This window comes from Gavia stellata, chromosome 8 (genome assembly GCF_030936135.1).
Source record: "Gavia stellata isolate bGavSte3 chromosome 8, bGavSte3.hap2, whole genome shotgun sequence".
In the NCBI taxonomy this organism is placed as follows: Eukaryota; Metazoa; Chordata; class Aves; order Gaviiformes; family Gaviidae; genus Gavia; species Gavia stellata.
In genome coordinates, this window is record NC_082601.1 from 3,247,694 (window position 1) to 3,319,782 (window position 72,089).

The following is a 72,089-nucleotide window of genomic DNA, read 5'->3' on the forward strand; positions in this document are numbered from 1 at the left end:
TCTCCCGTATCTTTTCCAAAAAAGGAATTTCCAGAAAGAACTATCCTCTATATAATTTTTTTTTTCTGTTCTAAATCCTAACCCCTTATCTTCTGTGGGGATGGCACTCAGTTACAGACAAATACTTATCTCGCAGCAGGTAAAAACGTGAGAGATGACATCTCTCCAAAACGTGCTTTCGTGGGGGATATTTCAAATCGAATCTCACATTTTTTTTTTTTAAAGCAACAACAAAAATTGCTTTTAAGCCTTCACAGCCAATAAATAAATTGTAAAACCTGGCAGAGAGAAATGACGCACAGAGGCCTGACTTCCCGCTGCTTCGCTTTCAAATGCAAAGCGAATATAACGTGTTACTGCTCCAATTCGTAGTGGCTTTACTCCGTTCCGCACGCTAGTTTCACCAGCAGCCTGCACCGCAGGGTCGCAAGAGGCTGGCGGGACTTTCCGGGGTACGTGTGCTCAGGCAGCGTTCCTTACAGCAACACAAACCCAGCGCCTGACGGAACCTCTGCGTTTGAGCAACATTGCATGAAATACGCGAGCGCAGGCTCGCTCCCCTAGTTAGCCTCTAGTCCTCCATAGTGCCAGTGCGCGATTACCGGGTCCGGAGACGGCAGCAGCGGAGCAGGGAGGCTTGGTGCGGTGGGCTGAGACTTTTGGAAGTCTCGAAGTGTTTTTCTAGAGTTGATTCGACACCCATTTGAACTGCGCTTGCAGTGAATTTTGAACTAAATGATCCGTTTGTGCGTTTGGGATTTTGTAAATCAGTAACGTGCTTAAACCACTGGGTTAATGGTGGTTTTTGGGGGGAATCCTGAAACGTGAATGTTGAGTTGCTCAGTTAGTACTGGTAAATGAAGGAGCAGAGAGAGGGAGGGGACGGAGGGCTGCGTTAACGGAGCGGATCTGTTCTGACTTGGATGAGAAGGTCCTGGGTCGCGTGAGCAAAACCTTCAAGAGCCATCGGCTTCCTCGACTTACCCGTTGGACGTCGCACCCGATGACATTACCTTCACGGAGGACCCAGCAGGCAAACTAAGGACAGGTCATGGGATTTGCAGTCTTAACTGTGAATTCTCTTGGCTTTTATGCATTTAAATCAACCTCAACGTTGTTGGTTGCTATTGAATTTGATAGCGGTGCCCGTGGCCCCATTTAAGACTGGGCATCCCATCGTGGCATCTCACAAATATGTAGGAAGACATAGTCCCTGCCCCGAAGAGAACATCACAGGAACTTTTTTTTCTGGTGATTTAATCGTAATATTGACAATTTTATCAAAAATTACAAAACTGATATTAAAAAAATCTCTAATTCTTAGTAAGACTAGAATGGGTTTTTTTAAAAAATAGAAAAGCACTTTTATGCTACTGCTCTTCTGGAATTCTCACATTACAACCCTACATAGCAAAATACAAACTGTAGCTAAGAAAGGTAGCAGTCCTAAGGTAATTCAGTCCACCACGAGCCCTCTAATATCTCTATACCATCAAACCCAGGGACTCCAAAAGGATATCACATCGCTTAGAAACCTTCTGCAAAGCTGGTTTAGGAAATACCTTTAAACTCTAAGTTCTTTTTAACCCCTAAAACCTTAGACTGTGAGGATAAGAGACCTGGGACATCAGAGGTGGGGGGTTTTTTTCTTTCTTTTTTCTTTTTTTAAACTATGTGGATATTATTTTTGCAGCTGATACCAGCCGAACGTTTTCTGTCAGAAGTGAAAATATGAAGAAAATCCACTGAAATAAATGAAAATATTTTTTATGGTGTTCACAAAATGCACCATAATAGAAAGAGGAATATTTCCTTTAATTTGAATGTCATCTGAATGACTCAACCACATTGTCACCCACTTAGCAAAAGAAAGCATAATAAATAAATAAATAAATAGACAAGAATATGTAACACTTTACATCCTCAAAGAATCACGTAGTTCCCTAATCTACCGAGATACTGCTTGATGTCGTGGGCTCGCTTTACTCAGCCAGTTCAGTTTCGTGTGATTGTGCCATATTAATGACAAATAAAGCGTTGTTCCGCTTTCCACAATGGAGTATTTTTTTTTTTTCCACCTTTTAAATATAGGAATTCTCTCTTAAATTAGAAAGTAGGCAAAAAGTATTTTTTAAATTTTCATTTTTAAGTCTTCTATTAGAAAAAATATAGATTTATTAAACAAAAAAATAATAATAAGGTAGAAAGAAGGGTTGGGCCTCCATCAAAAAAGTATATTATGCTTTAATGCAAAGAGAAAGAAATGGCTCTATGGGCAAAATTCAAGTATGAGTGACCAGTTTTTTTAATCGTAAAGTAGGTGCAACATTTTTTAAAATGTTACAACACTGCATGACCTGTAATGCTCACAATATTTACATTAACTGCTTACATGAAACCATAAAAACTCTAAAAGAGAAAAAAAATTGGTATGGACTGAAACAAACTACTCCTAGCACCCACATCAATGCCATTATTAACCAATGAAATCAAGTGCACAAAAATACTTTACATGGTCTACTGATGTAAAGTATACATTGGTGAGGAAGTACAAACCTAATTAGTTAAAATGCCAAAAGAAGGGTCGGTCAATACAAACTCGGTTCTAGGACAGAAAGCAAAGGGAGAAAGAAACTAGATGGAGACAGGCGCTCGCACACGCACACTTACACACGCACGCAGGGATGAATTAAAACCCGCGCGGGTGTGGACAGACGGCAGGAAAGCGGGCTGGCGTGGAAAATGGACACCATCGACTCTTTGAACGAACGCATCAACTCGGAACAGAAAAACGTGAGCTAAACTACACCCCCAAAAAAAAATAGGTTGGTTTTTTTTTTTTTCAAATTAATAAAATCAATCACTTCACACGAGCTTGCATGGAGGACGGTGGCGTTACAGAAAAGACAGATGAACCTACCCCGCGGAAGGAAGGGCTCCTGCCTCCAGGCCCCTGTAGCCAGTGCAGCTATCGCGATCCCTCGGGCTGGGGGGAAGGAGGAGCGAGAGCCGTTTTGCCAGACATGAGAGAGCCCGGGGGCGAGCCCAGAGGTAGTGCTGCGTGCTCTGGCACGCGAGAGCCGAGGCTGGGAAAGCCGCCGGGTCCCGTCGTCCTCAGGGACGGCTGGTCTCGGTCATGTCCTTCAGAGAGAGGAGTTTGGGACTTGGGCAAGGCGGATGGGAAGAGGAGCAATGAGGTGTGATCCTGGCGCCGAGTGCCGGGTATCTGGAGAGCGGCGATACCGCCAGCTTCCCAGGATGCTGATCACTGCCAGTCCTTAGCTACAGAGTGAGATTTGGGAATTCGGGGGGGGCGGAAAAGGAAATCTGAGGTAAGTGGTGGGCCCGGACGAAGAGGTAGAGGTTACGAACTCCACCCCGGGACCGGGAATGGTGAACTGAGAGTTATTTCGGGAAGCCTTGAAGACAGAGGACGTCATTGCTTCCGTCACCATCACCACCATCCGTGTTAAAAAGAAAAATGAAATAAAATGGAAATACTGTTGTGCTACACTTCCGTTCGTTAATTTTATAATGGCTCATAGCTTTAGACTTTTAAATCTGTAGTGTATTAATTTCTTCTACATATGTTTCACATTTCTCACTTAATATAACATAAATAATTTGGTTAATAGATTTAACCTGCACATTTCAGCCACATTAATATATATAAGAATCTGTTAATGGTATAAATAATTCTTTTTAAATAAAATAAATCTGATATGTTACATAATACTGATAAAAATTACTGTTGCTAATAGTTTTGTAAGCCACCCTTAATTTTTTGTTTTAATACTGCGAGATGGATACTGGAATTACTTTTACGAACGCTGCGGAGCATGCCCTCTCATTCTACTGCAAAACCAAACCGTAATCAATACTGATCACATTATTAAAGCAGGGCCTCTGCCCCCTTAAAAGTAAACACGATGGTTAATGACGTTAGATAATTTAAACTAATAAATCTAGGGGTTCTGAGGGGTCAACGTTACGGGGGATATAAACTGTTTAGTTTATCAGGTGGCTATGAAACTTTAACTACAGAAATGGTTGACTAAAATAGTCCATCTACTTTTTTTTCCTTTTTAATAAAATCTACAGCATTCTACTTTAAAAGTTAGGTAAATAAAAACGCAACCGACAGTTGCAGCCTTTGAATTATTAATTAGAGCTGTGATCCCACATCCCGTTAGGAATCTGCAAGGTTGCACTCTCCTACAGAGACCTGAAATGGAGTACAGTACTTCCAGGCAAGGTTCATTCCAAACAGACAGTATCAATGAACACTCAGTGGCGTGAAGTGTATGTCATAATTAAGGTATTACATAATCATGCCTTCTCTCTGCTGTTAAATACAAAAACAGCATCTTTTACATTATCATATAAAAGCATTTAGGCTGTATTTTTATTTATCACTTTACACTGGTAGTCTCTTGTATGTGTACTCAATAGAAACCAAAGAATTTTGTACACTATTTTTTGTACAATAAAAGATAAAGTGTGCATTAGGTACGCTTGTACATGACAATATTGTACAATATTTACATTTCAGATATCACCATGAAATTCTGTATTATCTATATACACAATGAAAATTTCTCAGAAACATTTGGACTATTTCTTATAATCACAATTTTAGTATTATAGAAAAAAATTTCAGTAATCATCTGACATTGTTACTGCAACCTTCCAAGATTTCTGATTGGCTTATCCAGCAACCGCTATCCCTCCTAATCATCAAAAATATTGTACCACTAATCCGCGTAGCACCCTGTGATGGTATCTATCTGTCTTCACATAAATATTGATATAACCACGTCTATATCAATACCTACATATAGACTTATGTGCACGTTCACTTTGATAAGTACTGGACCAGTAACAAAGACATTCAATGTTATCTAGAGATCTTCCTCCTCTTGGGTTTTGGAGGCTTCACTTGTCTGTCTCCCTGTGGGATTTGGTGGACCTAAAAATAAGTATATTCAGAAGTTAGCAAAGAATATTGGTCAAAGTAACCAGCCAGCAATAAACGAGTTACAGGATTGCTTGAGGTGCTGTTATCAAACGGTTCTTATTATTTAACCTCTACACGGAAGCCCAAATTAAAAGGAACTTCAAGAACTGTAAGGTGCTGGGAAGAAAAAGGTTGATGATGCAGCCGGTTCATCTCAACCCTCTCCTACCCTGGAGAAAGGTACCAGCCACAGTAACTGTGAAACCGCATCATTGGGAACTGAACCCAAAACTGCAGCGATGTCAAATTCGCGGAGACAAACCTTTATACATCATCGTGACAAGAGCAGTAAAGTAGGAAGTAGGTGGCGAGGAAATATTGCTAACAGGGAAAAATAAGAGAAGTCAAATGCAGGTCTGCGGTAGCATGATTAAGGAACAAGCTATGTTTAGCAAACTCTGTCTTCATCTAATTATTAAAAGGAAATACTCAATTTCGACCTAAACGCTAGATTAATGTGAGTGCGAAACAGTTTGTCATCACTGCCTGCTCAGTCAAAACCACAACGTAAGTGGAAGAAGCGACGTGGAGGAAGGCGCTCGTGTCTAGCGCGGAATACCACCACCATCTGTCGGTGGACGCGAGCTGCTGTTCTGGGAAGAGGAGTCTGCAGCTTCCAAACAGCAGCCAGGCAACAGTAACAAATCCTTCAGCAACGTGCTGAATTATTTCCTTGGGTCCGTCCTGAATTCCTTCAGACCCCTAACATTCACTACATAATTATTGGCTCTTACCAATACTGCTTTACGCTAATTAGCTGGTTTGCACGTGCTTTTCGTTTAAAATGTAACTGATGCCTGAACAGTAGCAGCTGAAAAAAATGCAAGTCACTAAAAAGAGAACCGTTGATTCGCTATGATTGTTTCTAGGAATCATAATCTTTATGGAAATGAATGCTGCTCACAAATTTTGTGACCAGATAATTAAAATATAAATCAAGACTAGTTAATGCCATGCAGGCTGGTACATCAGCTTGTCTGCATTACGAAACAACCCCATCAGCAAATCCAATTACAGCAGTTTCTCCTGAGCCAGTTTATATCATAGTTAAAATGCATATAGCATACAGTTTTTAGTATTACTGGATTTATAAATGCAGAAAAAAGGTTATCAGCAGAATGGTCCAGTCCAAGCATTGAAGTGGTGGTGTAACCGACACAGGGATGCGTGTGCCAAACGCACATCCCGTATTTACTTGTACCAGACCTACAATCAGATCCTGCTTTCCTTTTCCTTCTAAAGACGGGAGGAAAACACACGTCATTTTAACTCAAAACTCAGCCTCATTTTGTACAATTCACAAGTTTAAACAAAAGACTTCATTTTGTTATTACTTAGGGCAGCCATTTCAAGCTACTGAGGAACTCATTTGGTACTTCTTGGTGGTTCTGAAACCAGCTCTAACTCTGCAGTTCTGTCTACCTTTCCTTTTATGCACTCCAGGAGCTTCCCTGAAGTTTCACTACTTCTAAATATGCACGTGTACAAGCATCTGCAGTACTGAGCACCGAATATCAGGAAAAAGACTTTTTTTGGCATTCAAATGTTTTATAATTAATAATTTGAATAACTACCAATGATAAGATGAGAGGTTAGACATGCCGTGATATGCTTTTTTGCATTTCTAAGTGTGCCTCAATGAAATTACAGCCATGTTCTAAATATGAAGAAGAAAAGATTATATAAACCAAATATTATATGAGAAAGATACTGGGCTTACATAATAACAGTGTAAATATTTTAGAAAGAGCACTGTTAGATCTGATACTAGGAATACTCTTACCTTTCGTGCCAGTATCTTTCATTTCACATAAGGAAAGCTTTACTCAGAGAGTTTTACATTCAAAAGAACGATGCTTTTAAATGTGGTTTCAATATCTTGCTAGTCAAACTGGAAAAACAAATGAGCCTGATTTTGTGTCACTAGTCAGAGAAAACCCATGGAATATGAGCGGGACCGGAACTGATCCAAGTATTATCAGGCTGCATGAGTAAAAGTATGTCCAGGAATCTACCTTTGTAAAAAATAATTGGCAATGTAACTAAAATTCTACATCATTTCCCATTTTTCTGAATTATTAGACATTTGCAAATGTTTTTTAACGCAGGAGAAATACTGAAAATTCCACATTTATTTAGAAAATAGAAAGAAAATTTATGTTAAGAAAGCAACCCAAACCAACACTCTCAGTCTTCCATTGACACACACGCAGAAACATAGAAAAAGGAGAAGAGTATTGCTAACGTGAAAAGAAACTTACATTCCCAGACATTTTGTCTAGTTCACTCATGGCCTCGTGTATAGCAGCTTCTAAATGGTTATTTAGCTTTCCACTTCTAGGAAGACAAAATTAATGTCATCAGTAATTCTTAGTAACAGAAAAAAACTTTAAAAAGTTAATAATAAACACATTAACTCATTGGACATATTCTACTATCTGTAGAGCCTCCCAGGTTGTTACAGCAGGAATAGCAAGACCAGATCTATATACAGTACTATGCAAACTAAAGGCTTGTGTTATAACTACAGAAGAAAAATTAAAGGCAGCATTCCAATGAGTTGTATGGTTAGTTATAATATCCACAAGACAAATTACATCCATGAGTAACAAGCCAGAGTACTTCACGGTAACGCAGCATCTTCTGCAACATAGCATTTTGTGCAATCTTTTTTTTTTAAATATTAGCAACAAGGGCCAGACTCTCATGGGTTGTGATCAGGAGCAAAAGAGGAGTACTCCAGCTACTCTGGGCTTTCTTAAAGACTTCAAGTGTTACGAAACCTCTAGTGCCAGCTCGCCTCTGCCTGCTTCCCACTCCATGTGACACGCTGCATTTACTTCCTAAGTGTGGTTATGTTTCAGCAATACTTTTGTGAAGGACTAAATCCGTACACTGCCGTCTTCTTGAAAAATCAGTGCGTGAGCTGCGAAGTCTTCCTCTTGCCCAAAGCACAAAGCTTGAGGTTAATAATCCTTCTAACTTTAAATAGCCAGAGGAAAGTAAGTCGTATTAATCCTCTGAAATGCTGCCAGTTTTACCCTGGACTGACAGCGCACCAAGGGCTATGGTAAAGGCAGGGTGAAGACTTTCTTCTTCCAAACCAAAAGTTACCCCGAGTCATCGGGCAGCTCCATACACATCTAATTTTACAATGACATTTTTGATTTACGCGTATTTCTTCTTTAAAGAAGTTTCCCACTTGAACACCATGCTCTGCATGACAGGTTGTACTTCTGTGGCTCTGTGTTCACACCTCAAGAGTTTCAAGCTAGCAAATTGTACCTGAGCACAAGTTACTATCGTTTGTTGACAGCTTGTTGAGGATCTGTGCTTAAAAGCAGGTGTGTGCGTGGATATATATATTTTTAGGTAAGCTGGTTCATTCATGACTTCAGCTGAATAGGTACATTTAGAAGAGTAATGAACATGAAGACAAATGGCTGAATATGAGATGAGAGAGAGATCATCCTGGAGATGAGACAGTGTTACGAGCATCCATCACAATACCCTCAGGAAGTAAGAAGGTACTGTTATCCCTGCTTTGCAGATGCAGAAATGAGGGGAGGAGGAAGAGAGCCGTTTACACCATGACGGAAGATTATGGAAGAGACAAGTAAGAGAACAGCTCGTTCCAAGCTGGCACGGATGGTCGGGTCACCAGGACTGTCCTTCATAGAAGGAGACACTTTCTAAAAAACCCTTCCCTTCTACTACAGAAAGATTATCATGTCAGCTGGGACATTCTTCCCTGGGCCTTAAAGATTTATAGCAACTAAAAGCACTGCCAAAAGACTGACAAGGAAGTAGCACAGATGAACTATATGACCAGCGTTGCTCTACGGTAATTCCATCCCCCTAGTTCCGCAAAACGATTTTCATCCCCATCAGTACAGCTGGGAGATCAAAGATAGGTGATCAGAGGGTTTGTTACTCATTATTAAAAGAAGATATTCCCTAACGCCATTTTGCATTGGTCATCTGAGCTATACCAGGGCATGAATTGCACAAAAAATTCAAAAAGCTAGAAGCCTTACTGACCCGACTGTGCAAAGGGGGAGTATAATAGGACTTCATCCACATAGGAAGTTGCACAAGTTTAACTAAGGCTTTGCACGAATTAGTTACAACAGGGGTAAAGGAGTTTTGTGCAACTTTAAAATTAAGTATCCTGATGTAGTTTAAATCAACCAAAGAAAACAAAAAGATAAACTGAAATAAAGATTCGCATACAGCGCCTGAACATGTCCACCTGGGTTTTTGAACTGCTTGAGCTAGACCGCTTGCAAAAACAAGCTTAAGTTATGCAACTTGGGCAAGTGAAGGCACCCTTAGATATTATAAATGACAAACAGAATATTGTTCAGTAGCAACATAACTTTCGACAAAGGTAACGTGACTCTATTTATAATGCAGATCTCATTTAATAACTGCTAACATTGCTGACTTGCATGTCATCTAGAAGCAGATTTCAGATGTCAAGTTACCTATATGTCATGTAAACGTATTTAATCAACATCATGCTCTATCAGTAACCCATCCTTATTACAATATCTATGAAATTATTGCTATTAGTTAAAACAGCCATTTGAAAGTATTTAAAATACAAATGATCATTTGAATTGTAGTCTTAAGACACTGTTGTTAATTTTACTGTGAAGATGAAGATCTGCCCCTCAGCAAATCAAAGTTTCAGAAGTGCCCATCACTGAAATACCCATTTACTGCAGACAAAACACCGCAGCTAAAAACCTGAGAATTTGACATCAGATAAACATACACGTCAGGTCTCTAGTGATGCAAACCAACCTGTAAACGTGACAATTTTTGTCAAATTATATTTCAAAGATTCTAGCAACAGTTTGTTCCTCTCGTTAAAAAGCAGCACATCATCTCTTAGTAAACCTCTCATGGCCAAGAGCTTTGGAGAAGGATTTAAATTCTTTCCCTCGGGAAGGGAGGATAACCTTTTTGTCAGAAGCGTTCTTTTAATCCTACTCCTCCTTGCTAGGGCCCATTAAAATTTTACCAAATTGTATCATCAAAATGAAGCACGTGTTGAGTCAACGTTCCCTCCCACAGTGGACATATTCCAGACTTCACCTGCAACTGCTGCTCTGGGCAGCTCTTGCAGCAATAATAGGGACGTCTGCGTGCACCCACCTTGCTTGATTCTAACAGTATGGGGCAAGCCACTACTAGACTGACACCTCGAGAAGACAGAGAGATTTAGACTGTGTCAGGAAGGAGACGGATTGGAGCTGAAAGTTGGAAAGGTGGTGGAAGAGATGCATTAGTTCTTCCCTTACTGGAGTCCTGTTCAACTTCGAACATGGCACACGTCCAACAGGAGGGACATCAGAGACGTAACTGTTCAACTCTAAGAGTCACCCCTCAAACTTCATTTCAAAGTAACTTAGGATGGATGGTAGAGATGGTAACGGTAGGGATGGTAAATCACAGAATCACAAAGGTTGGAAAAGACCTGTAAGATCACCAAGTCCAACCATCAACCCAGCCCCACCATGCCCACTAAACCATGTCCCGCAGTGCCACGTCTACACCGTTTTTGAACACCTCCAGTGATGGTGACTCCACCACCTCCCTGGGCAGCCTGTGCCAGTGCTTCACCACTCTCTCAGGAAAGACAGTTTTCCTAATATCCAGCCTGAACCTCCCCTGGCGCAACTTGAGGCCATTTCCCCTCATTCTATCACTAGTTACGTGGGAGAATGGCACATCCCTGACAAAAGAGAAGCCTGGTGTGGGAAATAACACACAGAGGAACAGGAAACCACAGGAGAAGGAGACACTGGTATTGGGTATGACCCACGGAAGATGCTTTTCATGCAGTGGGACAGGAGAACACTAGTGGACAGAGAAATACAGATAACTATGAAGCTTCAGAAGAACAAAGATTGTATCAGATGAGGCTCTGATAAGGGAAGACCGGGCCTCCAGCAGATAACCTTCTAGGGGCTACAGCTGGATAGGCGAGGAAGCTGCTACGTCATGACCTCCTGGAAGCAAGAAGAGACATGCCTCGGAAAAGAACAGAATGGCTGAGATGAGATGGATTGGGAATGGCTCATCAGTTTGTACCAGAGTGCATTTTCCTACAAGGCCCAGAATAAATACGACGGCTTAGGAGTCACCCCATGCCTCTGAGATAGCCCCTAGCAAATCGCTTTTTCTGCTGCAGAACATGCTTTAGATCATACTATTAGTTGAAGTTACAAAGCTCTGTGCAACAGAGGTAACACCTCTGCCTATGCTGATCAAATGCGCTACAATGACATTTTTTTCTGGTGTCTTGTTTAGAAACGTAAGAAACTGAATACACAAACCATTCCCATTTTAAAAACTAATACTCAAGGTTAGATTAAGATTTACAACTCACAAACACTGGATTTAGGGTGCCTCTTGAATTGCATCCTATTACATCCCTATTATAATACAGTTTTTAGCTTTGCAAACATTTTTAATCTTCAATTTAGTTTTAATAATTTTATATTTAATATATACTATTAATATATATTATTGGAGATTGAGTCAAGAGTGTGCAGTGAAGGAGACTACTGCAGTAGTCCCGTAAGTAACACTTGTGGCCAAAATTGTACAATATACTAGGGCTGAGACGTGAACTGTAGGAACATGAAGGATAATTTATGGGGTTAAGGTATCTGAATGTCATTTTGAGGACCTGGATGCTAATCCTGCTCCGCTAAAGACACTGGACCTATGTGATGCTAGTCCACGTTCTCTCAACATAAATTTATCCTGCGTTTCTTTACCTCTGTCTTCGTTACTATAGAAGCGTTCACCCTGATGCCAGTACATGATATGCGTAAGTGCTGAGTACTTATACAGGCCATTGGATTCGGTGGAATTGCAGACAATCCTTGCAGTCTGCTAAATATACCAATGCAAATCAGAAGATGGGAGTTTTTCTTAAATTGTACTGTTTATCTCAACTTTAACACCTCTTTAAATTTGCTCCTGGTGTCACCTTACTTGAGTCACGTATTTCGCATCAGGGACACGAGCAAATAACTGGGGAGTTGCCAAAAGCCCTTCTAGGTTCTCACCATACTCCCTTAAACTCCAGTAGGATATTTTGAGGATCATCTTGGAAAAAAACCCCACCAACATCATCTCACTGGCATAAAAAATATTTCTCTTAAGTGCTGCATGACACATAAATAGAAGAAAAGCTTACACCTTAAAAGGAGTTGAAGACAAAGATTTATTTAATTCCTTTAAGCCCGTGCTTATTGTGCTAAAGACAAGCATTGCAAGCTGACTTTAAATTCTCACAGATTCCAAGTAATATATTTTCACTGAAACAGTAAATAAGCAACAGCATCCTAGAACAAATCCAATCATAGTGCGATTCCTACTTTTCTATCCTTTTATAGCTGTCCAGACTTTTTTATCTCCTGCAGTCAACCATTTTCCTTTTTTTGTCTATGCTGATGCTTCGTCTCCTAATACTTACTGTTTCACGGTCTTCCTATCCTTGTATGTTTGTAAATAAAAGCCAAAAGGCAAGATAAAACCGAACAGTTCGTATGTGCCTGACACAAAGCTCTGCACTGAGCCCCTTGTCTGGGTAAATACAGCCAGACTTCACCAATTCTGAAACGCTTCTCAGCAATGGGAAATAAACTGAATTTATCTGAATAAACCTGTGCTCTGCCTGCAGCAGCAGCTGCCAGAGGGAGAGGGAAGAGATAAGAAGGGCAGATCCTGTTAAAAAGTGTATTTGGTCAGAACAGTTTTGATGTAATAACTTTTTTTGCTCTAAATTAGAAATCCTACACATGAAAGCTCAAACAAGTAGGCTGACATTTTACAAAGGCTACTGTAAATATCAGAAGATGCAATAAAAATGCAGCTATCAAAGATCTCAGATGATTATCATAACCAACACAAGGAATTCAGAAAATTAACTTTTCAGTTTGGGTGATCTGCTAAGCTCCCCAAAATGAGAGACTTAGGAAGCAGAAGAATTTAATTATTCCATTTCACTAGTAAATAAATGAGCATTTACTTACTTTCTGTTCCTTTTTCTGGCTCGGTTGTAAGCTTCTAGACCTTCTGTTAGTGTCTTCAACTTCTCTGGCTCCACCTGAGTGAAGGTATGAACACCAAACCACATTACCCAGACCTGCAATTATTAAACATTGCTTTTACTTTACTGCTAGACATGCATTATTATGGAGCTTAATTTTCACTGCGTCCATACAAGACTAACCTTCCCGGCAAAGAACAAATGAATGTCTGGCTATATACACCCCCTCATACATATATGGATCTATTATAATTTCTCTAGGTGTCCACACCACTAGCAATAGAAATACAAAAACCAAAACCGCGACACTCAGGAAAACAAAACTAAGAAGGAAAAGAAGATTTTTAAATATTTTTAAAGCCTTGCTTGTCTTTATATTACTAATATGAACACTTGTTAAAGTCTCACATTCTGTACTCAATTTTACAAATGTATTTTACACCTTTGAGACCACCTGGAATGCATTAAAATACCAAGTTGCCTAGTACACATAATACAATTTTTACAGATGCCATCAACAGAAAAGCGTTTCCCATCACCTCAAATTTCTGGATAAAGTATTTAAGGCCCCAGTTCAACAATGCTGCTAATGGCACGGCCAAATTCATTCCTATTTCAGGAGAGCCACAGTACGTGCTGAAGTTAAAAGGCTTAAGGCCTTAAAAGGGGGGCGGGCAGGGTGACGAGCTTTATTTATGCGTTATGAATCTCTGAGTCTTAACTAGAGCTGGCTTTAGCCAGCTGATTTATTGGTGCTGAGAAAGGTCTTCTAAAGTTTTTTTACTTAAGCACACACTTCAGCGATCTGCCGAGTCAGGAAGGAATCTGAGCACGTGCTCAACAGGGCCGCCGAGCTGCCATTTAAAGGGCTTTAACTGGAAATTTCAGTTCTCTTGGAATCAACCAGAATTATAACCTTTTAAGCAACCCGTATATAAACCACTGCATATAATCAGTGGCACCACCGCGTAGGTACCACTTAGTACCAGTACAGACAATACAAACGTGAAAGAAAATTAATTATATCATCTGTATGATTCTATCATTTGCATTCTGAAAACATTAGTCAACTTAACTCTGCATATTATTTTGATTTGGCTCAGTCATTTCTGCTTGTAAAAACAAAAAAAAGGTATTTAAACACATCGATTTAAAGAAAATGAACGGATAAATTCCTTTTTCTTTGTCAGTATTGCTACATTTTGCTTGACTTATTTTTTAATCTTTGCATAACTTAACAAGAACCTTATATAGCATTTGCTTCATTAAAAAGTACAGCTTGTATTCTGACAGAAGGAAAAGTAATTCTAAAATACAAATTTATTAAGCATGCCTATATACAATCCCAGAAAGAAATTTAAATGCAAATTCCCTCCAAACCCAGCCTTTCGATTACGAAATAGTTTATATTCAGAATGAAACTGAATTTTTAGACCTGACAATGTGAAGTTAATGAATGAGCAAGTTGTCAAAATCTCTAGAAATAAGGCCCAATATAATACACGTTTAGACCAAATTTCACATGTCTTGAACGTATGCATCTGATAATGAAATTGGGGAATACTGCTGTTTCAGGAACTCACAAGACAAGAGTTATTACTGGTGAAATCTGCACATGGGGAGGCAAGGTTTCTATTTTCATGAAATAGATTCAATTATGCCACAGGTTGTAGCGCTTTTCCCTTAAAATTGTGCTTACTTTTAATGTAAGACTGCAAATACTTCAAATAATTCCTCTCCTAATCAGACTTTGGAAAAATACAAATGCCTATGTAAGAAATACTCTCTGTTTAAAACCTGCGGAGCTTTTCTAAGGCCAAACAGGAGAAGAAAAAGCCCACAACGCTCATAGAATGAGCAAACAGGCTTCAGAAACTTATACGTTACATCTCCTACATTAAAACGGCATCATTGGAGGCAGTGTTACCCTGTCTGAAATATGCTATAGCTTGAGCCTTCGTTGTATAGAATGCCTGAAAAACAGCTAAAGAAGAAACTTATATTGTTCAAACGGATTGGAATTAAAGGGCAATAACATAATCATCTTGATCCTTCACCTCGGACACTCTACTACGTGACAGAGTTGTCACGAATGCTAAATTGTACATTATCCATATCCATGTTATACATGTGTATGTAAGGAACAAACTCTGCGAAGGGTGGTACATGTCTGCCATTAGACATATGAGAAAGTTCAATGGTAAATATTTTTATGAAGAGCTAACATCATGTTTGGGTCACAAGGGACTTAAGTAACAAAAAGAAATCAGTATCTTCAGTATTGGAATTTTGTGATGGTAGAACAATAAAAAACCTACTAGCACTTTTTTGAAGAAGTAGTATCAAATTGCTAACATAACATGGTATTGGAAGCAACTATAACAGATATATTTGAATTAATAATATCATACGCCTTCATTTACAGTAAGCCATTACAACACTAAATAATACATACAAATGGGATTTTCAGGACACTGATAAATCACACCTATTATTATCTGTAGAACTATAAAAGCTCAGTTTAAAAAGCCTAGTTTAACGGATGAAAAGTCCTACTGAGAACAACACTTGCCCCGTAAGAATCACTATGAAATGCACTAACAACGGGCAACTACTGCTCACACAAACCCTTTGCCTTTCACATTGTTGCTCTCAAAGCCTTGTTCCTGTTTAGGTGATTTGATTTGGATAAGAATCAAATTAATTACTTAATGAAATACACATCCTCCGTTTTAGGCTGCATGTAGCTTCAGGCTTGCTTCTTTCCTTTTCAGAAATTCCTGCCGCTACGGCTGCACCTCCCTTGGGTTCCTCTTTAATTTTCCAATAGCCCAAAAGCAAGTGTTCATTAGGAAACAAAGGTGCAATATTCCTCCCTTCTCCTGTTAGGGAAACACCGTTCTAGCTGCTCTTCAAACAGAAGCATTATTACATTTACTACCCAAAGTCTTTTAAATGGAAACAAAAATCAAATTATGTACGATATAAAGAACAGAGAATATACAAAGTAGCATGAAATCCCAACAGCATAGCAAAACTGATGGTACAATATAGGAGGGCTAACATTTGATTATACAAATACTTTAAAAGATGTTTTAAGAAAGCTCTGCAGAAAATACAATTTTCAGAACTGCTGCTACTGACTCCCACCATGAATCGTAACCTTTCAGGATTTTTTGAAGCGCAGAAATTCTGATGACCATTTGATTTTCAAGGTTTGTTCTTTTTGGTTTTCAAGGTGGTTTTTTTTTATTGGTTTGGTGTGTTTTGTGGGTGGGGTTATTTTCTTTTTTTTTTTCTTTTTTCTTTTCTTCAGACCAGGCTGCCCAAACATCTGAAGAATGTAGCTGTACAACATGCTAGAGGAGTGTTTGAACATGTGTACAGACTGCCACTGTGCATGGGAGTTCCTGCCTATTTGCAACTAGAAACAGAACTATTAACAGCACATGCACATTTTCACCTCTTCCACATTCCCCTGTATCCCACCTTTCAACCTCAACTCCTGACCTTTGGAATGGCCATTCACTCTGTACTTCTGGTTGGAGAAAATCAGACATTTTTTTTTTTTAATTTAAAATTATTATTATTAAAGGCCCTCTGCTGTGAGAGGTGATCCGTTACGTGGGACTTCTGCTGAAGAACTTGAACCAGTCTCTCTTGCTGCCTCCACCAGTACCTTGAGAGTTCTGCGTGAGCAGCGATGTATGCATTTCCACAGTTTGCTTCCTTGTTGTCTGTGCTTCAGTATACGATAAAATCTGTGCCACTGAATATATTACACAATGCTTATATAAGGTACATAAGAGACGCAAAATTAAAGATGGTGGGTTTGCACAAAAGCAACTATACATTCTGGTATCCACAAATTGGGGAGTAAACGTATAAAATTGCTAAGGAATGCAAATGAAAAAAAATGTCACCTCTTTACCGAAGTTATAAAAAAAAAAAGCTCTTCAAATATATCAAAACAGTCATATAGATACGGATACACAATTTTGTGAAGTTAATACATAAATGCATACTTGGAACATACCTGCAGAGTAATTACTATACTCATAATTCATATGGGACAGTGATATTGTACACCTCCTAATTTTTCCAGTTTTGTTTTCTTTTATAGTTTGTGGTCTGTCTCATTTTTCTGTACTTTATAAACTGACTTGTAACTTGGGGATCTAACCTTTATGAGGAATGAGCTCTTAAGCATTCAATTATTGTTACTAAAGCATGTTGACTCCTCTATAAATACTTTAGTTCAGCATACTCAGACAGGAGCTCTTTGAAACCTTTGTGGCTAAGGAGATCAACAGAGAAGCCACCTGGAAAGAGAGCCTAAAGTTCTCTTGAACGAGGGTTGAAACCATTCTGGCCAAACATCACCCCAGTTATTTATAGCACCAGTTCATCACAGGCCTGTTGGGCTCTTTGGGGAAATTACATTTGCACATCAACCTCAGGTAACTCTAGGATGATGAGCTGCAGTGAGACCAGCAGTGGTTACACTATAGATACACCAGGTCCAGCTCAAGAAGCTCCTGAGCCCCGCACTGGTGGGAGTCAGAGGCTGTTGGTGAAGAAGCACTCCTCAGCATGTTCTTGGACTTTCTCTCTTCGGGATATCTGCTGTTGGCCAAATTTTGGGGAAAGGAATACTTTGGTCCAACCCACTACCACCGTTCCTACGTTCTTACGACTGTTGTCGTGCAAGGTACTAGGCAGGTATATGGGGAAAAAAGACATTTTTAAGTGGTTTGATTTCTTTGTGTCAGAGGTAAAACGTTATTTCATTACATCTTTCCTTTCTGCTTGCATATGTTTAAAATTTGCATTTTATAACACGGCACTTAAAAATATTTATATATGGAAGATGTGAAGTATTTTATAAGAATTACAAAAATATAATATTATACAAGTAGTGGAGACCAGAATTTGAAATACTTATCATAATAAAATAACCAATAACTCCTTGGTAACTGTATTTCTGTATATTCCCCAACAAGCATTTGATTTGTTGAAAAAAAAAAAAAAGGATTTTAGTACGAAAGAGCAAATTGGAATGCTTTCCTCACTATTAAAAGATGGTCAAAACCTCCTTTCAAGGTGAAAATGCGCATGCATTTCCTCTTCAGGAGTGTATGTGTCAATCAGCAAGCTTTTACTTATTACAGACTCCTCAATTTGATTAGATCAGCTTTCCTTTTTGCAGTTTTCCACACTTTTAGATCTCTCCATATCAATTGCTTTGGACACAGCCAGACATTCAACGAAATACACAACGTAAGTTAAACACTTTTTCGTTGACAACATTTTTTGCGTAGCAAGTCTTTTGTGCACAAATTAATTAGTAAAGCACAATCAGGCCAAAATATAATCTGTTTCATGGCATTGGTAGAAGTTTCTCATTAGATAACTAGGGGAAAAATTCAGTTCCACAAGCTATGGTAATGAAAAAAAGCAATTTGTACTACTAAAGTAAAGGAAAAAATAAAGAATGGACCGAGATAGTTTTGATAAACATTTGTATGGGCATAGGTACACGTGTATATAGATAGATAGATATGTGCATATATATATAAATATACCTTCCCCTCCTCAGCGTTTTGTTGACATGAATTGTGAACTTCTTCTTCTCTTACTAGTTTTCCAGGCCATGAAGTCAGTCCTTTGATTTGGCCCCAGACCAAGTCGCCAACATTAAACGTCCTCGGCCTGTAATGTATCAGCTCATTTGAAGAAGGGGAGTCTGGGTTCCTTAGGTCATCTTCACTGCTGATGCTTTTAGCATCTGAAGGGCTAGGCACACACCCATTAATGCTTTTGGCATTAAAATCTCCATTGTAATGGATATAGTCTTTAACTAACGAACTTTCCAAGCTATTCGAGGAACTTGGAGATTGCTCTTCCAGAATCAGGTCTTGTTTAGAAGTGTTCAGCAACTCCCCAAATCCCCTGTTCTGCTGAGGCCTGTTTCCGTTTATGTGTGCACATCGTTCCACAGTGTTCTCCAGTCTTTCCTTAAAAGTCATCATAGTTCTTTTGTAATTGTTATACCTGAAATTCTCCTCCAACATTTTATCACTTTGACAGTTTCGCTGTGATAACAGTATCTGATGCTGCTCGCCTTGTAATAATGGCAGTGTGGAGATGTTATTGGGCCTTTCGTGACAAGGACTACTATGGATATGGGTGGAGTGGTCTAGAAACTCATCACATTTCCATCTATTTATCTCACCGACAGGACTTTGCTCCCCTTCCCACTGTTTTTTGGGTGTGTTACAACTTGTTGATTTGTAATATTCATACCCATCCCCTTCACTTGCATTTTTACCGTGCTCTGAATTCTTCAGTATTCGTGTTCCTCTAGTGTTCCTTATCCTACCTTCATGATCAGAAACGGCAATGTTTCTTCCATGGATTACTGCGCTGACAGCACTAGAAAGATTTAATGGGTCACCAATTGAGGCTGTGAAGGCACTCATGGCACTCAAAGCTGGAATGGGACTCATTTGTGTTGTACTGCTAACGGCAGTGGTGATTACTACTTGCATTCCTTTGCTTGCAGCATCTACAACTGCTTTGTAGATAGCGTCCACCGATGTATCACCCTGAGCAGCGACATTGAGGTTATCCTTTGCCTGTTGTCCAAGAGATGGTTCCGTTCTTTGCTGCAAATCACAAGATGTTTCTTGGAAAGGAGGAAGCATAGTGTTGGAGCTCTCGGGAACTGGTGCCATTCCCATTTGAGTGATCATTCTTTTGTTTAGGACAGCAGCATCTTCCTGCATTCTCACCTGGAAAAAGCAGAGAAAAAGATGGAAATTGCTATTCTGCCTAAAGTCCCATTTCAGTAGACAAGCTTTGTTTCATTTTAATAAAAAAATCAGGATGGTGGCCAGGGTGCCTCTTTGTTACAGTACATAATTTTATTTTGGTTATACATCAGATACGAAGTGTAATGCTGAACAAGCTAGATAGAAAACTACAAAAACATAATTTAGAGGAAAACAAAAGCACTGTCTCTTAGACTTTGCCTCGTGGATCAAAATACTTGCCTTGCATGAAATGATACAACCTACCATGCCCTGCTGAGACTACTTTATCATCTCTTTCAGAGTCTTTTCGGGGATTTCCTCTTCTGATTGAAGTACAGCACCCTCCTTTTTTCTCTCAAGCCCTAAACACCACCACCAAGGTCAATATTTCTGTTCTCAACTATTCTCTTTCGTTCCTTCCCAGACCCTAACTTTGCTTCTTTCCTCCCTACCAACTGTTCTTCTGGGCTCCTTGTCTGCTCCTCGTTCAATTTCCGGAATGTAGGCCATCACTGTCCTCTTGGAATTGGCTAACATTTCTATTTTTTCCCTTTCGGTTACATGCTTCTCTCGTGGGATCTCTTTTTACTTCAGTCCCTTGTAAACCACGCCTGCATCCCTTTGCATTGCAGCTGTAATGTCAGGCACTGCCACAGTAAACTGTACCCTTCGGATTAAAGCAACTGTGCTTTTTGTATTTCTTGTCACATACTTAGGCAGCGAAGACGATGTCAATAATAATGCTATAACAAAAAACTGTAAAAAACAAGGGTAAAATATTTCCAAGAACTCCTTCAAATACTTACCATTACTATTATATAACTGAGGATCTGAAGCAAGAAATACCGAGATAAAGCTACCAAAATTCATACAGAAACAAAGAGAGGTAATAGGCATTTAGAGGACTGTGATTTTGCAATAGCAGTGAAACATCTACACTGAGAAAACGACACGTCTCCTTTTTCCTTCTTAAAGGGTAAAAGCCCTTTCTGGCACTATCTGCATGCTTCCCTCTTCACGTCTTGAGTTCTGCAGCAACCACGGTGATACTGAATAATAATAAATACGTACTTTAACTCTGGTTTTATTACCTATTTTGGTTGCTATGCTTCCTGTCAGTACGTTAGTTTGATAGTTCAACTTGCATTATGAAGAACTGTCTATTTAGGTGGATAGCAGGGAGGTATGATTTTTGCTCAGTTTGTCATTGTATATTCATTCTAATGCCCGTTTTCTTCAGTCTACACAACCCACAGCACAGCTAGCTCTTCCATTCAAGTTCAGTGGGAATATAAGAGGACTGGTACACATGGTCACCTATAATCATTTATTAAGTTTCTAATTACTGTAAAGCGGTATCAATATTTATTTCTCACCCCTGAATCGTTAAGAGCGGTCTAAATGGGAATTTGTGATCATTTCTGCGGAATGGAAAATAGTTTTGCTAAAAATGTATAGTAATTGTCAGGACATACGCAGCATATTTTTTTCAAGAGATGCAGTATAACTCTTTCCAAAGAAACTATACCCAATTTCTAAGGAAGAAGGTATAAAATTCCAGTAACAAATGTTACCGATTTGCAAAACCCAAGAACTACTGAAAGAGGCAAGCAATTGTATATACCATGCTGTCTTAACCACTCGGCAAAAACCCCCAAACTATGGAGGATATAATTTTACCTACTGAGAGTTGCACATTTGTTTGAACAGTGATTTCATTTTGCTTTCTACCTGGAAATTTTGGAACAGACATGCCATGGGGTTTGGGTTGTTAGCTGGGCCAGGAATTGGGGGCTGGCCTTGAAAGCCCTGCATGTTCTGATACCCCTGGAGAAGGTGCTGTTGCTGCTGATTTGAAGGAAACATCTGATTGTTGTTTAATAGCGACTGGAGATGACTCAGCTGATGGTTATTCAAAGTAGTGTTTATAGATGACATGTCACCTGTAATTCAAACACAGGGAAACGTAAGTCAGTATAGTTTTCAACAGTCAGGAGGAATTTCCTTGACTCAAATTTTAACTGACTGCTAAGCAAATGCCTCTGTAAAACAACACTTTTCCCCTTCAATCTTCTATGGAATGGTCCTCAAGGCATGTCTCTCCTACTCTTTATTCCTTTATTTCTTCAGTATTGCTTCTCTTGCATGTCACATCTATCTGGACACTTTCTAAAGGTTTCTGACATGACTGTCTTTGCCTTTGGAACGGTACACAGCCAAGTATGGCAGAATGAGCTTCTACGATATTCGGTGTCTTGGAATCTGACTCTTAGTTTCCAAAGAGTGACTGCTTCAAACAGTACTGGGGTGGTGAGGGGGAGGAGGAGGAGGGGAGAGAGAGAGAGAGAAAGAGAAAATAATTTAAAAAACCCAACAAAACTAGTTTTTCATTAACTATGACAAAATAATGTGAGCTAACTGCAAATGAGCAAAGGCTTTTTGGCTCACAGACATGTCAGTCAACACTCAAAACAATTTTTTTTTTTACATTCTAGAGAAACAACTGTGTTAACATTTTGTATTACAAGAAAATCTCACTTTACATGAAAATTCTAGTTCTAGTAAAATAAATACACTGTTGAACTTGACTTTATGAAATAATAAAGCTTTAAAATATATCCATTTCCTAGGGATTTTGTTTTGTTTTGTTTTTAATTAAAAGCTCATGTTTTTCTTAAAATTACCATTTGCGGAATCACTGATTAGCTGTGTTTTACATGGAAAATGTAAAGTAGGGTTGAGTTCACGATAGCCATTTAGTAGGTAAGTATGAGGTATTAAATTAAAATACTTATCAGCTCTTTGCCACTATTTAATTCCTCCTCCTAGGCTAGTTATTAGATTACGTAGTCCAAACAACAGAGGAGTACTAACTATATTACATATTCTTGGTAAAAATAATCAAAAGACCCAGGAGAAAAAACTTGTATTTAAGGGCTTTTTAATCACTTGGTTTGGGACGCAGATGTTTGTCAAGTGAGATACCCTGGGCTTCTAAACGACAAGCTAAGTAAAAAAAGCCAGAGAAATGAGAAAATATAAATACATAATAAAGGGCTCGAAGGGCAACCTTCCTCTTTGAACTTGTGCAAGGACCTGCTTCAAATGCTTTATGGATTACTTTACGGGGAGTGTGCTTACGGTTTTGACACTTTTGATTCATTTGGAAAAATGCACTTGGCCATTTTTCATCTACTGCGCAGCTACTCGTACTAACCCTGTGATGCCACATGCACTTGAAATGAAACACTGCATCCCGGAGATGCGCCTGTGCTTTTACTACTTGAAAAAGGAAACAAGTCCAATTGCTTACAGAATTTTAAGGTGTATATAGTAGATCTAGGTGGCATCAGAATTAAGAATGGACTATAAAATAATTTCCAAAACCGGTATTAATGAATTAGATTAGAATGTATTTTAAATTTCTTACAATAACTGTTATGTTTTTCTCAATAAACAAGCTGTAACATACAAAAGCCTTACAAAAAAAAGTATGATAAAGTGGAGTCTTTAAAACTAGAAACTAGAATCCAAAATTCCCCCTCCCCAACCCTCTTCCTTTTTTTTGCCTTTTATATCTGTGAAGAAATTGAACTTACCAAGCAGACCTGTCCCCAGTAGAGGGTTAAGTAGCTGTGGCACCACAGAGTTATTGTTGAGTTTAGCTGGACCAGATGTACTCCCAGCATTATTAGATATGTTCAGCAATGTTTCTGCCATTGACACCACTGCTGTCCCACCACCCAGGGTTGAGACAGACAGTGCTGCCACTGCTGATGATGTAGTGGTTGTGGTAGTGGTTGCTTGGGAGGAGGTGGCTATGGAAACCTCTGGATGATTAGCGGTGTTGCCCGATGCAGAGTTCAGGACACCTCCCACCAGCTGGGGATTCAAGGCCATTAATGCTGAGGCCCCAGAGACAGCTGGGAGGAGCAGGGGGTTAGAAGTAGTGTCAGTGCCTGAAAAGCTTGGTATGGGGTTGCCCAGGGGGTTGGTTAAAAGGGTCTCCACCCTGCTGCTTTCTGACTGAGTGCTTGGCAAATGGTCAGGTGGGGCTGTCATCTGTGTTACTGAGGGTAAAGGGTTATTTTGCTGTTGCAACAAATCTGAGATGGTCAGATTGAAAGATGGTAGGGGAAGCATGGCAGCTGCTTGGGCTTGGTTCTGAAGGAGGGTTGCTAGAAGCTGAAAATGAACAGGCTGTAATACCTGCCCATCCACGTCACTGGAGAGAAAAGCTAAAGCAGCATTTACATTCGGGTTGAGAAAACCTAAAGGGTTGAGGTTGACCTCAGACTTGCCTTCTCCTGCTGAAGGCTGTAGTATATTTAATAGATTCTGGTTTAGGAGATGTTGCTGATTCACTGGCAAAGAGATAGGTAGAGAATTGAGGAGGTTTTGATTCAAAGAATGTGGAAGATTGTTGGTTGAAGAGCTGTTCTGCGGAAAATGAAGGGAGTGTTCGTGGCCAGCAAAAGGGAAATCGCTCCCAATGGGCAGCTGGCTCTGAAGTGGGTTTCCAGCTGCAGTAGTGACTATAACACCATCTTGAAGCACAGATGTTGTCTTTGTGATGGCAGGTTGGCTGGTGCCAGCTATGGCTATTGATGATGACGGTCCTGAACCCCCTGCAACGCAGAAGAATAAAAACATTAATAGAATACTGCCTGTTGGGCGACAATCACCAAAGCTATAAAGTAACTAGGTTAATCCAAAACAGTAATGTTTGATACCCACGCACAGGAAAGAAAACGTTTTGAGCATCCAGACTTGAGTATTTTTTAAATAAGAATGAATCTGCCATCAGCTACTTCAGATACTACGTGCTATGCCACATCTCATCGGAAATTATTTAACTATACACTTGTATTTCCCTTAAATGTCTTTGAGTGGGGATATAAGATAATTTAATTCATTACATATTTTGATTAGCATAAACCTAAAAGCAGCCATACCTTAATGTAGTTAGTTGTGGACCAGTATGAAATTAACTACTAGGAATAATGTTGTGTGAAAGGGTGCGAGTACACAATCTAAATGTAGATGTGAACCTTATGCTCTTCTATTTTCTGCCCTACTTCATTAATGGGGCTTTGGAGGATTATTATTTAAAGCATTATTTTGGACTCCTGAAGAAAAAAATACAATGATGACAATTACATATCATCATGATGACTATGATAAAATCTAATGAGCAAAATAGATTATGGCCAAGGTAGGTTAGTAGACAACAACCCCCCCAACAATTTATAAAGAAAAAAAATGTAAGTAATTGGGGTGGTCTAGTCATATCCATCACATGGCATGAAAAAAAAGACAAGCTGGGTAGATTTACTATGAGGGGGTGACACGGAAAGAGTGAGAAAATAATAAAGTTTATTTGGCTATCTTTATACCCCTTTACCAAAGCTGAAGAATAAAATAAATTATTAATTGTCTTTTACTTAAGGCAGAGTCTTGAAGTGACAGTGGTCATACACAAAAAAACATATGGGGGGAGACTAGGAGAATTAAAGCAAGTGAAATTGCCTTGAACTACACCTTTCTACTTTATTCATTGCGATTCACTGGAGAACATTCAAGTATTAAAATGACATACTGCATATACATAGAACTGTATAATTATAAATGTATTTAACTATGGTTTTGATGCAATAAAGTAATTTTCCATTCTCAACTGCCCTGCAAATATAGCTCATATGATAGAGATCAGAAGGTATTGATTATCAGAAAGTATCAATTATCATTTTTCCAAACAAATACTATTTGAAAAGGGATATGCAACTACACTGTTAACTGGTAAGAACTGAATCAAATCTTTACATCATTTGTAACTTGAAATACCATTTTTCAAATACTGTAACATTATGACAACTCAAAAAGGTACAAAATTAACACAGTACATGAGGCACTGCATTGAACTCAAGAGAAGAAAGATCACATCCTCTCTCCCAGGTACCATTATCACATTTCAGTACAGAAATTAAATAATAAATTAACAAAAGATAAAGTAAGAACAAATTGTAATCATAAAGCAGAGGCTATCCTATTCTGGTGTGATGAGAAATATGTTAACAAAGCAATAAAAGCCGTTTCATGACAAGCACATTTCTCTAGGCAGCAGTTTGGAACAAAAAAACAGATAAGCGCTTGAGGAACAAAACCCCAACCACGCACTGAAAATATATGTCCCATTGGATTTCCACTTATGGTTTTGTGTTTAACATTTCAGATTAGGCAGGAATAGCAAATGCTTTATATCTTGACACCCCCAGGCCTGCCAAACACCTCATATATACCTGAGAAACTGGCACCCACGCCCTCCCCGGCTTTTTAGCTTAGAAATACAGACTTCCAAATTATAGACACCTTCCCAATAACAGTCAATGAAAAGCTGCTCATCAGACAAGTTGCTCAGCAATTATTCAAAACTAGGATGAAGCTAGTAACAGCGAACCTATTGGTAGAGACGAATGAAAACCACAGCTATGGCAAGTGAGTTTGTTTTCTGCCAATGTACCTGTGTCACCTAATTCTGGAGAACAGAAGCCTTCGCCAATGTCTCCAAAATGGAACGTAACAGAAAAAAAATAGCTTCTCTCACGCACGTGTTTACACATGAAGGTGTACACGACCTACCAAGATGACATGTTACAAAGACTTCTCATGTGTGTGGACTTTTTTTTGAGTATTTTGCTATTTCTGTAAGTAAGCCAAGAGTAAAACATAGTTCATACAATGAAGCAGCATAACATAAAATTAAATTCAACATATATGTTTACTATTTATTTTTAAAACACAACCATCAACTCTGGCTACTCAATTTAAATGACACAAATCCCAGAGAACCTAAACTAAAATATAACTGCACATCTTCCTTTTTTTACTAATCACTGAAATATTTTAAACTGCATTTTTAGAAAAGTAATAGAAAAGTCTTTACAATCTTTGTGGCTAAACCCAAATTCTTTATATTTCACTGGAGTAAAGAAAACACATCCACTTATAATAGTTTCAAACTCTCATGCCAGGCTTGTAATGGATCAGTATGTTACACATTATTAATTATTGGGAACCTCTTTGCTCATAAAAAAGGAAATTTTTAAAAATTTTTTTCTCTTTTGTTTAAATCAGTATCCAGAACTGACACTCCAAGGATTTAAATATCAGGAAAAGTCCCAAAGACCAAACTACAAATTTAAGAAACACCATTACAAAGTCATTCCTATATGGGTTTAACAGAAGAATCACCTGCACTACTCGAATGACACGAGATGGATGCCTACCATACTTAAAAATACATAGGGCCTCTTAAATGATGTTGGTTGAAAAATTGCTCACTGAAGCAAAACTCTGTCATTGCACTTCAAGACACACTTAACGTTAGTCTCTCTAGTTGTAATCTAGTTCAAGATGGACCAGGTAATACCCGAACATCTTCAGATGGCTATTCCTCCCACTTGTAAATGACCTTCCACGTAAAATCTTACTGTCATATAGATAAAAACTGGACTTTCTAAGGCATGAGTTCATTTCAGGCAGTATTTTTTTGGAAACTCTTTGCTCCTGCAATAGCAGAAAGACAGATATATAAGCTTTTTCCTTGGTGGCCCAGAAAGGCTTCCCTCGCTAGTAGAAATCACATTCAATGTGTTAAGCAGCACATGGATAGATTTTTAATTCAGACATGAGGCAACTATTCTATTTATAGAGCTCTCATGAATATAAAACCTAATTTTGGTATTTTCAAGTGGACCTAATCTATTTTTCTAATTTATTTATGATCCTGTTTTCCATTCCACTCACGTAAATGACCACACAGAAGAGTATCTGGTGTGATGTAGATCTCAAACTTGTAAAACTCTTGCTAGGTTTTTGTCAAACACTGCTCTGATTCCTATCCCTCATCAAACACCGCTCCTGGAGATCTAACCTGAGAGGTCTAGAGTGCATTCAACACCTGCCCTTTCTCCAGATTAATTAGGCAATTAATTAATTGCTACTGGGGAAAAAAAAAATCTTGATGGAATCTGAGTAGGAGGAAGAAAACGTGTCCTTATTTCAATCCAGACTTGAGAAGTTTGGGAGTTGAAGAGGCAATGAGCAGCCAGACTGCCGCAGAAAAATTAAAAACAGGCAAATATTCTTCCTCAGCTTCTGTCAGACCTGCCTCACAGAAAGACACAGTAGGAATCGGTGTAGAGAAGTCCTGAATTGGCTAGTAGCTAATATAATATTTACAACTGCATTCGGGGACAAATCCATCCCCAGCCACAGACTGAATTGCCAGAATATGATTTCTGGATCTCTTCCAAAATACCATCTTCAACAAGTCAATATTCCAGATGAAGAAACGCATGCACACCCGTTCTCATTAAAATATAGTGCTGCTAGACATCTTTTGGAATATTTGGCCCCAATCCAAAAGACAAAATCTCAACTGTTTATTTCTTCCCCTTCATAAAACATGTATAATTTCCATAATTGATAGCACTGCATCAACAAGGTGAAGGCCATCTTCCTCTGGGAGGACCACGAGAGCCCTCGGAGAGCCCTCTGAACTGTCCTTCCCTATTTTCAAAATGAAATCTCCAAGATCTAGGATGAACATGGGCAGTCCTGGTTTTCTGACTCACGAGGAGACTAGGTGCGATGAGAAGACAGCGATGCCCAGCATCACCAGCGTGGAGATGCAAAGAGTTCTGTGACACAGCATGGAAAAACGCAACATACCTCATCAGAGCAACGGTATAAGCTACACTGTGAGTACAAGACCAGAAAAGTCCTAAGAGGAGGCCTGTCCTTTCAAATCAAGCTGTAGCACCAAAGCATAGCAGTGGAGATCGGGAAGGGACTCTGGATGTCCTTTGAGGTCCATCTTTTATTTAAAGTGATATCTAGACCCATACATCATATTTACTAGAATTTTCAAAGAGGGCAGGATGACAGTGGAAACCGGATGGTGGATGTCAGCTGAAAAAAGATCCCTATGCCAACAAGCCGTCTTGGACAGCAGTGCTGTAAGGAAAACAGAACTGCAGTTCTGACCACTTGTATTTCCTTCAGGCCTGGAGAAGGACGACAGCCAGAAGAAAAGAAGATGCACCGCAGCACCGAAGAGTTTTGACAGTGCGTTAGCTCACCCAAACCACCATGAAATGGTTCGTTATTACTGTATCCAGGCTCCAAGATGACAAGTTAGGAGGCTTTTGATGAGAAACGCGAATGGGAGTTGAAAGCTAAAAGAAAATCACAAGTTTGATTCCAAGTTTCATAAAAACATGTTATTTTGAATCCTGGAAACCCAAGGCATCGCACATATCAGCTCAGCAAACAACAGTCCTTAATAATCAGAAGCTCTTAAGACTAAAAGTAGAATAAAAAAAAGATGAAGGAGTTAGACTAAAAGCCATAAAAGCCTAAGACGAACGCCGGCTTCCAGCTCCTGCAGACGCAGACGGCTGCTAAAAGTTCTTTTGCCAGTTGTTGAGAAAAAGGAACCATCTTTGTAATGCAGTGAGAAGAAATATCCAGAGTGCCAAAAAAATAGATCTACTGTTCCGTTAGAGGGTCAAATAAATGTTTTGGGAGTAAATAAATGGAAATTGAATGGGATATGAATTTTTAAAAATTATTACTTTGTGTGCTATAGTATTTTATTTATGAACATTTTTATTTTGTTTTCTTTTGAAAGCAGGTTGATTTTCCTGGGTGGATTTTATTTGCATTCCTTTTTTTGGAGTATTGCTTGACAGGTATTCTTAAGAAGATGCAATAAAATAATAGTATTATGGAATCAGCTTGTATTTGAGAAGATTCACTCTTTCTGCTCACTTAAAATAAAGAAATTAGCGTGGAAGATATTTATTATTCATACCTCAGCATTGTCCTACCATAAAGGACAGGAACACATATGTACACATGCTGCTGTTGGGATGGTAGGATATAGCCAGAGGTCTATCTTGTTTTAAGTCCTGGTTTTAAACAGTATTAAGATTTGAACAATACGAAGACTTGGACAGCAAGCTTCAATGGCTGTCCTCAGAAGGAGAAGTTGGGGTATAAGTTACTGATTTCAAACTAAACAAAGAGTCAAAAACTATATATCATTTCTGCAGCAGCAGAAGAATTGTGTCTGCATAAAAATACGTAGGAACAGTAACGACTTCACATACTGTGAATAATGCTCAGCTTCCTTACAAACCATACAATTCAAACCGAAAACTATTGTAGTCTTCATAGATGCTAAAAGTATTTCTACCGAATTCAAGAACATTAACTATAATTTCCTAAAAAAATTCAGTTAAAGTATACCAATTAGAAAATGATAATGCAAATAATATTTTACAACACATTTCTCTATAAGAAACTATCCATTATGTTTTCTAATATTTCAATAGTCTCAACAGTCCATTGCTGGAATTTGTAGAATAAAAATAGCTGGTAAGACAGGTGTATTAAGTACTTAGGAAACTAAAAGTGCAGGACTTGCTCATTAGGCACTAATATCTAAAATATTTTAAGAGTTGAAAACAAATAAATGTTATACATAGCGCTGTCTCAATTCTTACTTTTCTGCATATTCAATAAAAACGCATTTAGCTTTATTTTATATTTTTTTTATTGCTTTTTAAATTTAGAACATTTCAAGTTTTTTAAACCCTTTTCAGAAACTCGTATTCAACTTCTTGGTCACATAATGATCTTCTGGCTGAAACCTCCACTACTTCTAACCTCTCTCTTAGGGTAAAACTCAGTAGCTCTTGCAGAAGGAATCTACAAAATCCTTTCAAAAAGACCCAGCGAGAGTGGAGAGAGGAAAGTTTCACTGGGTACCCTACCCTGAGAGTATGAACGTGTGAAAGTACAAAAGGTCACTTGGGCATTGTCATTACTACTGTATCTCAAATGGTTTGTGCAACTTCTACCGCATAGGGTCACCGATCCACGCTGAAGGCCTCTAGAAGCTACTGCAATACTAATACGAAATGAGAATTAGTATAAACTCAGAGATACGAACACGTAGTTTGCATCGGTGGCAATATTTTTAAATTAGCGATTTTAAGAGGCTTAACTTTCTCAGAAGTATAATCACTGATGGAAGTGACAGGACCTGATGATGGTTGGACTTGATGATCTCACAGGTCTTTTCCAACCTTAGTGATTCTGTGATTCTGTGACCTCATATGCCTTAAAAATTTGAGACAACATGTTCCTGCTTTAACTACATATTCCATCACTTACCTATAAAGTTAGAAGCAAGAGCTATACATTTTTATAATTATATTCTCTGTTTTCTTTTTGGAATGGAAAGCATTTAAGATATTTATCTGGTATCACATTTATTATAGTGCTTTCAATTCCGAAGAAACCATAACTCCGCAGTTAACCGCAAACTACTGTCAGTTGTTCTCCTTATCAAGATTGTGCGCTCCCTTGAGACAACAGAGAAACCACGAACAATGGACCAATAAATAAAACATCCTTCTCAGCCCAGCAGAACCAGTTAAAAACCTGGACTCCTCTCATATACAATACTCCGTCCACACAGAATATGCTCTTCTGTAAAACAGATTTAACTGCCTACCCATAATATCACGCTTATCGCTGTAGCAGCTGAGCCTATTACTATGACTACCAATGGCATCATGCTGCATGATCATACTTTTCTTTTTACTTACAACAAAACAGCTGTAATGTTGGCCCTGTTCTTAACAGTGTTTTTAAACTCTTGCTTTAACAGATTATTTTAAGAATGGAAACCAGAGAGGACTACAGCATGCAGTCTCTGCATCTCCTGAGAAGTGACTTAGCCAAAAATGAGTCTGTCAAAATTTTGGGGGAAGGGCAAAAAGCCCAAAGCAGTTTCTAGGACAACAGAAATCCTTAAAATTAGGCTTTTTTAAAAAAAATACCTGACTGAATTTCAGCCTTGGCTCTTCTCCTTGCCCCTGGCTCTTCCGACTTCTGCATTTTACCATCACTGCCATTTTTAAAATTACTTTGGGAAAACTATTCTTATGTGCTTAGCTGTCACCAGAAAGCAGAAGCAGTCTTGTAGTAAAAAACTCTCAAGACAACAGCATACAAATGAAGGAAGAGCCTTTCAGTATTTACTCAGCGTTGGCACTTAGTCTGATCTCCTCCTGTATCATTTCCCTAGTCACAGGTGTGGGAGATGCATTGCAGATGAGGCAAAACATTTTATTGCAAATCTGCGAAACCAAAAATTCAATAAAAAGCAGTATTTCTTTCAATAGTCCCCCTCCACCCTCTAGCAAGTTTCGGAGTTGCCCACTGGTTCTGTTTAAGGATATTTTCAGAAGATGTGGCGAGCTAACTATGTATGGGAAATCTCATATAATTAATTCAGTTTTTCTTCACAATTTTATCTTTAATAAAATAAGACTCATCTTTCTGCGTTATTTTATTATTATTTTTTACAAATCCTCTAACTTTTACTAATATGAATTCCTAGAAAAATGTACGGCAATTAAAACACTAAACAGATAAGACTCCGGTTAACTAAAAGACTGAGTTACCGGCAAATCCAAATTACAAGAAACAATACACCCCAAGAAAAACCCAAGCTGTGTGTCTAAGCAAGCGATGCGCTCGGTAAGCGGAGCTCAGCAGAGCTGAACTTTTAATCTTGGTATTTATCTCAGAGGTAATGCCAGTGCTATTCACAGCCTGGGTACGGCAGTGCCTGAAGGGCCCCAAACAGCAGGTAAGCTCAGAGTATAGCTAATGTACATTGATGGTATCAAGTTCAAAGACAAGGATGAAGGATGTAGTAGCAATGTTGAGGTCTACGTAACTGCGCACCTTTCACAAAGGAGCCTGGCACTTGCAGCACGTGCCCTAGGATACAGGAGAAGTGGCACGCGATCCCATCGTCACCCTCGACAAGCTCAGTTAATATTGCCATTTCTGATCTTCACGCGCCACAACTCAACCAGCATAACATGTCTGATACAGCTATAAATAAATTATTCCTACATTTCCTTTTTCCACTTCTACTAAAATTAGATGCTTACTCATTTCAGCTCCCTGTACTAAACAACCAAGTTAATTAAGTAGAGATTGAGCTGATTCCCAAGTTCTTCCAATTTGCTAGCACTTGCTAACAATAAACATCCGTAAATAGAGGTAATTTGAAAAGAAAAATCTACTCCACTTCCAAATTTTTCCTCTATTGTAAACATCATGGTAGCAAGTATGCTTACACCAACTGTATAGAAGTCTATCATGTTAACAATTAAGTTTTACCTAATACGATTGCTGATGCCTACTAAGTCAGTGATTCATTTATGTTCAGAGAATGAGATGTTTTTTGTGCATAAATCTTCTATCAAGATTTAAGAAGAGCTAATAAATGAGAATATTCATTTCACTGGCAGGGTAGGGAGCAGACTTGACCTACCATACATGTCTCATACTTGGAAACCTTATTCTTCATATAGAACATTTTCCCCATTCTTTACAGTTCTCATTTGAATAGGAAAAGAATCACTTTTGTCTTCCCAAAATGATAGTAACGGAAAACAGGGTAGAATGTTGATAAGTAGTGCCAGATTTCAAACAGTGTTTCCTTATAATCACACCCCACCCCTGCCCCCCGGAGAAAAGTCCCTCTGTATGTTTATGTAAACACCAAAACCCAAAATCAATAGAATATTTCAATTGACTTTATAATTAGAAGAGTAGCTGGTTGGCATCCTGTCTAGGGGTTATTTAAGTTTAATAAGAAACTTTTCTCAGACATAACAAGCCCCACAAAGGATGCCAGATACGCTTCTGAATTTAAAGTCAAGAAGTACTACTGATTTTGTAATTCCATGATACATAAAAGTAATTTTGGGGAGCAAATCCAGAGGCTCACATACTAGAATATGCCACTTCACACACGTTCAATGTGATACATTCTAAAATACCCCATCATCTTTGACGCATAGGAAAGACCATTTTCAGAGAAGCAAGGGCCTACATTATGTTGATGACTACCACTACAGCCAAGAGTACATTTAACCCTTTATCCATGTAACACTTTCTGCTTTAGGTTCCTCACATCATCAAAATACGGATGCAGCTGCAGCATCATTCCTTTCCATCTAAAGCATTTACATTCACAGCACTCCCAGAAGATAAAGGAGAGTACTTACCCCAAACTACCAAAAAACCACCCACGTTCACAGAAATTAAAATCTGAAGTGATACTGTTCATAGCACAGATCAGGATTTTTCACCTAGATTAAAGACAAATCCTTTAGTGACACGAAGGCAATTCATTCCTCAGGAGACGTAGCTTTGTGCAACAGGCAAAAAGCAAGAGAAACCCAAACTTTACAAATGGCAGAGAAGTGGGACACATCCCGAAGATCATACCCCATGCTGCTGAAGAAGAAAAAACCAAAGGCCGGTGTGATTTGAAGGGAATTTTTCTCTGAGCTGTACTATGATTATCAAGAAGATAGTTTTAGATTCTGCAAGGGGAAGGCAATCCCTGATCGCTCCACTTTGACTAGCTCTAGCCAACTGTCAGTTTGGCAGAAAAAAAATCTTTCATGAGTCCTTTAGGTTATATTGGGATGAAATCCTGATAATGAGGTTACATTATAATGGTTAACACAGAGATATAAGTATTCTGAGCAGTCAGTGTTAAAGCAGCACAGTTCTCCGTGCCCCCTAAGGCCACTACGTGAGGGCAACACAAGGGGAACTGAGCTGGGCAGATCGCAGAATCACAGAATGATATGGGTTGGAAGGGACCTCTGGAGATCACCTAGTCCAACCCCCCCGCCAGAGCAGGTTCCCCCAGAGCAGGTTGCACAGGAATGTGTCCAGGCGAGTTTTGAACATCTCCAGAGAAGGAGACTCCACAGCCTCTCTGGGCAGCCTCTTCCAGTGCTCTGCCACCCTCAAAGGAAAGAAGTTCCTCCTCATGTTTAGGTAGAACTTCCTATGACCAAGTTTGTGCCCGTTACCTCTTGTCCTGTCACTGGGCACCACTGAAAAAAGACTGGCCCCATCCTCCTGGCACCCACTCCTTATTAATGCTCATAAATACTTAAGATCCCCCCTCAGTCTTCTCTTCTTCAGACTAAAAAGACCCAAGTCCCTCAGCCTTTCCTCAGAAGATAGATGTCCCAGTCCCCTAACCATCTTCGTAGCCCTTTGCTGTACCCTCTCCAGCAGCTCCCCGTCCTTGAACCGGGGAGCCCAGAACTGGACACAGCACTCCAGATGTGCCCTCACCAGGGCAGAGCAGAGGGGGAGGATAACCTCCCTCGCCCTGCTAGCCACACTCTTCTGGATGCACCCCAGGATGCCATTGGCCTTCTTGGCCCCAAGGGCACATAGCTGGCTCATGGCCATCCTGTTGTCCCCCAGGACTCCCAGGTCCCTTTCCACAGAGCTGCTCTCCAGCAGGTCAGCCCCTCACCTGTACTGATGCCTGGGGTTACTCCTCCCCGGGTGCAGCACCCTACACTTGCCTCTGTCGAATTTCATAGGGTTCCTCTCTGCCCAACTCCCCAGCCTGTCCAGGTCACGCTGAACGGCAGCGCAGCCTTCCGCTGTGTCCGCCACTCCTCCCAGTTTTGTGCCATCAGCAAACTTGCTGGGGGCAGACTCTGTCCCTTCATCCAGGTCATCGATGAATACATTGAACAGGACTGGACCCAGCACTGACTCCTGGGGAACACCACTTGTTACAGACCTCCAACTAGACTCGGTGCCACTAATCACATGCTAAGGTCAGGAGTGACCACCATCATTGTTCAGAACGATCCTACGCACACTTGGGTTGTGAAATTTCTTTCAGACTCTTTCTGTTCATATACTCAACACATCCTCTGCTAGAGTACTTCCATGTTTAGTATTCTCACAAAAAGGAAACCACTTGTTTCTTTGGTGCTGAATTTACCAGCTTTCAGCCACTGGAAGTTGTCATCAACGTTGTTGACCAATATAGTTGGCCAACAACGTAAAAATAATTCAGCCCTCCACCTTTTCAGATACTGCTAAAGTATAAATACTTATAGGAAGTGATACTATTCCTTGGCTACTTCTTTCAAAGAGCAGATTCCAGGGCATTCCCAGGTGCTGGAATACCTCGCATCCAGCTTGACTCCCTGGCATCTGGTCTGCTGACAAGCTCACAGTGTGGGAGATGAGCCCCATTTTAGGATCTTCTGTAAGCCAGAGCACAGACATTGCCTTGGGCTTGCATTCCGAGGTCTGATTGGCAATCACCCACATCAATTTTGTGGCCCTCCATTGAAATCTCTAGTGTTTCTATACCTTTCACGAGGAGTGAGCACTAGCCAGAATGCAACATCCAAACTCCGCTTTTCTCAACTATACACAGAGCCAGGAGCATCCCCAGGTCCACTGCGTATTCCCATTTTTATGTTTCTAGGGATCCACCCAGCTTCTCTTTTTGTGGGTTTTTTGAAGGCGTTTTTTTTTTTTCCCCAACATCACTGATCTGACAGTTTGCATTATGTATAAATCAAAGCCTCCTAAAACCCTTCCTTGAGTCACTGTTTTCCAAGGCAATGTTCCATTCCCAATTACATTACACTGTACTTGGCTGTATTAAAATAACCTCTGTTTGAGTAGGACAGCAGCTCCTCACTGATTGGTATTGGCCCTCTGCGCTCCTCCCTATTTATTATATTTTACTATTTTCTATTCTGTAAATATCACCAGTAAAAATTACTGTTCTGAGTCTATGGAAGGGATACAACCTTTATTTGCCAAATCTGCCCTTTATTTGTCACTGCTAAATTTCTAGACCTAGACTTTCTCGTATTTCTGATGTTCTGATATTTGAGACAACTCATCACCGTTATTTCTATTCGCTATGGTTATTATATTAGTTCCCTTAATTTCCCTTATCAGCTGTATATAGCTTTTCCTCGCAAATATTTTTCACCTGTTTTCATCTATCCCATCATTTATGCATGTCACATTCCTAGCAGGCTTTGCATGGTGAATATTCAACACTCACCCACAGATTTTCTACACTGTGAACTTCTGGACTAATGGCACATTCTAACAGCAAGAAAAAAAATAAATGAACCAGACTCTACAATAAAATATATCACACAGTGACGCAGTCCCGTTTTACATAAAGAGCAGACAAATCCAAAGAGAGGCAAAGTGGCTTAATGAATAAATCTTAAAAGTTGCCAAATTGGCAAACTGGCTTACACCTTCGGTTTGTATCAGAAGTCTGAGGGCTTGGTTAACGAGGAATACAGCATCCAAGGTTAACAGAAATATTAACACCACTCCTTAGAAAAAATGAGTCTAGAACCCAGTCTCCTGGCAGAAAATGGACTCTCCTCAAAGGAACAGCCCTAAATAATCTACACAGACCTGCTGCTAGCTCTTCCTGTAAGACAGCTGTTATTAAACAGCGTTTGCAACCCAAATACTGAAACTGAGACACTGCAATTGTTCATAAAAATTAATTGAGCATAACTGGTTTTCAAGGGCTCAAACTTGGAAAACTGCGAAAGCTTTCTATTGCATAAATAGAAATTTTTATTTTTGTATTTCTTCATTTTTAATTCCATCACACTCACACTGAAAATCACCTGGAAACTAAAGATATTATCTGCGGAAGAAGGAAACAAAAGCTAGAATAATAAAACTTGGTCCATGTGGTTAAAATATAATTAAAAGCTTAGGCAATAACCAGCTATCTAATTGTGGTGATTCTCAGTATTTTTTCTCTCAGGAACTATTTTCTGATTAGTAGCTATTCTGAATGCTGGCACAGAAACAGAAAACAAATTTAGCAATTAAAATACTTCAAAAAAAAAAAAAAGAAGCCACAAACTCAAATATGAACACAAGAGTTTCCTGAAGACATCTTATTCAGCTAAACTGCTGCTCGACGCGCAGTTCACACGGCACGTTCAACACCGTGCAGCTCCGTCCACCAACATTATCAACCCGTTATGCCTCTGGACATAATAATTCACAACATACCTCTTCTCTCCTTTGTCTACGTAACCGAATGCAGACTGGTAACTTTTATTTTTAAAGGTTATTATTCATGCAAAATACTGAACATTTCACACTTGATTCCCGGAAAGAACGCTTCCATTCTCCTGCAAACACAACTAAATGCCCCTATCTGGATTTTCCCAGCTCTGGATTAGATTTAAATCTCACGCCTGAGCCCACGCTGCTGTGATGACTCAGGCAGGAGGCCGCATCAAGGTTTATGCACCGTTTTAGGGCCTTGCCCCTGGGAATAACACAAAGAGAACAGAATCTGAAATTTCATCTTAAAGAAGAAAACAGGACTCTAGCTTCTAGCCATGATATAGTATCATGGATATTTAATAAAATAATGGAATGCAGGTTGTGTGTATCTTGCAAGCATCAAAACTACCGAAACAAACCCCTTCAGTAGTGAGGAACAGAACACATTCAAATCATTCTAGTCTTTGCCTACACAGAACTACCATTTATCATTCAGATAAGAAAAAAAGCATTAGTTTAAGGCCCTATAATTATATTGCTATAATTCTATCAGTTATCTCCAGGGTATTAGAAATACCATCCTGTAGAAATACCCCAGCAGAAGTTCCCAGGTGGGGTTATATACATATTTCTATTCCTATATTGATGAGAATTGCATTGGCTGTTTATGTTGAAAACTTTCTTCATGGGGCTTTGACACATGCACAGATCTGTTCTGTCGCATTTGTCTTCTTGGGAAGAAAGTCAGCTTGCCTGAAGACAAGGACTGGGGACAGAAGCAAAGGCTCTGATTAACTAACAGAATCACAGAATCACTAAGGTTGGAAAAGACCTGTAAGATCACCAAGTCCAACCATCAACCCAGCCCCACCATGCCCACTAAACCATGTCCCGCACTGCCACGTCCACACGTTCCTTGAACACCTCCAGGGATGGGGACTCCACCACCTCCCTGGGCAGCCTCTTCCAGTGCTTCACCACTCTCTCAGGAAAGACATTTTTCCTAATATCCAGCCTAAACCTCCCCTGGCACAACTTGAGGCCATTTCCTCTTGTCCTGTCGCTCGTCACTTGGGAGAAGAGACCAACACCCACCTCACCACAGCCTCCTTTCAGGTAGTTGTAGAGAGCGATGAGGTCTCCCCTCAGCCTCATGACAACAAGCCGTGCCACCAAAGTGATGGAGCGGGAACAAGTTCATCCCCGCAAGGGGATGAACTTGTATTCTCATTCTTAGAAGCCCACTTTAATAGTCGTTAAGCAATATTTTATTGATAACTTTTATGTGATGTAAAACTTCTATTAATTGGTTCCAGTCTCAATTTCATGCAGGAATCTTGAACCTTTTCAACCCTTACCCACCATGGGGTGAATTACTACTGCCCAGCTTCTTGATGATAACTGCTGGCACACAGGCTCTTATCTCAGATAACGCTCAGCCTTTTCTGTTTTCTGGAAGGTAAGTTAATGTAGTCCAATGCTGCAACAACTTCACAGCTTCCTTCAGCTGTGTGGACAGTGAAAATTCAGCAGAACCCATACATACCACTGATCCCCACTGAACGCAACTGCGGCGGAGACCCAAAGAGTTCCCGCTAAAGGGGTTTTGTAGGATGCTTAGTGGGGCAGGGAAGCAAGCTCCTAAGGCAAAACCAGACCTTTGTCCTGTTCAGAAGAGAGTACAAAGTCTCAGAAGAGACAGACTATATCAGGAAATGCTCCTCTTTGTCAGCATGACTAGGCAAAACAGCCATGCAAGGATGAATAGCTGCTTGCTTACCACACAAACCACCAATATAGCTACAGAAAAAAAAAGCCTTTTTTCCCCAGGAATGGAGGGAAACCCTTAAAAGTCATCAGACAAACTGTGACCGGCATAATATTAGAAAATTATTTTTATATAATTCAGTTTTCATATAATTCTGTTCTGTGTTTTAAAGAATAAACAGCTCTCTTGAAGGAAGCTCAGGAATACATATCAGGTTCTTTCCTGGGTTAATGAGAGAGACCGCTTGCACAGTTACAGTCACTTTCGTTTGACCTGATGTAGTTTAGCTATGATTGTATCAAACAAACGCTTTGAAAGTTAACCAAGCTGAAAGACTGAAATATCAAATGGAAGGTTTTCTTTCCACTTAAGAAACTAACATAGTACCATCTTTCAAAAATGCATACTTTGTTCAACCAGTAGTAGTTAAACGAAATACACATTTTTGAGCTGTCTCCCTTTTATCTTTAAACAGCACGGAGATAGTAACAGCAGCGTACCTGTTTCCTCTCCAAGTCTTCACTGATGAATAAACCAGGAAATCTCTCTACACTCTTCCAACCGAATATACAGTTTATTCAACCATTTAATTACCAGCTCAGTAAAATTATCATGATAAAGGCAAACACAGACTCGGCACTCCCCCGCGCTGTCCCTGAAAAAGGTTATTTTGTAAACTTTTGCACTCCTAGTATCTGCTCCAATCTCTGATAACACCAACTCTTTAATGCATGCGGTAAAGAACACATGTATGGCCTGGACACAGACTGCCAGGTTAGCCGTAGCATCCTACGGTTGAAGTAGCAGGATATGCTGCAAAACCCCAAGTGACAAAAACCGAGGTCTGGGTATGTACAAAAGTGCACGGATTTTATTTATGCAGAGTGTGCGGAAGTTAATAAAAGCAAGAGTTGTTACAGGAAGGAGGCCAAGATGATTTTGTTCAGGAAAAGGGAGATATATTTTAGTCTGCCACTGTTTTTTTCTTCCGTGTTTTATTTGTGAGCTTCTGGATATCAGAATGAAATAGGCAGACTTTTCATATTGGTATACTGGTAAACTCAAATTTAAAAAGTAGATACGTAAAAGGAACCCATTTAAAAATAGTCATCATATATTTCCAAGCAGTCAAACATAGGGGTATCCTTTTAGAAGGAAACGTACCTGCTTCAGGACTTGTTTGATTACAGCTGCTAACAATGCTGTTTGGTATCACTGGAGTGGAGGATGCCTGGATTCTCGACTGAGGTGGGTTCGGATGTAATGAATTTCCTAAAGCCATTCCTGACTGACTGAGCATCCCACAGTTCCCGCTAGCCTGCATCTGATTTATTAAACCTGCAAGATGGTTGGCTGTGCCCGGGCTAGTACCGTGGACAAAGTTAGTGTTTGTGTTCTGGCAGTGCACACCGTCCCCTCGCAAGGGTAAACTCTGTGCCAGCGAGTTCTGGAGACTGCCAGAGTTCATACTGGTGTCTGCAAAATGCATCTGGTTACCAGAGCAAGGTAAAGCAGTATTTGAGCTCCCACAACTGGTGGTACTATTGCTGCTCATGTGGGAGCTTTGACAACTCATGGACTGAAGTAGCTGGGACATAGAAGTGATGGGGAAGGAGCTCTGACTTGGCTTTCTTATCAAATCAGATCCAGCTTTGGAAACTCCAGAACTGTCCAACTGAGACTGTCTCAGCAAACTCAACACCGTGGTGGTTGGCTGCTTTCTTTTTCTCAGAGGATCTTTTTGCTGAGACATCAATTTATCTCTCAGTGCTGCTCGGCCACTTTGCCCTTCAGTTGTTGGTAGAAGCACGTTGGCAGCAGGAGGGAACATGGTATTTAAAGTGCTATGTCCTTCGTTGTTGCCACCGCTGGCAACAGGTCCAGAATTGCTACTGCTGTTATTGTTGTTACCAGCAAGTTTATTTTGATTTGCTAGCTGTGCTTTGGCTGCTGCTGAGAGTAAACTACTTGCTGGAAAAGAGGCAGCATTGTGCTGGTTCAAGATCTGATTTAAAGGCATTCCCAGCAAACCAGGCTGACTCTTCAAGGAACTGCTTCCAGCCGATGCAGTAGAAAAAACTGCATTGTTTGGAGGATTTAATACATTACTCATTCCAGCAATTAATGGATTAGGGATGTCCTTGTATTGATTAAGTCCATCATGCTTGGTGGAAGGGCTAGATGGCATAGATGGTCTCGGTGACCCTATTGTTGACCTTGGGGACCTGGGAGGAACTTTAATACCACTACAGGATGACTGTGGTCCTACTGGAGGCAGCAGGAAATTTCCATGATCTGATGACGTGGAAGAAGAACGTGATCTTTGGGGAGAAGCCTCGATCCTTCCAATCCCGGATCCCATCATATGAACTGGGGATGTCACTGGTGAAGGAGAGAGGGAAGTTGAAGCAGAATGCTGAACTCTTTGAACATGACTTCCATGGTTCATGTGACCGGGTTTTACAGTTGGCAAAGGAAGATTACTTGGCAAAGGGACGACAGCAGGAGGCATGCTTACATTCATCACGGGTACCTGAGAGTGGACGTTTGAATGGTAAGTAGTTGGGTTAATGATAACAGGATTCTGATTCACTGGTTTGCTAGGAATAGGGTCAAGTATGCCAAGTGGATCCTTTTCTGATGTTAATGGCTTTTTCTGAAGAGCACAAGAAGGCGGTGGAGGAGGCGGGGGTGGACCTTGGGGCGGTTTATGGTGAAACATTGCTCGTGGTATTTCCATACCAGTTGAAAAATTACACATGGGTTTTTTCATTACTGGGCTTTTTGTGGTCAAGGTTGGGGAAAGAGGTATATTAGTCCTTCCAGCCATTGCACAGGATGACTGTATGGGAGAACCATGTAGCATTACTGACGGTGGAGAGAGAGGTGTCCTGTTCATGTGAATAGGACTAGAGTTGGGTGCTCCATGAAAACTGGGATTGTTCCTTGTGAAAACATCAGGGCTTCCAAGTGGGTCAGTCCTAGGAGAGATTGAGCCATCTCCGTATATCTGTGATCCTGATGAAGCTGGACTGGGCATCCCACCATGACTGCCACGATACGGAGACTTCTGTCCAAGTTCATTACTACCCAATCTCTGCCTAGGATAGACAGAATGAAGTTCTTGTTGCTGGCTTCCAGCCATTTCTTGCACATAAAGCCTACCCATGGCATTAGATGCCCCTATCATCAACTTGAAAGGAGTCTTACATTCTGGCATCACAGAATTTGTAATTCCTTCATGTGATTTAGTCCTCATTGATCTTGGAGTTGCTGCTCGAGTAGGAACTACCGGAGTTGCACCTGATATTAAAAACACAACAGTTACTGTTTTGAAATCTGGTATCACACATTTCAGTGCATAACTACTGTGCGCGAAAATACTCATAAAAGCTAGAAAGCCTTTTGGCTAAATATTTGCCTCAACAGAAATAATACCTGAATCACCAAGTCGTTGCTGGGATGGTGCATGCTACCCTATGACATAGTGCAGTTGTACAGACCTTACCTCCTATCCCATATAAAGATTGCATAAATATAGACAACTTTAAATCTTGTATTTCTTAGGTAGTGAGTGTGCTTGAAACCTACACAAATATATTTTAGCACAGTCCTCCTGAAACATTAATTCCTGAAAGTTTTTTATTTTTTTTTTCCCTTTTGTCTTTTCCCTCTGACTATCATCTCCAGTGTCCTACCCCTGAATCTCCAGTGTCACCACTTCGGCTGCAGCTAGAAGGGCTGGCAGGAGGAGCAGGCTATCACTGTAGCAGGGAAAAGGACCCTCTGGCACCATCTATTGAGTACAGGAGGAACAAAGCCCAACAAGGGTTTAGACTAATTTCTCCGCGCCCTACAGAGAAAAGGGTCCTGCCCCAAATGCTGTCCCTGATGAGGATGAATGGGGAGCCGTGCCATACGACTTCGGTCCAGAGCTCCATTCAGCAAAGCACTTAATTGCAGAGACCTAAGAGACCATGGCTGTGCACGGCAGGGTGCAGCTTCTCTGGCTGCTCCGCATCACTCGCTGGCATCAAGGGCACTGAGTTCCAGTCCCCTGAGTTAATCTGTTCCTGGGAACTGCTTTGCTAAAAAGGCGAGAACAAACATTCTATCATGTCCTGTATTACTTTACTGAATTAAGGCTTTTCCTGCAGCTTCTGCAACAAGCTTTGCTTGGGGTGAAGATGCTAAACTTAAGGGGCTCTACTTTCTATGTTGGTTTCAGGATAAAGGCCCTGGGGATATCTGTGTATGTACACCTATGAACCCCTCTACAATGGAAAAATTTCCTGTAAATCCCAGTTTTGAGACTAGACTTTCCTACAAGCACAAGACCACTTCCCTTTTCTGCCCACTAATATCAGTTTTAGTTAAAAATTTTTTTCCCCAATGTTTTACTTTAAGAACATCATCACAAGCAGCTCCAAGTCTGGTGGACTTTCTGCCAGTTTTGCTGCTCGGGGAATTTGTAATTCATCTTGCAGTGCGAGCTCAGTAAAGGAAAATGAATGCATTCTTGGCATGCAGCCTCTGAATATGCAAACTTAAACTTGAGTAATGAGCTAAAGATTTGATGTTCAAGTGAATTCAGAGGTGCCTTTAAATTCCTCTACTCACGAGAACCCAATTCCCTTCTTTCCTTCAGCCTGGCCATAGGAGACAGATGGCACTGACAATCCTGCCTTCATCCTATTTGCTCAACCAGCTACATCATGACAGAAACAAACACATTACCTTTCCCAAAATACAACCAAAGTCTCATTTAGGGGACCAATCTCAAGGCTGCAAAACGAAATATGTACGAGAACTCTCACCTTGAATGCTGGACCTAAGCAAATGGTCAGATATAAGCGTGCATAAATGAAAAGGCAATTTAGTGGGAAATTGTCTTCTTTGCTTAGTGCACAAAATTCTGATCAAGAGAGAAGGTAAGGCCATGTAAATGTGACTTGTGTCTTTACTATTTAGCTGGTTTTACCTCCTTCATCTTGCTAATTTTTTGAAAACAGAAATGTAATTTTAGTAGTACTAATAAGGAATACAAAACAATTAATAAGGAAAATGCGTAGTAATTTGGGAAATTGCACCGTTCGTTTTAAAAAAAATATTACATTGCAAAACCCAATTTGAACAAAGCTTTAAGACCATAAATAGCAATTTGAAAATGCAAGAGCACATCAGTACTATGAACAGCACTGGTATCTTCGCATTGTCTATGTATCTGAAATTTATTATTTATTTTTATACTCTTAAAATTTTCCACTTTGAAGTCAAGCTACAGAGCGGTTAGCAATTAGCCAGCTATTATTACAGCAATATAGGGGTGCAAAAGATCTCTCAGATTATCCAGGGCCATTTCCCAGAAGCTGCATGCATCAGAGTACATAATCATAAACTTACCAAGCTTTGTCTTAAAAGTAACCTTCGCTCCTTTGTCCTAATCATTTGGATTTGTAAGACTACATCAGAACATTTTCTTGGAATTCTTAGAAAGTACCTACTTTTCAGTTGAAGTTTCTACGCAACTCTATTTCTTATAGCTGTTTCTTTCAGTGCTAACTTTGCCCTTTAGCTTACGTAGCTTTATTTTCTGGTGCTGATTCTCCTGATGTCTTTATTGACACCAATTACATCTCCTTTCAGCCACCATTTTGCCAGGTTGAACAAGCTAAACGCTTTTAGATGACTTTCATAAAACAGGTTTTGCAGTTCACTGAGAGAAAAGCCTCTGCTCTATTTCAGCCTGAGTGCCGCTAGCGAGAACAGGGGTGCAGGAAGGCAGTAAACATACGACGGCATCTGTACTTTTCTCTCCTAGAGTCACATTGATCTGCCCCATACTGCCATCTGGTACGGCTCACAGGCATCTTTGATCAGCTACTATATCTAGGTCTTCTTTCTCAATAATTTACAGCTAATAGCTTTTTTCACTAGTCCCCAGGTGAATAACCTTACAATTAACAGGATTTGTTGCTACACCTTTTCTTTCACTCCAGATCTCAATGGTCCCCCAGTTTTTCAACATGTTTTGATCTTCTCTTGTTTTGGTAATACCTGTCAACTTCATCCATCAACAAATTACCTCAGTGTTTGTTGATATGGATAATTAAAATGCTAATCCAGGTTGGTCCCCAAAAATAATCCTTGAGAAATTACAGCGGAGATCTTCTCTTGCTATATATTCTGCCTTGCAATACAATTTCCCATTTAGCCAAGTCCTTAGCCACATTCTAATCCCTTTATAATCACTTTATTCTGCTTCTCTAATTTCCCATGTGACAGAATATCAGACATATTACTACAGTTCCAAAAGATGAGAGCTAATGTGTTTTCTTTGTCTAGAACAATCTGATATCTTTTCCAAGAAAATCATGCTCTTACTCTGGGATGACCTGCTTTTTAGACTCAGTTTCTATCTACCTCCATCTCTCTAATTACCACCTCCATTTTTTCCTTTAATCTGTTTACTGTTGCACTCGTAGATATATAAGATTTTTGGGGGTGTTTTTCTATAGTAATGATATGTATTTAAAATTAGGTAATTAAATGATTCTGCATGTTTTTACTCACTTGTTCCACCACCAGGACTAGTCAGAACTAGTGAAGGATGTGGTGCTTCCATGCTTTTATGAAGTGTAGCCACAGCAATAATTTTCCTTTTATGTATGCATAGTTTGGTGACATCTTCGTCCGCTTTAACATCTTCAGCAGTTCTCTGCTTCACAGCAGCTCCAGGATCAAAGTTAAAGACCTGAGAGTAAAAATTCCAACATTTAGAATAATGACTGTAGTCAGAAAACTCACCAAATACACTGAAACCAGAAATTTTACATAAAATTAAATTTGCCTCTGTTCCTTAGAGCTATCTGACTGCTCCTACATTGCCCAAGAGATAACCTTGACAGTACGTTTCGAAACTATAAATAGTGAATATATTTACAATAAGTAAACAGCCATGGAAGTTGTCATCTAGCAAGACAACTTTAACACTCCTCAGTCTAAAGGGTAGGGAGAAAAAAAGGAAAAAGGACCATGTGTGTTTGAGATTGCTCTGTGATTAAGAAGAATAGTTTACAATTTGCGTACAGATGATAAAATTGTGAAGCTGATACTGAAGCCATTGTGTAAGTGAGTGTCTCGTTCTGATTCTCACATGGTAACATGATGCTGTTTCCAATTTAATAGGAAAATGTTAAAACACCATAAAACCCGAGTCAGATCTTTTCCATGAGGGGAGAAGGGAGATTAATTTTGTATTTTATGGTAAATCTTTGGGTGTATACCACTTATTTTATATATATGATCTGAAGAGAGATTAAGTCATAGCATAGCACATCAGCTGACATAACTGGTAAGGATTATAGCACAGAGATCCAAAGCGATTCTTTTCTTTACCTTGGGAAGAACAAGAGGACATTCTAGGCCACACTTGCACGTTCCATCAGTCAGCAAGTAAGTCTTCACCTGCTCCAAGCAGGATAATAAAGACCCACTGGGACTATAAAGGAACAGAAATGATGAATACAAGCTATTTGATAGGTCATGACTTCTATCTACCATTCTAACAGCTCACATAGAGAGTGTTTGAAATAACACAGCTAAGATTTCATATTTTTGTTTCATAGTACTTCTTGCTTTTAGTCAAGAACTGAGATTATACTTATAAAAAACAGCCCCAAAAAACATTTGAAAGGAAGATTTTACTATAGAAAAACAAACACAGCAAGTACAGAGAAAAGAAAGTAACTGAGATTACTGATATTTACTATTCACACCACAATCCTGCTTGAAAGCCTTAACAACACTACGATTATTTTTCTCGCTCCTCTCTCCTATAAAGTGTAACACACAGGCAGAGCGCAGCCCCCATGGACCTCCTCCCCCTCCCTCACATCGCTGCAGTTCCATGCAGGCATGACAGTCATCTGTACTTTTTAGGACTGGGACCTGATTTAAAAGGAAAAAACATAAAAGTGTGTTTCAAGAAGTACGAAAAAACCCCTACGGAAAAGGGGGAACGGTAACAGAACTGTTGCGGCTGGGTGTCTTAGTTGCATAAACAGTTCGGTTTCATTCAGCTAAAATTTCAGTCCTCTCCCGGAAAGTGAGAAATATTACACCAAGAAGCCAGTCCAGTGAGTTTCTGATAAACTGCACTCGAATTTCTCTAACTCCCACCAGAAAATCATTATCTCCATATCCAAAAATAGGACATTGGAAATTCTGTTACGGCAAAATCACTAATTCATAAGATGAAAAAAGTTCTTATGTCACAAGCCTCTAACTTCCAGACTGCTCTTTATTACTCAGCTGTCTAAACTGTTTATCAGGGAAAGAATACAGTAATTTATAAGGACTGGCTAAAACACCGGTTCTTAGCGGCAGCTGTAAATAGCCCTTATTTTAACAAAAACAACTTAAGTGGAATATTTAACAAAGACAACTTAAATGGAATAGTTTGGATCATGACAACAGCCAAGAGTCAAAATTCCAAACTATGACAGACTTTCGTATTTAAAACTCAATGTACAAACACCTAATTCTGCACAAGAACTAAGTCATATATCAAGCAACATCTACAAGTGACATTTAAAGTTATGCTGACGGTTTAAGTAAGTAATTTATTTGCCAGACTTGCCCTCAAATACTTATTTTAGAGAGAACTGCCCAGGTCAAATACGTATTTCAGTGACCGTTCTGAGGGTACACAAGATACAAGAGCAATCTAAAAATAATGGTACAAGTATGAAGCGATGGATAGGTCAGAAAGCCAAACCTTCCCTGTCTTAAATTGAAATACTTGGGGAGCAGGGCGAAATTACTCTTTATTGTTATTTATTTAAATTTCAGCTATAGACTGGTTAAACCACGATGCTACCATTATCACATTTTAACTCAGCCAGTACCACTTGTTCTCTACCCTGGCTCCGCATCTCCAGCGCTGGCCGGTCGCTTTGGACTTCCCCAACCTGTCCTGACTAGGCACACAGGAGCGAGTGCTCACCCCCGGCAAGGTCCATGCTTGAAGACACTTCCCATGGGAGAAACTCAGATTGGCGTTTACTCTATGCTATCCCACCTACACGCAAAATCTCTGTGGACACTTTCTGTGATGCTTAAAAAGCTCACGTTAAACAGCACCCCTGGGAATATGCTCTGGAGTCAGGATGCCGTTTTATCTGCATTGGTAAAAAAGGCCTACTGAGCAGCAAGAGTAAAGCTATACCATCAGAATTCTTTTTTTTTTCCTATTTCTAGAATAAAGCCATTTTAATAGCCTTCCTTGGCGTGCAGTTTGCATGGGAAATCTGGGCAAACGTATCCAGTTCAGGCGCAAGGAGATGCTGGAGCCTGGAAACAACAGACCTATAAGGCACATACGTTCTGCACCGATGATCAGTGGGTGCAAAGGAAGGTCGGGATACTCACGCTTACCAGGGGCGCACAGATCAGTCCACTGAATCTGTGGCATGTGGGATTCAGCATCCCTACTGCACATCTATTACATATGCGTGATTATTTGTCCCCAAGAAAGAACAAAATTTAAAAACAGACCAATTTTTCTGTTTCTGCCTTGTTGCCGGGCAGACCTATGTAATTGCGAAGTATCTTTTGCGTGCACAGATTTCCTCACACTTCTATACTGCAAAGGATAATCCACAGCTTCCTTTGTAAGAAACTACCAGGTTTTTTTTCAGCACTGAGGTCATCCAGAAGTTTTAGGCCTCCCAAAGAAACAAGAAAGAGCAAATTATAAAATATAGTAGGATCTGTTCTGGACAGTTGTGAAATCTGTTCCTGTTATTGAAGAGCAGTTCTCAGTTTATCCCACTGATGACTATTCACGAACAGTAAGCTGAAGAAGAGCTTTAGGTTGTACTTTAAGGAGCAGCACTGTTTTACTAAGAAAAGCACTGAGACTCAACTCAGTGCTTTTACCAGGTAATAAAAACTAGTTAATTAATGGATTTAATCCAAAGCAACTGTTGACAGTTGATAGAAAAGTGTGAGTGCTTTATAAGGAAGCATAAATAGAATGAGTCCTTATTCAGCTGGGATCATCTATTCTAGTTAAAACATGTCAGATCTTAATATATACACTAATTTTCCCTTGGACAGCTTTTGAGTCAATATTGTTTGACCTTTCATTCTCTCAATAAACGCTGAGCGTATTTTCAGGGTGGTTGTTCTTTCAGAAGGGCAGTGAAGCAGTAGAGCCAGGTTACCCAGAGAGGTTGTGGAAACCCCATCCTTGAAGATGCAGCCGGTGAAACCAAGGGCTGACCTGAGCGAGTGCTGCAGACACTCCACGTCAAGCAGGAGGTTGGCTTATTTGACTTCCGTCCTTTCCAGCCAACGTGTCCTACTCTGTGCCTTTCACCAAGTAAGAATGTAAGAGCTGTGGACCATACTAAGCACCTTTCCTTAATCAGAACGGCTTGCAGAAGGCAACCAGAAAATTAACCACTGGATTAAAGAGAAAAAAATACATGGGGAAAACTTGGAAACAGGGCAGAAATAATACAAGCCGCCCCAAGCTGAAAAAGGCAACCGGTAAACTTGATTAATAGGGTCAACGAGAATAAAAACAGTGTTTTGCGTAAGGCAATTCAGAAAAGAAATATTAAGAAAGTCCCCCTGAACAAAGAGAACTATATAAAAAGAAGATAGAAAAGCAAATAACTGCAGAATTATACCAACATGTACCAGTTTATAAACATAAAAGATACATGCTTGAAGAAGCAGCACAAGCTTCGTGGCCCGCTTCTTGCAGCCATATAAAATTAGGTTCAAAAGCAGGTAAGATCATCAGGTATATAAAAATACCAAAGCATTATATGTTCTGATGCCTGGATATAGAGGTGATAGGGGAAAAAACCCAAACAACCCACAACTTTTTCTTTGTCATTGATTTTTAACTAAGGCAGAGCCCCAGTAAATTATAGCTTTAATGAGAAATGCAAGAGGAAGGCGATTTATCTTTGACATGCGTATCACTGACATGGATTTTGTTTGAATCTGCTAATTGAGAACACAAACAAGAAATCCTGGAATGCATTTGATCTTTTATGGTAGTTTAGTGTAAAATTGGAGTATGCTTTGACTCATTAAAGAATTTTGTATTGGTAATACATAAAATGTTGTGAAGAAGTGGTTATTTTAATCACAGAATAGTGGAATAAGATTAAGCAAATAACAGACTGATAGTCATTTAGACTTCTGTGATGTAAACCTGATGTACCCATATTTTGTTAATGCTAACTTTGATCTTTTTTCCAATAACATTTAATGTGTAGTCTGTTTGTCTAAACACATTCATTTAATAGTAATTTCAATAGATTTCTTTGTGACTGTTCCAGGGTGAAGCAAAAAAATCCAATAAGCTAACAAAATAAACAAATGAAATACCTAAAACTTTGAATTTAGGCTTGCGTTCCCATTTTTTCTACATGAGAAATGCAAGGACTCCATAGAAGTAAATCTTGCGGGAGAACGTCAGTGATACTGAACACAGAACCTTCACAGGGCATATAAAAACTGATGTTTTCTGCAGTTACTATGTAGTTACACCACTTAAATTTCCTTTCCAAAGAAAGTAACACACAAAAGTGTAACGGAGATCTGGAAAGTAAACCCAGAAAAGACTTAGGGAAGAAGAGTTACAGAATGTCAGGATAAAGCTGCATGGCACTGCATAAGCGGAGCTGAAGGCTTGTTGCTGACGGAAGAAGAAAGTCCCACTCTTCCTTACCTGCCATGAACTGGTCGCATGCCTGAGCACTGCTTTGAGCTCGACCAGCAAAGGCTCTTATAAAAAGCCCATGCTGGTGCAAGGAAAAGGCAATGCCTACGCATCTGGGAGTAGGCAAAAGACAGCAGAGATTTCTCATCATCTCAGGTGTGGCATGTAATTAAACCTCTGGCTAGTTTCATTGTAAAAGGTTTGAATAATAAAGGTATTAAGTAAGGTTAAATCTGCTACTGCTCAGCTTTAAAATCTATATCACAATAATAAGTAATAAAGAACTATTCATGCCTAAAGCTAAATGTATAGTAAGGATTATCAAATTTTCAAGACCAAGCAATATTAGGTCTGAGAGTACGTTAAGGGCATGCAAATGGCACAACTGACATAAGTGGACTCCACTAGTATCAGCAGAAAAAATGATCTCGTACTTCCAAAAGAACAAGCCCTTGAAGTTTTTGAGTACAAAAGATTAGCTGAGTCACTCATCTACCACATGTTCTGGCAAAACTACAATGAAAACAAAACTAGTAACCACCTCAGATGAGCTTACCTGATATAGAGCACTCCACTTTGGTCCACCCGTCGCTGCCAACCAACGGGAACTTGCACTGCTGGTGGCCCTCCATCCGTGTCCCCTCCGTCACACTCCTTTCCACCATTCATTTTTCTGTTTCTGTTTATGAGTCTTCAAAGATATCAACAGTAAGATGATATCCTTTTACTACATGTCATCATGGCCTCCCAAAGAAGGCCATTCAGTACACTTTTCCCCAAATTGTACAAAGTGCATTGGGAGGCTCCAGCTCAGTTTGAAACCAAGTCCTTAAAAGTGGCCATTTTTGTTAATGAGTCAGTTTCCCATTATAATCCACATTAAATATGCAATGTTTAACTCCTTATATATTCATAAGGATGAACTATATAGATAAAAATTAGTGCTTCCAACTTGGGAAAATCATAATTCACCAATCCTTTGTTACCTGTCAGAAAGGAGAATGGGGAAAAGGAGAATTTCTAGTTCAACAGCATGGCTCCAAGCTTGATGACTGTCTAAGATAACTTGTATTTTGTGAAAGCTCGTCTCATTTTTATAAATATGAGTCAGATCTAATACCTCCAGGTATTATACCCTTTATATGCCACATTCTTTTTGTTTCCTTTTTATCTTCCGTTCATTATCCAAGTTGTCGTCTTGAGTTTCTTTCATGACTCCCTGGCTCCAATAAAACAGCCTGAAAAATACAGATATAGAAAACACATGAGCCATTTTCTGAAAGAGTTCAGTAACTTATGAAGATGTATACAGCTGCATCCATTTAAAGAGCTTAGAATCAGAATTTTAAATGTCAGTGGAACCATCAAAATAAGGCTTAGGGTAAACATAATCCTGCTAGCATATTCTATTTATATGTGGATGCAATGGAGCTACATCTTAAAAGCTAAGAGAGTGCAACTGTTATTAAATAGTTAATGTACAATTTGGGTGAATTAAGGGATGTATCTTTTAACTGAATAGTTTCACATAGCTTCTCTTCAGAATTATCAACAGATGACTAGCTCAATTAATGCCCTTTAAAAACTGTTTACAAAATTGAATGAATTTAACGTGAAGGAAGCTGCTTCTAGGGCTGATAATATCCATAGAAATGGAAACCCCCTGCATTTAGACTAAATTAAAATAACCATCTTACAAAAACTTGTATAATAAAAACGGAAAAGCCAGCATCAATGCACAGATATCAGAATACCTATGAAATAATCTGAATATCATAAGTAATAATTCCCCCCATATGATTATACTGTATGAGCAAATCTTCATCAAAGAGGTTCAGAATAACTGTGTTATTCCCCCAAAATAGTTGACCAGGTGAGACTTAACTCCTGAGATTGGACATTTCATTAAGGTGAGACAAACATGGAACATGCGATTCCAATGGTAAATACGTCAGAAACCCCAACAATCCTAGAACTCAAATGTAAGATGGTATTGATGACTGTTGTAGTAACAATGCTAACAGGTTTTATTTGGAATCGCATGCCAATTCTGCCTTATTCCTAATACTAATGTTAAGATAACATTTTAAAACACAGTAAATGTTACTATAGACCTGACTGATTTTAATACAAAAAGGTTTTTTGAGATAGAAATGGAACATAAAGCTTTAGGATCCTACAACATTTCTGCAACAACAGTACCAACAACATGTTACACCTATATTTAACAGTAACAACAGCTCCTTCCTTCAAGACCACTAAAGGAAGACTACAGAGGCATAAATACAGCCCTCAAAAATATTCCCTTATGTACAATTATGCAGTACGTTCTCTTTAGAAGTACTACTTATAAATGTAAAGTTCAAAATGCTACATAAAGAAAAAAAATAGCCGTGGTATTTACAAGAAGGATGTGGACTAGAAAGGAGCCGGGTGGACATACCCCCGTGACTAAGGTGCTGAAATCTAAAGAATAGAGTGGGGTTTTCAGAATAAAGAGTGGGATTTTCTGCAGGATGAAGCCTTCTAGAATAGCCTGGCACTGTTTTGCAGGGATCTGTTTCAACTTTCCTACACTCTGGAGCACTCCAATAGGATGTAATCCCCCCTAAACTGGGGAAGGGATGAGGGGACTATGATGAGATCCTGCTCACTGGCAGTGGAGAGGTGACCGAGTACCAGCTAGCGAAGGTTAGAGTGAATGTCACATCAAACACCTTGCCATCTCTCCTATGAAAACCATCTATCCTTTAATCTCTAAATCTGGTACACAGAAATAGGATTTGGAGAGCACTTGGCAACAGTTCAAGACTCTCTCAGGTTTTCAGTTCAGAAGTTTTGGTGTTTGATTGGTTTTATCCTGCTTAAGAAGGTAGCAGATGATGCTTCATCAAAACCAAGGCAGAATTTACCTTCAAGTTTCAACATTATTGCTGAATGCCGCACTGGCATTTTTATTACAGGTCCCATGTAAGGCTAAAATAGGTAAATAATTCCCCTGTTATTTTTAATGCGAATTAACTTTCTGTAATACAGTAAAATCAGAATCAGAAAATATGGATTTTAAATACTGGAAGTGCATAGTGCAAAGAAGGTGGCTCATCTCTTAAGCCCAGTCTTGCTGTGGCTCATGTTGCTATTTAGGGCAATTGCACTGGATCCATTATGAGAAAATAATAGCCATCAATTTCTTTTTTGCACAAGCAGCAAGAGACACTCTGAAGTAACCTTATATTTCTACTGGTTCTGCAATGCTCTGCCTCAGCTAACATCCCATTCCATTCCCACCGAAATACTTATCATCATCTAATCAGATAAACCATTTTTCTGTACTGCACATAGCTTGAAATAGTACTAAAAGAGGCAAAAGAATTAACTGCTTTGTCCGTGGGAAATATTTAAATATTTTTACTCAGTACAGTGAATTGGAATAAAATGGCTGCTTCGATCACATACCTTCAGTCAGTTTATTGTTTGTATGACTTATTCTTGAGAAGTACTAGAGACTAAAGAACTGTAACACAAGGGTCTGAGTGATGTATAAAATAAAAGTGAATCAGAGCACAGGTATGATGATCCATTTTCCATTCTACCCCAGGTACAAAACCACTTCAACCACCGCACTCACCCTAAGCAGAAAACAGTGAACAATGCTATTCACATCACCGAAGTTTGACCTTTTATCTTGTAATTCACTGTGCTCATATGCAAGCTGGGGTCTGTGAGGACACATCGATGTGCCTTTGTGCAATGAATTACAGAAAAGAGGGCTAAGGTTCCCTGGAAGCTTCTTACTACACGGCTAATCAGTGTGTAACTAGCCATGTAGAAGTATACAGCTAATCAGTGTGTAACTAGCCATGTTTTATGTGTTTACAGGAAAACGCTCATGGAAGTGAGATTTTTTTTTCCCTAAACCCCAGCACAGTTCTGTGCAGATTTCCACAAACTGCAGGCAATAAAATACCTCGTACATACTGTAACCAGTGCACATTTCTATTGGGCATGAATGGCAGAAGTAAGAGGTTGCCATCAATGTTTTGGTACAGCAATCCTTCACTAAACTGTGTGTGCGGAGTTGATATGTGTTATTTAACTGCATACCACCATAGAGAAGGTAAGCGTAGTACAGGTCTCTCCAAGAAGAGTTAAACCTCTCAAATCTGGTTCAACAAAGGACACCCTTTGCATGTTCCCAATAATGGTTATCAGCCAAACAAAGAAAACGGAGCTAAGGAAGACAGCAGAGAAAAAGAGGGTGAGAGTCCCTTAAACCAGGCTGGGTCTGGCTCTTTTTCACCCTACCGCTGGTCCAGGCTGGTTTTACAATACATTTTATACGATAAGACAGACTAGTCAAGAAGCTGCAAGTTTAAAGGAACAACTGGCGGGGACAGTGGCACCGCTCCATTAGGTTTGGCAAACAGTTCTGTGACTGAAAAAAGACAGGACCAGCCTGACCATGAATGCTCTGATGTACAGAGCATCCGTTTGGCTTCTCAAAGTTTCTTACCAGTCCAGAACCTTCCAACGCAATGGCAGCAAAATCCCGCCCCTTTTGATGTACCATTTTCCCCTTCTCCATCAAAGTATTCTAACTGAAGTACTTTGGACTGGGTTAGAAAGTATTTGGACCAAATCCAAAGTATTTTGGACACTGGATTCTAGCCAAAGGCCTGATTTTCATCAACCCATGTAATAAATATCTCTTCTCTGTAACCTCGTAACAACTCCAGACAACTTGTGTTATCTCACCACGAGTAACACAACTTCCCACATCTAAATCAATTACTTCTTTTTTCTGTGCGCCAAGACATGCCGTTTAGATTTGTTTTGCAGTCCAATTTCATTACAATATGCTTAAAAATATTTCACTGGAGAACTATGCAAAACTACACCGAATTGTTTCCCTCCTTTAGCCCCCTCAAACCCCTTTGCCCCCCGGAAAATTTCTCCTTAATTTTCATATGCTGAAAGTATGTTTTCAATTTTTAATGCAACTGTCTCATTTTTTGAAATGTTGTGTTTTTGGAAGCCCTCTTTGCACACTCAGCTGTTAATGTTTACTTTAACAATTTTTTAGTCAAGTGGTGACATAGAAAACTTGGTACAAAGTAAAAAGAAACTTAAATTAGACACTAATAGTCTGGATTCAGTTCTATCATTTATGATATGAATACCAACATAACATTTCCTTTATTAATCAGTGGACATAAAGACAATTAAGACAAATTTTGGCAATCTAATGTTGCAAAGATGCCCCATTACTTTTTTCTTACACGAACTTTTAAGTGTGCCTAACAATTCCATGTATTGCAGAGAAAGGCTACTTAGAGGTCTATGATCAATGACTGCCTCTCTTTGATGCACAAAACCCAGTGCTTACTTATGGAATGACCAGATTTGGGTATGAAGTTTTGCAGACACTTAGAATTACTCAAAACACTCCTTACAGATACAAATTGCAACCTCACTTCCCAGGCTTTCCTTTCTATCACAGAAAAACCTACAAAATACATTCAGAAATGGGAATGCCTTCAAATCACGGTCTTCGTGTTTTAGAACTGAAAGGGAGTTTGAGCTTCTTAAAAAGCATTATTTTCAAACCACGCAGAGTTAAAATGAGTTTTTATTTAGTTACCGCTTGCACATTGTTAATCTGTTTAAGTCTATCAAAGCAATTAGTTAGGATTCTCCTGTATCATCTAATTAGACACAAATGTTGCATCACTTTTTCGGAATGCTTTTCCATTATGAAAAGAAGCAGTCTCTTGACTAATTAGATTGGTATTGAATACTTTATGAAGCCCTATTTTTAGGCAAGTGATTCAACAAACAAATGTGCCTAAAGAATAAAAGAAACCTTTTTTCCTTCAATCTTATCTCATTGTATTGGTATTCAGGACTGTAATGCAGCTGTATACATGAAATACTCTGGCCTTTGGTTTGAGAAAGACATCTTCACCTTACTCGTAAATACAGAGTATTAAGAATACAATGCAACAACCAGAAAATTGATCTGCACTGAATGACTTAATTAAAATGATACATGTTAAATTGCCCTAGCGTCGAATCAGTTTATACTAGTCCAGCTACCTTCGGTATTAAATTATTTTGAACTGTATAAATGACAGTTTTATTATGTATTACAACAATGTTTATGTATTCCTAATATATACAACTTCTGATGCTGTAGAACTTTTTAGGATCGGAAGACCCCAATTTAACCACTCTATAAAATGATAACTATTTGGATGACTTCACTCATAAATAGCAAAAAATTTCAGGAGTCCAGGCCACTGTACCCATCTCTACAACCACAGCCAGTGATCTTTACCAGCAGCCCACTGGACGTGCCCCAGCTCAGCAGCCTTGCTTACCCACATGCGGATGGACAGAACGCTGTATTACTTGGTTTCCTATGCTGCCACACTACACGATCAAAGCTGTCACTTCAGACCTACTATTTAGGAATCTACACCAATAAAACAGTAAGGAAAAGATTCTCAAGGAGAAAGAATGATTTATGCTCACGTATTCTAGCTGATCATTAAGAGCACACAATATGAATCTCTTCTCTTGGAGCATTTTGGACTTGCACAGCGTTAACTAATCAGTAGTCCGCAGAATCAAAGAATCACTAAGATTGGAAAAGACCTGTCAGACCATCAAGTCCAACCATCAACCCAGCCCCACCATGCCCATTAAACGATGTCCTGCAGTGCCATGTCCACACGTTCCTTGAACACCTCCAGGGATGGGGACTCCACCACCTCCCTGGGCAGCCTGTTCCAATGCTTAAACCTTATATCCGATAAAAAAAGTTGTAACCTTGTATCTGATATCCTTCCTACCAATGCTCATAATGCAGGTAAAAAGTAGAGTTCATTGAACTGCAACGTATCCTCCGTTTATGAGATTTAACTGTGTCGTTACAGTCGTCCACGGCAATGGCTGAACTGGGAAGGAGCATGATTCTTTCAGCATCCTTTATTTAGTGTATGTATAGTACCCAAACCTGAAACTTTCTCAGAGCATGACTGCCTTTTAACACTTCTATCTGTGTAACTCCCACAGTTGGGAGCAATTGAGGTTTTCATGTCCAGTGAAAGAATGGAGAAAGTACATCCTTTATGAACATGTGTGCACGTATGCATACACATAGCATCTCTTTGATGAAAAGCAAACCTGAGCTACATCACAATCAAAAAAGACGGCAGGAGACAAAAGGATTTTCTTCTTAAACCTCAGCTCTGTCTACTCAACAAGAATTTAATAAATACAATGGTCACCTGATAGAGTCATAATGCTCTTTCAGGCCTTCCACCACATTAATTTTTTTCTTTACAAGGGAAATAGGTCAGAATTGTGTGCATGTGAGACAGGCCTACTTTACTGTCAAAATAATGTAAGCACTCGAGTTTTTAAAAATTAAGGCTAATATTTGGTAGGCAATTCAAATCAGCGAAGTTATTCTGTAGATAAGAATCATGTCACCATTATCAAAACCTTTCTTAAGGAATATTATAAAATAGAATATTACTAACCTATATGTTAATAAGAAGTGAAGAAATGTTATTACATCCACTTTGTCACTTTAGGGAAACTCGTATAAGGAAATGAGGAACTTTTATAATATACGATGTCCATCTTTAGCAACCTACATATCTAGGAAAAGTAAACCTGGACTTGGAGGTTTTCTCTTTTTTTTTTTTTTAACGGCCAAAAGGCATTTATACGTTTACTTTTCTATAGTCTTGTTTCAATCTGCGGGCATAAAGCTAAAACAATCTTATACAAACTGGTTATTTTTTTATTTTCTGAAACAAGAAAGCAAGTAGAAATATTACATAGCAGAGAAGAGTTGCATAGTTAGGTTCCTAGCTGAGGATTTTAAAGGACTAAGTTTTCTATAATATAAAGAGAAATTATACTTGAACTGTTTTTCTGAACAGCTTTTCTACAGTTCTTTTTCTTCTTTCTTCATCATACAGTGATGATACATCAGCAGTTCTGCATATGGGAAGGCCACTTTTTTGGGCTTTCTTTGAATAGGAATTTCTGTCTCCTCCAAAACCCACCTTGGTATAAGAAAGCCACAGTACTTCAAGTAGTTTGATTTTGTTGACGTAACGCTTTTCCACAATTTAGTATTTTCGAACAAGCACGAGTAGATCTTAATTCTTTGTGGCTTCAGGTATCTTTCATGGTTATAACACTGAAACTTTTCTATACCGGTTGAGATTCTGTTAGCTCTATTAAGAAACTATCAAGCTTTAGAAAAGTCTATCAGGGAAAGCTACCATGACTCCATGTCAAGAAAAAAAGACAACTGCAAAATGTGGAAGAAAAAAAGCAATCTGTGTGTACAAGAGAGAGAATTCAGGCCTTCCAAGATCAACTGCCACAACAGAAGAGGATATTAAACCAGAAAAATCTGCTTTGTCACATTGGGATCGCTCTTGCTAACATAGCACACAGACTTATCACAAAATGACCACTGCAGACATTCGTATTTGTCAGAAAAAGTGGTAAGGAAGTTAAAAATTAACATAAATTTAAACTCTAATAGCAACAACACTGATTATTATGAAATGATTTAGCTATAAATATTTTAAAGTTTCAGACCAAGGTTAAAATTACTTCAAAAGGAGACCCAAGCACATGAATAAACTAACAAACTACTTCTCTCAATTCTCATGTTTCAGGCTTCCAAAAAATCTGAAATTATTAAATATATTTTTGTAACAGTTTTATAATGAAGATTATATGAATTTCAGGAACATCTAATACAAAATGTTCTTAAGGTATCCAATAAACAGATGCAGAAAATAAACAGGTAATACCTATTTATAAGTGTTCAGTTCTAGTTGACAGCTTTGCTGTACGTTATTGACTTACCGGTTACTAGGGAAATACAAATTTGTGAAAACAAAAAAGTTAATTTTAAAAGAAAAGAATATTTAAATGTAACTATTTCAAAACCTGAACGTGAAAACTCAATTAGATTTTAGATATGCAGTTAAAAAAAGGAAAAAATCTGATTGCTGGAAATACGGTGAAAGGCTCCAAGCTGCTGGCGTAACAATTACTGGATTAGCCCCAGATCTCCATTAACTGTGCACTCCGATATCAAAAATTAAGCAATAAACGGTAAAAATGAAAATCATACTCCCCTATCTTAAATGCAGAGGTCTCAATAAACTATATAAACTTCCTTTGGATTAGACACCTGAAGTTCAGGACACAGCCATATTTAAATTGTTTGAATAATTCAGATTCAGGTTCTGTGCAAGGGAATGTCAGAAACATAGTAGGATAACAAATCAAACCTGTAAATTATGCTTTTGTGCCAAAGTAATAAGTCACATGACTATACTATTTTTAGACACAGGGATTTTTTTCTCCAAGTGCTATTTTTTAAATTGTTTACTGAATTATGTATCTCTACTCAGCAATTTCCCTCATGAAAATACTCTTAAGATATTAAAAAAAGATGATAACATAAAAGTCAGCTATTCAGACACCTTAATGCAAACTCTACAGCCTTATCTGGCATAAATGTAATAGTGCTTGAGAGCTCGGGCTGCCTCTTGAAATCTGGTATGCTACAAACCTGTACAACATGACAGATGAATCTCTAGCATTAGGAGATTATTACTCACTGTCTTTCAGTGGTATACTAATTGAATGGGTAAGTATTTGGAGAATTTGGCCCTGCTGTTTTATTTAAGAGACAGACAGTTCTCTCTGTTTTCTAAAACAGGACTCAGAAGTTCAAGGATATTTTAAAAAAAAAAAAAGAGTTAAGTGATTTTAATCCTTTTAAATGCTTTCACTCCCCAAAATTATGACAAATATTTCTTTCTTGATATACAAGAGGCCCATTAATTGTAAGTTTAATAATTTTAAATGAATCTCTATGAAGATTTGTATACATGACCTTTCCTTCCATAGCTTCTTTTTCTACTTATGCTGGTCTGAGTCAACTGTTTTATGAATATACCATTCAATTTAAAAATAATCTTCCTCACCCTCATATTAAAACTTCACATTTGGCTTGTTATTTAAGATCTATGAAATAAGTAATGCAAATATAAAGTACTTTTTAATATACTAATTAACAGTAGGGCACAGGATTTAAAAAAACAAAAGCAAGCCTGACCTTTTTCCTCATTAAACATTAGATTGAAGGTGGATATGTTCATCTTGTTCATTCCAAGCTGAAAAACAAAGAATCAGTTGCAAGAGAATATAAGCAACAGTGAGCAACACAGTCCACTTACGATGTTAAGATTTCAATATTAAAGGATTCTTAGTTATTTCTTCATATTTATAAACACTTAATCAGTTTCTTAGAACAGTGTTTCTCCTTTGAAACTCCGAAATAAAGACATGTTTCATTTCCATAAAACATGAGCACAGAAAAAATAATCTAGTATTTAAGAAAATGCTAATGTACAACTTCTTTTTAAAAAACCCACCCTACTAAAGTTTAATCTGTATTCCAGCAACAAAGATGATAAAGTTCTCGACTGTACGCACGCCACTAGTTTCAAGTAAGATTTTGTGCTTCATAAGTGAAAAACCTTTTTCCTGTGTGGCTGTCCTGTTCCCTTCACTCAGAGATTTACTTTTAAGAAAGCCAAGGTATTTTTAGCCTACTGAAATGAGCAAAGTACCTAAAAGTTAGTCTCTGTGTATTTTTGGGTTGGATTTTTATATGACAATTATCAGATGTATTCGCACTGACACCTTAATAAGGATAAATTTCATTGTCCAATAAACTGTGAAGACTGCAGGCTGGCTCCTAGAAAATGAAACATTTGGTTTTATGATAATGAAAAACATTCTATTCTCTACCTCAGTACAGGGGTTGTGAAATTCTCCTTGGGGTGTTTTGCCATCCAAACATGACATCGTTAGGTTTAATGTAAGGCGTAGATGGTACCTGGTAATGATGCTCAACTCTGTCCTGCCAGGTATCCGTGGCTTTGCTCACTTGATGCACTATAAAACTGATTTTACTGCATGTGCGATAGACTGCACATACGCTAAGCTAGACAAAAAAGGTTTGATTCTCTTCAGAAGGAACTAAACAAAAGGGTGAATCACATTCAAGCTTGACAAGTGTAAGAGAATTCCACCAGCTCATCAAAGCAGAGAAAAGAAAAATGAGAGCAAGGACCACAGGCACCCAGAAATTAAAACCATGTGCCCCTTGAAGGATGCGGTACATCCAAAAGCGTAAGAACAAAGCTCAAAAAAAGATGAGAACCTAGAAAACACACTACTTCATCCCAATCGAAGGACAATGTGTTGTGCCAGACACTAAGTTAAAACTCAAACAGTCCTTTATTCTCTGAATAGGCTTGAAAAATGTCTCTGGAAATGCAGACGGTAGGGATGTAACACAGATATTTAGCATGTTCTGGCACCATGCTCCAAAAAGTGAGCTATTGGAAAAAATGTAGGCAAAGAACTATTTAGTCAGCTCTTCATCACAACATATTTAGAGCTTGATCAAACGAAATGCATTTAGTAACACAAATATATTCTATCACAAAAACCCCTCCATAAACAAAGCCATTAGTATCATGAACAAATGCCACAAACTCTTGGCAGAAAAACCTAAGAACTATGAATTCAAGCAACAGACAGGTACGATAGCGTACCGCATTTGTTTTGCATGTATTTATTTCTTATGTTCCACTTCAGCCTACCATCTTAATGGAAATCTGAATTCAAGGACATCAGTGGCAAGCTTCCAAAGGCTGCTGAACCTGAATTTCACTCCATTTTAAATAAGAGCTTTTCAAAGCATTCCAAAGCATTTTATTTAAGAAAAAAGGTCCTTTGGTTCATTTTTTTGTAATGAAAACCGCCACACATAAAGACTTTAAATACCACATACCTTACACTGAAGTATGTTATCAGTAATAGAAAAAGTTTGCAGGGCAACAAAACAAAGCTAATCCCACAATTAAGTTGACAGAATTACAGGAACTGAGGAGGTGAAGAGGGATCTTAGGAGAGCAATCTGCTCAGCCCACTGCCAGTGGCGGAAGGTCAAAATTACCACGACCGTCTCTGAAAGCTGCCTCTTTACGCATTTTTGAAAATTTCCTATCATAGATTTCATGACAGTTACAGGTAAAATATCCCAGTTTTTCATCCATATTTGCAGTCAGATATGAGGTAAAACAAAAAGCGTGGACCGTTTTTTTTTTACAGCTATCCTAAACTATCCCTTGTGCAAACTGAACTTGCTTTTTTTTTTTTTTAAAACCTACAGAGCAACTGCCACCATTGCTTTTATAAAAACCTCTTATCTTTTTAAAGCCTTATTATGCCCATCCTACAGTGTTCTCTTTTTTCGTAGAATAAACAAACCCAATCCTTTCAGCTGTTCTTTAGCAGTCCTGCTTTCTAAATCTGTCACTAGCTTGTTGCTCTGCTTTGCTTTCTTCTGGCTAATACAAATTTGCTTTAAAGGGCAGCGTCCAGTACTGCAAAATACATTCTGCCGAAGGACTCACTGCCAGTGAACACATACTGAGTCTTCTGTCAGACACTGGTACCATACACTGTAAAAATTTCCAGCGCTCTAGGAATGAAGATTTGTGATTTTATTTTTTTTTCCCCAAGCTCTCCAATTGCTTTCCTCTTCTAGAGGGAACATGCAATGGAAACTCAGAAGTTTCTGAAAAAGTTATTATTTTTAATGCATTTTCTCAAGCAAAACATGAGTGCAGAAAGTAAGAAACATTTTAAGAAGTGAAGAGATCCTTATGGAAGGAGAAGCTCAAGAAGAGAAGGTTTAGGGGAGATCTTACTGGTGTCTTCAACTAGCTAACACGTGGTTAAGGAGAAGATGGAGCCAGAATCAACTCTGACGTCCACAGTTTAAGGACAAGCAGCAGACACATACGCAATATGGAAAGTTCTGAATACATATTAGGAAAATTAAGGCTCTGAGGGGATCTTCTCAATGCATATGAATACCTGAAAGAAGGGTACAAATAAGATGGGGCCAGCATCTTTTCAGTGGTGTCCAGTAACAGGACAAGAGGTAACAGGCACAGACGGAAACACAGGAGGTTCCATCTGAACATCAGGAAACACTTTTTTACTGTGAGGGTGATGGAGCACTGGCACAGGTTGCCCGCAGAGGTGGTGGAGTCTCCATCCGTGGACATGTTCAAAAACTATCTGGACGTGATCCTGGGCAACCTGCTCTAGGTGACCTTGCTTGACCAGGGGGTTGGACAAGATGACCTCCACAGGTCCCTTCCAACCTCAGCCATTCTGTGTGACTTCCAGATATCTCTTCCAACTGGTATCACTCTATGGTTACATGATAATTCTCTCTCATGACATCCCCAACTACTGGTTTTGCTAACTTCAATAGGAAACATTACACAGTGCTTCCGTAATACAAGTGTATACATCTTTTCATCCAACTTTATGGAGAAAAGAGTCCCTTCACTTACACACTCAGCAATTCACTTATCACACAAGACAGGTTTTCTTACAGACACTTGTCTTAGAACCGGTTCACATTGCAGATACACCAAATTCAATTATAACATGAGAATAACATCCTCCTTGGAACGCCATGAAATCTGAAAGCCTGCTTTCAAGAATTTAGAAAGTTAAGTATGGAAGCCAGAAAACCAAATATTTCAAAATATAGGCACAAGGTTAGGTTCCATAGGTACAATTTACAAAGGCAAAGGAAAAAAATATCAAAAGATTGTCCAAATTTTCATAAAATCCTGCCAAAGAAGATTGCTCTTTGGTTAGCTCTCTCTACTGAAAGGGACAGCTCTCTAAAAAACAGAGATTCAAAATGAGCTGTGAACATCAAGTATTCTGTGGGAGTACTATACATATCAGTTCAGAGGTGATCAGAGAGAATTCTATATTTTCTCTGAAGAAGAAAGTACTGATAAGAATGAAAATGCACCAATGTATTTAAAAACCTTATTTTGATGCAACAAACACAGAACAGACACTACATTGACTCATTAACATGTCCAAACAATCTATTGTAGATTAACATAATTTTATTTAAAAATAAAAACGTACACATTTCTTCAACTGGGGCACTTCAGATTAGGGATCTCTTCAGTCTTTTCTGGAGGGATTTAAGAAAGCTTTGGAGAAATCTTAAAGCTATGGAATTAGCCTGGTATTTATAGCTCAGTTTCCTAGCATGTTCTTTGAGCTTCCTAGGACGTTCTTTTTCTCCATCTGCTGGTTGTTGACATGGTATAACCTTATATTTTGATTATGAAAATGTATAAGAATAACAGCATTTCGTTTTACATTTTACTGTAAAGTTCTGGCTTCATCTCAGGGCAAGGCAGCTACACTTTGCTACTACAGTATAATCTAGGTCAAGAATGGTGCTGCATATTTTCTGATACAGATAACTGGAGCTCTATTGTTTAATTATGTCAAAATATATTACTACCAATTATGACTAATACTCCATATGAATCACACTGTCACAAAATGGTAATTTTCTTACCATTAAAATACTGTGCTTCATATGCTGTTTCAATACTATCTGTTAAATCTAGGTCAAGAATGCTTTTTTCTTCTTTGTTCTGTTATCAAAAAGGTCCACGTATGGGTGCACTGTCTATCTCGTACAAAGGTATGAATTGCTAAGTTGTTTACTCTTCTACTTCAGCACCATTAAATGTTGAAGATATCTGCTGTTGTTCTGTTTAATTTTTTTTAACAATGGCTCAAATCTTTTGTATTATACTACTTGAAATACATTTTGTAACAAACTTTACTACCACAGCATAAAACTATCAAAATAAAATCAAAAGTTTCTCAGCTTAAAAAATTTGGTTTGATTTTTGAATACTTACCTACATTACTCCTCATGGTCTTGCTTCTAGTTACCTTGGGGACCTTTAGGCTTCTTAAAATTCTTGATGCGCTTTCAGCTTTGCTTTAGACAGTCTCCTGTTTAGGTCTCGATAATGGGCTATGTCCATTGAGGCTGGCTCCTTGTCTTACTACACCCCTCATCTGAGGAACTCGTGCACCCCACGTTACATCTGTTGAGACAGTTTCATTATTTAAATTAAAGAATGAGCCAAATGTGTTTATTTCACTTTTCTTGAATGCTTTCTAAGCCCTTATCCAATTACTTTTTAGTGTAAACTGTAATAATATTTACTTTTAAAGAAGGGTAGGATGGCTCTGACTGGAACTGATAAAAAAAAGATACCTTTTGCTACATTATGGTGGTTCACTGTCCAGAAGAATGAGAAGTTTTCTAAAAACATGAGTATATGGATTTTTACGATGGAACTAATATGCATACAAAAAAAGGTCACATCTTCAGGCAACTTGAGCTGTACTGATGCAGGCTAAAAACCTCCAACTACAAAGGCAAGAAGTCTAGGCTTCAAGAGTTACGGTACTGCAAATGGCCTTGGTTATGTAAAAGGTTCCACCAGTATTGCTGATGAGCTATTAAATTAGTCTCTGCACAGGTACCCAGCTACTGGTGAACCCCCAGCTGAAACAGAACCTGGGTTATTCCATAACATCTGCCTGCTGTCCAGCCACTTCCTCCAGAATCGCCACCAACATGTACCTGTGGTCCTCCACTGGCTCAGTTAGTCAGGCTTCGATTGTGCCAGTTTCAATTTCTCTGATGCTGAAAGGAGTTAACAGTCTTTGCAGGACTTTAAGTCAATTAATTAGTTCTTTTAGAGGTGAAATGGATTGGCGCTCATTAGGTTAAAGGCATATCCAAAAGAGTTAATGTAGGCCTTTAAAGCTTTATACCTGAAAGCCTGAGGACTCAGTAAGGGCACAGTTAGGGATTAGAAATACACATTTAACAAATTCAGAATTACTGGGGATTTTACATTTTTAAAAAAATAAATCTTCAATTAAAACAGATGCAACATAGCCAGTCAATGCTTTCTGAATCCTACAGAAAGTCTAATGAATTTCCTCTAATTTACAGATCACAGATTTGGAATCTCTTTTAAAGCCATTTGCCATCATAGCAAAGGTCTTGGTTGTTGTTAAAACCTTCTCCCCTAACAGAAAACCCATTTATACAAAATGTGAACAAAAAATTTCAGATAAGCCAAACAAATAGGATATAAGCATGTAAGTCACATAAAGAACATCGGCTGCAAATACCGAATACAGGATTTACTATAATTATTAAAATATCTTAGTTAAGTTTAGAAGAAAAACCTTTTTGTTTTCTTGATGATGACCTGCTGTTTGGCTTTCATTGACTTTATTAGTACCACTAATTTAACTCAGTTATCAGCTGATCAGCATGTTCCCAATTTAAGGGCAAAACTGGGGCACAGCGTTTTGTAAAAATGGGTACACCAAAGAGTCTCGGTTGTTTCAGACTGCATTTACCAACCTAGCAGAGCGAACAGTTTTTTCATATGCAAACTACTTAGAAGAAAAAATTATTAACTTGCTAAAGTTCCCCAACCAGTATCACTTTGAAAATTACGCCTCTACAAAATTACGAATATATGTTTAGATTTTCTTAAAGACTGGAGCACTAGACAGCTTCCATGTTTAAGCACTATACATTTAATGCCTCTGAACATTACAGGGCTTGCCTGTTCTTCATACTGAATGTTTTTATGTATCTAGAATTCTAACAAGGTACATCCAAGTCCACAGATATTATTTAGTAAAGCCTCTGACACTGTTTCCTGCAGCATTCTCCTGGAGAAACTGACTGCTCATGGCTTGGGCGGGCACACTCTTCGCTAGGTAAAAAACGGGCAGGATGGCCGGGCCCAAAGGGTTGTGGCGAATGGAGTAAAATCCAGTTGGCGACTGGTCACAAGTGGTGTTCCCCAGGGCTCAGTTTTGGGGCTGGTCTTGTTTAATATCTTTATCAATGATCTGGATGACGGGACCGAGTGCTCCCTCAGCAAGTTTGCAGATGACACCAAGTTGGGCGGGAGCGTTGATCTGCTGGAGGGTAGGAAGGCTCTGCAGAGGGATCTGGACAGGCTGGATCGATGGGCCGAGGCCAATTGTATGGGGTTCAACAAGGCCAAGTGCCGGGTCCTGCACTTGGGTCACAACAACCCCAGGCAACGCTACAGGCTTGGGGACGAGTGGCTGGAAAGCTGCCCTGCGGAAAAGGACCTGGGGGTGTTGGTCGACAGCCGGCTGAAGATGAGCCCGCAGTGTGCCCAGGTGGGCAAGAAGGCCAACGGCATCCTGGCCTGTATCAGAAATGGTGTGGCAGCAGGAGCAGGGAGGGGATCGTGCCCCTGTACTCAGCACTGGTGAGGCCGCACCTCGAATGCTGTGTTCAGTGTTGGGCCCCTCACTCCAAGAAGGACATTGAGGTGCTGGAGCGTGTCCAGAGAAGGGCGACGGAGCTGGTGAGGGGTATGGAGCAGAAGTCTGATGAGGAGCGGCTGAGGGAGCTGGGGGTGTTCAGTCTGGAGAAGAGGAGGCTGAGGGGAGACCTCATCGCTCTCTACAACTGCCTGAAAGGGGGTTGTGGGGAGGTGGGTGTTGGTCTCTTCTCCCAAGTGACAAGTGATAGGACAAGAGGAAATGGCCTCAAGTTGTGCCAGGGGAGGTTTAGATTGGATATTAGGAGAAACTTCTTCACCGAAAGGGTTGTCAGACACTGAACAGGCTGCCCAGGGAGGTGGTGGAGTCCCCATCCCTGGAGGTGTTTAAAAGACATGTGGATGAGGCGCTCAGGGACATGGTTTAGTGGTGGACTTGGCAGGGTTAGGTTTACGGTTGGACTTGATGATCTTAAAGGTCTTTTCCAACCTAAATGATTCTATGTGTCTATTAAAATTATTTAAATAAAAAAAAAAATAAAACATACATAACAACAACAACAACATTATTGCTATTAGTAAAATAAAGCCTCTTCCTCTTAGCTGAAAGGGTTAAATAACTTTGTTGAACAAACAAATCTTGAGTTTATAAATGCAAGGAGTCATAGGGCTCTAAATACTGAATATATGTGACTGAAAAAAAATACTGCATTTTAGCAGGTGAAGAATTGGGGTATTTAATGGACAGAGCTGCAGTAAAGGTTACTCACAACGAAGTCAGACATACTGTGAAAGTAAAATGATACAAATCTCACAGAGTTTGAGACCCACTGAACTTTCTCCTGTGAAACATCCACAGGACTCACAAGGTTGGGCTCTTACCAATGAGCCTTAGCTACTAGCTTCAGCTTATCAAGAAACTGAATGCCAATGTTTTCTAAATTACTCCAGAAATCCTGAATCTTAAAACCTAACACATAAATGGCATAATTTAAACAGAAGAATTTCTTCTTCACTTGTAGAAATGACAGAAGTTTTTAACTTGTTTCTGCTGTATATAAGCTGCATGAAATATTTCAAAGAATGAACAACTTTACGTAGGTTATTCATGAAATTATAGATAAATAAGAATCCACGGCTTCACAACGTAGCTTATCTTTACAGTAACAAAACAAATAGAAAGATGATATAACCTACCATTAAAGAATTTGCATAAAAAATATTTTATATCCTAATTTCACTACGGATATTACATTCTTCAGATAAAATTATTTATTAATGTTTAAACACATTGAAAGGTATTGATAAGAGACATTTTTATGAAGAACTTCCCTTGAGCATATAATGCTAATCACAGCAAACACTGTAAAATTAATTCACTGGAAACAATTTCAATAGATGGATGAAATAGCCCAAAAATAAAACCTAAGTCATACTAGGGCTTAAAATAACTAGGTCATGTGGACAGTACTAAAGATTGAAGTAGCATCAGTAAAAGAAGCTTCTAATAAAGCCTCAAGAAATCTACAGAAAAGCATTATTAAAAAGATTTCAAACAAATAACCTGATTTTTAACTTATAATATCTAAATAAAATAGTAACAATAAATTAATGATGAAAATTGTCCATACTGAGCATATGGAAAGGGAAAGGTGAAAGCAAAGATATAATTAAAGTTTCTGCTGAAAGAATAGACATTACCTTAATTATGCATATGCCATTTAAAAACTTACTGGCATCAAAATACTAGCACCATAGAGAGAGATGTCCAGCTACAGAGTAGTTTTATAAATATGAAGCATAGACTACGGGTGATGATCAAAAGGCGAGCCAAGGCAATTTTGGTGGCTAAGTCAAAAGGCTCTGCATTGCTTTTCCTCTCCTGAAAGTCTTGTGCTCGTTCTCTTAACCAGCCTTCCCATCTTGCTTTCCCTATTACGAACTACCAGTTTTTGTGATAAAGAATTAAAAATAAGCATTTGTAAAAAGCAGCAAAGGATTTTTTTTTTTCAATTAAAAAAATGGTCACTTGACACTGAAAAAAGCACTTACACTTCTGAAGTCTGCTATTCAATGTAAGAAGGTGATTGTCACAGACTGTCCTAGCTGTTATTAAACAGCACCGCACCATGCGTGAAAAGACCAGTTTATTTTTATCATTCAGAGATAAGTACAGGACTTACACAGTGACTACAATATGTTTATTTTTTGATTGCATACATATCCATAACAATAAACTTCCCAATGAGTTCTCACCAAGTTGCAGGAATCTAATGGTGAATGTATTTCTGGGGAAGAGACATCTGTTTTTTCAGTGCATGTGCTGTCTCCTTTGCTTTGTGAGCTTTCTATTTACATAACAAGTCTGTGCGAACAGATTAAAAAAATCCTGTCCCCATCTAATCTCTTAAGATGCATACAATATTCTTACAACTATGGTATTTGATGTATCTAAAATTAAAGATACTCTACTTTTCATAAGATAAAATGAAAAATACCAAAAAATCATCTTCCAGTAACAGAAACAAACTCAGTAACTTTTCAGTTGTGCACTGTCACAAATGACTAGTGAAAGAGAATAGCAGTCAGCCAGTTCTCTTTTTTCTTCAGGTAGGTTTTAAATTTATTTCTTCTAAACCAATCAACTTGATTACTGGCTGTTTCTCAGGTTATTCTCCATTTACCCTGTAGCATAACTGAAAAATGCTCCTCCAAAAGAGTATATTCCAAATCAGAAGCCATAGGCTCCACGCTAGACAAAAATGGCAAAAGCTAAGAGACCTGTTTACAAGCATCCGGTCTGATTTTGTCTGATTTTATTTTCAATAATTGCTATTTTAATTTTGTTAAGTGGAAAACTCATGCAAAATGTTATTTAGTAACTACATCATCCTCCATAATACTAAAAACAAACATGGTATCATTAATTTCTAGTGGTGGCATTACATTACCACTAGATAAACAACACTGCCTATAACACCAGCCTACTGAAAGCCCACCATTATTTTCTGACACATCAAAGAAAATAGAAGAAACAATTTTAAAATTTTAAATCACTGTGTTTTCTATCCATATAGACGTGACAGGAAGAGAAAGAGTAGTAAAGAGAGAATTCACCAACCTCAAATCAGGAAGACCGGTGGAGGCAATCCACCAGGTTTTGGTGGGTCTCTGAACTTTTGGAAAGAATTAGAGAAGTGCTGTTTCTTCAAGTGTTTATGTTTCTTGCTCGTTTTGTTGTAATAAAGCCTCTTCTTCCTGCAATAAAATACATGTTGTATTAAAACAAGATTTGCAGAAAGACAAGTTATCACAGAATCACAGAACGGCTGA

General features: G+C 39.0%; 1 protein-coding gene across 3 annotated transcripts; it reads right to left on the reverse strand.

Moving 5' to 3' along the window:
* Positions 1–4,341: 4,341 nt before the first annotated feature.
* MBD5 (methyl-CpG binding domain protein 5) lies at positions 4,342–52,579 on the reverse strand. Of its 3 annotated transcripts, XM_059820180.1 has the most exons (11): positions 52,547–52,579; positions 51,983–52,117; positions 47,079–47,181; positions 46,254–46,434; positions 40,845–42,983; positions 23,506–24,534; positions 21,638–21,849; positions 18,677–19,885; positions 13,075–13,187; positions 7,279–7,354; positions 4,342–4,969 (listed from the first exon to the last, which is right to left on the reverse strand). In XM_059820180.1, exons 2-11 carry the CDS (start codon positions 52,093–52,095, stop codon positions 4,898–4,900), a joined length of 5,247 nt encoding a protein of 1,748 aa, XP_059676163.1. In that variant the 5' UTR covers positions 52,096–52,117; positions 52,547–52,579; the 3' UTR covers positions 4,342–4,897. The 3 variants fall into 3 exon arrangements, with proteins under 3 accessions (XP_059676163.1, XP_059676164.1, XP_059676162.1); XM_059820181.1 differs by lacking the exon at positions 52,547–52,579 and having other exon boundaries at positions 13,075–13,148; positions 24,208–24,534; positions 51,983–52,106; XM_059820179.1 differs by lacking the exon at positions 52,547–52,579 and having other exon boundaries at positions 13,075–13,148; positions 51,983–52,106.
* Positions 52,580–72,089: the final 19,510 nt, after the last annotated feature.

Coding starts and splice junctions, on each gene's coding strand:
- MBD5 (XM_059820180.1), bottom strand. CDS start 52,095: ATGAATGGTGGAAAGGAGTGTGACGGAGGGGACACGGATGGAGGGCCA. Junction 19,886..21,637: donor GTCTGTTCCAAAATTTCCAG/GTAGAAAGCAAA, acceptor TGCTTTTTCCAG/GTGAGAATGCAGGAAGATGC. Junction 4,970..7,278: donor TAGACAAAATGTCTGGGAAT/GTAAGTTTCTTT, acceptor ACTTATTTTTAG/GTCCACCAAATCCCACAGGG.